Here is a 72,089-nt window from a genome sequence, read left to right as displayed (position 1 = left end):
AGCCTTGGTACACCAAAAGACTTACACAACTCCTTTGGTACGGAATCCAAATTTAAAATAAATTAATGTAGCTTACTTAAAAAAACTGGATATGTTATTAAATTGTAAATGTCTTTGATAATTTACAGACATCATAAACTTAGGAGTCAAAGGAAAAATGTTAAGACATGATTCCTTGAGATATCAAATTTATCCTCTGTGTCCTATTTAAATCAAACTTATAGTAAATTCTGAGACTTTTCAAATAAGTGATTATGTCGCCTCCATTGCTATAAGGATTTTTTTCACTTATAAGCTAATTATGTGCAAGGTCTTAGGCAAACATTTGCCTCATTACCTAGACCTGGTATCTACAAATATATTTTAAAGATACCAGCCATTTCTAGTAGAAAATATAGTTGGGGGCCTCACTATCCTTCCATTATACTGCATTGAATTTATAGTAAATATCCAACTCTTGATTAAAGATATTTAGCTCCAGTAAATCCTTAAAGAGCATAAAAGTAAAAGCTGAAATAAAACTTCAGAATTAAATAAAAATTATTTTGTAATCTAGATAATTTCAGAATTTATTTTTACAGATGGAAAAGCTAATTTAAGTCATTACATAATCAGATTATATATCACCGTGCTAGACACTCTAAGGGACACAAACATATAAAGTACCACCACTGAGAAAGCTGTCCTTACAGGGGTAGATAATGTAGCACATATCCCACAACAATTGTTGAATATCAGACATTATATGACTGGGATTTGATAGTATAGTGCTGTGAGATGATGTCTTAGTTTAGGTTTTGAAGCCATGCCTTCACGTCCCTGATTCAGTTATGACATCCCCCTCTCCCCTAACACACTTCCCAGAGTTCCAAAGCCTGTCCAGCATTGCTCATCTCTCCTGACGTCTCTCCTCACTTCTCTAGTGAAAATTAGCCTTCTTCATGATGCTGCTGCTTTTCCAAAGTCCCACCTCAAAGATTTTATAGCAGTACTTTGATCAAGCAGGGTGAGACTGTGACAATGCAAAACACTTCTACGCTGAGCATTAACTTCCAAAATGGAATGAGAAAAATTTTCTTCCACATTTTTGTTCTTCTTTTTTTTTTCTTTCAATTTCCTATAGCTGACAGTTGCTAGCTGGGTATTACTAAAAATTTGTATTTAGTACTCTTCTAACAATAGCTTGAATTTATTTTAAAATTTTTATTTTCTAATGAACAGCAAAAAAAAAAAGAAAAAAGAAATGAGTAAGTCCCTGTTATAGAATAGCTAATACATAATTATTTAACTTCATTCTCACACCAGATCATGTAGATGAAACTGATTCTTAAATAGGTTTGGAAATTTGACCATGGTTTTAGAGCTCAAAAATGGCAGGGCATGGATTCAAATCCAGTCTCTCAATGAAAAACCTGGAATTGTTTCTACAACTCATTGACTTGGGGTTTAGGTTTTTATCCTACTAGGTTGGGGAGTAGACTGAAAGCCAGGACCCAGGTAGTCATGGCAAAGCTGGAAGTCATAGCTTTCTTCATGGCCTTCCCTCAAGGGTTATGTGCTCACAGTCACCATGAAAAAATGACGACATAAAATATAAATATATTCAGAACAATATAGCCTAGTTGTTCTTAGGAAAGAATAAAGTCAACAACTCTGAATATGGTATGTGAGTTTATACCTAAAGAAATGACACAGAAGGCTTTAGATTTTGTTGTTAAGCTTCAGTAAAAGTAGCCAATCAATACTGAACACCTGAAAGCAATAGGAAGTGATTAGTCTCACCTGTGATTCCTCGGGCTTAAAATAACCTCACAATAAGTTTCCAATCCTAAAGAACGGGAGCAAGAAAACATGTCTGTGCCTAAGATATAAAAGGGGTCAAAATTACATAGTTGGAAGGCTAATATTTCCAAATAATGCAAATTTTATTAGAAAATAGTTATGTATTATTCATAAATTGAATATTTAGATTTTTCTTCTACATATCTAAATATTAACTAAAATTAGAAAAGTTAATACTTGATATGAGAATTTGCTGGATTTTGGTTAAAACTTCCAATATGATTTGATAGAAAAGAGTATTCTCATACAATGTATAAATTGTACTCATAGGGACATAAATGTGCATTATGAAATTATTTTCATATTTTTCCAAAAACAAAATTCCCAATGTTAATTTTAGAAAAAAATGTGTATTCGTTCAGTTTACCAATAATTATAAACATACTATAAACTATGAGGATTACTGTGTAAGTAAATTAAATTTAAATGAATTTTTTAAATGTAATTACATTTCCTGATACAAGAGCAAGAATCATCAATTTTATTTGTGAAACTCAGATGCCACCTATTGTTTAGAAAAATAAATACATCATCTTTGTTAGAATTTTATTTTTACTAACAATTTGCATGTCTGGAGAAATATGAACATTTATACATAAAACAGAGACTGGCTCTTCAACTGTATAGAATAGAGATTACCAGGACATAAAATCATTAAATGAAGCTCTCTGAAATTGATGTTAGGTGAGAAAGAGTAAACTGTCTTTAAGTATCCATACTTTCAGAGGAGTACATTTTGCCCTAATAATTGGTTTCATACGTATATAAATTTTAATTAAATTTTATATTTTTAAATTATTGTCATTTCATATGCTGTTGTAAGAAATAAGAGAAATCTTATTGACCATTTATCCTGGTTTATCCCATGCTAAGCTATACTTTAATAGCCAGAATTTGGGCATTGATAAGGTCAAAATAGAGAACATTGTCATCATCAGAAGAAGACTTGCGTGGCCTTCTTATAGCCACACCCATTTCCTTCCCACCTCCCAGCACCTCCTTAAGCCTTTGCAACCACTAATCTGTTCTTCATTTCTATAGTTTTACATTTAAAGAATATGATATAAATGGAATCATATTGTGTGTAAAGTTTGGGGACTCGCTTTTTCACTCAGCATGATTCTCTGGAAATTCACCCAGATTGTGATATGTATCAATAGTTCATTCTGTTACACTGTTGAATAGTATTCCGTGGTACGGACATAGCAGAATTTGTTTAACCATTTACCCCTTGAAAATATCTAGGCTGTATTCAGTTTGGAGCTATTATAAATAAAACTACAGTGGACATTAGTGTATAGGTTTTTGTGTGAACATATGTTTTCATTTCTCTGGGATAAATGCCCAAGTGTACAATTGCTGGTTTGTATGGTAGGTACATGTTCAATATTTAAAGAAACTGCCAAATTATTTTCCATTTTATATTCCCATGAGCAATGTACAAATGATTCAGTTTCTGTGCCTTAACCAGAATTTGACACTGACTCTGTTTTTATTTTAGCCATTCTGATAAGTATACAGTGGTATGCAGGGTCTCATCTCCCACTCCCCGCATAAGGATGCAGGATATGGTGAGGCCAAAAAGGAATACCCACGGAGCCATAGGTAGGGAAGTCATACCACTATAGTCTCGCTGGCAGCTGGGTTGGAGACACAGGAAGCAGGAGCCACACGATCCGCAACCTTCTGTCCACTTCTCTCTACCAACCAACCTCACTTGCTAGCTGCATTCCGCCGTGCTAGCTGTAATCCACTCTTGCTAGCTCAGCCACCATCTACTTGCTAGCCCCCATTTTTCTGCTAGCGTAGCCATGGCAGTTATATTAGTGGCCAATGGCTCACTGTTTATAGCTGACAGCCAACTAGCCACAGCTGATGGCTATCCAATCACAGTTGATGGCCATTTACCACCTGAGCCAGCACTTTTTCACGTGAGGCCGAGAGCCTGGAAACTGCACTCCTGGCTCTGTCCCCACACTCCACACCTACAAGGTCTCACCTCACAATGTACACAACAAGCGTCTTCCGCGAGGGGTCCTGTGCGAGAAGCCTGGAGGTGAATGCAATATCCTGGCCACAGCCAGGCTCTCTGGACACAGCCAGGGTTTCTCAGGGCACCACCAGTCCTTCTGGGCACAGCCGGACTTCCTGGGCTTCTTAGGGTACCACCAGTCTCCCCGGGCACAGCCAGGATTTCACAGGGCACCACCAGTCCTTCTGGGCACAGCCAGACTTCCTAGGCTTCTTAGGGTAGAACCAGTCTCCCAGGGCACAGCCAGGGCCTCTCAGGGCACTGCCACTCTCTCTGAGCACAGCCAGACTTCCTGAACTGAGCCAGGGTTCTCAGGGCACTGCCACTCTTTCTGGGCCTCTCAGGGTACTGTGCTGGAACAACAGCGACTCATAGTCAAGGTGCTTACATATTCTCAATGGCGGCTGGTCAAGACACAAAAGCAAACATCCGTCAGTTCCACTACATGGTGGTATGTTCCCAAACAGTCAAGCGGTCCATTAAATTAGGGATAGAAGGCAATTCCCCACAGTTCATAGTCATTCGCCAGGGCTGTCCTGGGAGTGAGGGCCTCAGCAAGCACTTCCCAGCCCAAAGGGCCGCAACGACCTTCACTTTCTCCGGCCTCGTCTGGTTGGGAATCCATCCACATCTTCCCACCCCTCCACGGGGGTCCAGCTCTCCAGCAGCTGCTCCTCCTTGTCTTCCTGAGACTGAGTGTTCACACGCACAAACTGCTCCACCGCCCTTCGGGGAGCTTTGGCCAGCACCGTACCCTGCTCGCTGTGCCATTTGTCATGCAGGGTATCATGTGGAGTCTCATCTCCCACTCCCTACATAAGGATGCAGGACATGGTGAGGCCAAAAAGGAATACCCACGGAGCCATAGATAGGGGAGTCATACCACTATAGTCTCGCTGGCGGCTAGGTTGGAGACACAGGAAGTAGGAGCGACACGATCCACAACCTTCTGTCCACTTCTCTCTACCAACCAACCTCACTTGCTAATTGCAATCCACTCTTGCTAGCTCAGCCACCATCTGCTTGCTAGCCCCCATTTTTCTGCTAGCGTAGCCACGGCAGTTATATTAGTGGCCTATGGCTCACTGGTTACAGCTGACGGCCAACTAGCCTTTGCTGATGGCTATCCAATCACAGTTGATGGCCATTTACCACCTGAGCCAGCACTTTTTCACGTGAGGCCGAGAGCCTGGAAACTGCACTCCTGGCTCTGTCCCCACAAGCAGTATCTCATTGTAGTTTTAATTTGCATTTTCCTAATGATGTTGAAACTATTTTCACGTGCTTATTTTCCATCTGTTTACCTTCTTTGGTGAAACATCTTTTCATGTGTTTTGTCCTTTTTCTAACTGGATTAATTATTTTCTTTTTTTTATTTTTTACGGTTGAGTTTTGAGAGTCCTGTATACAAGAGTCCTCATATATTCTAGATACTACGAGTGTTTTGTCAGATGTGTAATTTGCAAATAGTTACTTCCAGATTGTAGCTTGTATTTTTATCCTTTTACAGAGAATAAATTTTCACAGAGCAAAAGTTTTAAATTTTTATGAGGTCCAATTTATCAATTTTTTCCTTTGGTAGCCCATGCTTTTGGAATCAGGTCTAAAAACTCTGCCTAGTTCTAGTACCCAAAGATTTTTCTCCTGGTTTTTTTTTTTAATCTAAAAGTTGTGTAGTTTTATATCTTATATTAAGTAATGATCCACTTTCAGTTCATTTTCATATAAAGTGTGAAACTTAGGTCAAAGTTCTTTGTTTGTTGGTTGGTTTTTGCCTGTGGATGTACAATTGCTCCAGAAACATTTTCTGAATAGCTTACCTTTCTTCCATTGAATTGCTTTTACACCTTTGTCAAAATCAGGCATATTTGTGTGGGTCTATTTCTGCATTATTTTGTCTAATCCACTGATCTACATATCTATCTGATCTATATATCTATCCCTCCACCAATATCACAACGTCTATATTACTATACTTAATAATTAGTCTTTAAATCATGTAGAATTATTCCTCCCACTTTATTCTTTTTCAAAATTGTTTTAGCAATTCTCGTTCCTTTGCCTTTCCATATAAATTTAAGAATCTTGCCTATGTCTATAACAAATCTTGCTGGGATATTGATAAGGTTGCATTAAATCTACATTGCTTCAAGAGAACTGTCATCATTACTATGTTGAGTCTTCTAATCTGCAAACATGTCTCTCCATTTTTTGAGATTTTCTTTGATTTCTCCACTGAGGATTTTGTAGTTTTCAGTATATAAATTCTGTGCATGTTTTGTTAAGTATTTCATTTATGAAATTGTATTTTTAATTTTGATGTCACATGTTCATTGCTAATATGTAGAAATACTATTGATTTTTGTATATTTATCTTGTTTCTTGAAACCTTGACAAACTCACTTATTTAGTTTTAGTATTTTTGTAGACTTCAGATTTTATATTTATACAATCATGCTGCCTGCAAATAGGTACATTTTTTTTCATTTCTAATCTTTGTGCCTTTTTTGTTTTCCTTGACTTTATTGCACTGTCTAGAACTGCTAGCACTATGTTGAATAAGTAAAGCCATCTGAATCTAGAGTTTTCTCTGTGGAAAGGCATTTATTTAGCTATATATCTTTAATAGATGGCTATTTATGTTATGTATTTCTTCTTGAATGGCTTTTAATAGTTTACACATTTTAAGGTATTTGTAAATTTTATCTATGCAATCATATTTATTGGAATAAAGTTATTGATATTATTCCATATAATCCATTTAACGTCTGTATAATCTGTAATGATCACTCCTTATTCATTTCTGATATTTGTATTTTCTTGATCATTCTGGCTATAAGTTTAATATTTTTAGTTTTACAGATTTTTGTTGCTATTTATGATTTCCATTCTTTATTTTTTTCTTTATGTTTTGTGTACTCTCCCCTCCCCCCCAAGTTTGTTAAGGCAGAATCTTAAATTATTCATTTGAGAAAATTATTATTTTAATATAAACGTTGAAAGCGTGACTTTCCCTCTAAGCACTGTTATAGCTGTCTTGCTAAAGCTACTTTAGAAGCATCCCACAAATTTTGGTAAGTTTTCATTTCATTTTTTTAAATTCAATATATTTTCTAATTGTCCTGTGATTTCTTTAGTATATGGTCAATTAAAAATATGTTGTTTAGTTTCCATATATTGCGGGATATTCAGATATATTTTTATTGATTTTAGGTTTCATTGTCATTTAATCATTGTAAATCTGTTGAGATTTGCATTATGGTCCAGGATATAGTTTATTTGTGTGAATGTTCTGTGTGCACTTGGAGGGGGGAAAGTGTATTCTACTGCAGGTGGAGTGTTCCATAAATTTAAATTATGTCCAATTGGGTGATGGTGTTTCTAAATCCTTGCTGATGTTTTCATCTACTTGTTCTACAAATTACCAAAAGAAAAATGTTGAAGTTTGAAACTATAATTGTAGATTTGTCTCTCTCTCTGTCCTTTTGGTTGTATCAGTTTTACTTAATGTATTTGAAGCTCTGTTACTATATATATACATTTTAAGGGTTGGATGTCCTCTTAATTAATGAATCCTATGTCATTATACAATGTCCTTCTTTATCTTTATAGACAGTATAGAAGGGGATCTTGCTGTTTTATCTGATGCTGACATTCTCTGCCTTTTAATTGGGGTGTTTAGATCATTTACATTAATGAATTATTGATACGTTTGAATTTAAATCTGCCATGTTATTTTTTTTCCTGTTTATCCCCACTTTTTTGGTGTTTCCTTTCTTTCCTATCGTTTTTTGGAATAAATGCATATATTTTTAATGGTTCCATTTCCTCTCTACTATTGACTTATGATTGTATCTCTTTTATATTTAATTGTGTGGTTGCTCTTGGATTTAATACACACCACACACACACACACACACATACACATACACACACACACACAACCCTTATCACAGCCTATCTTCCAATAATATTATAGCACTTCACATGTAGCATCAGAACCTCATAATTGTACACTTCTATAACCTCTCCACTCTGGTCTCAAATTAAGATATCTACAAGCTGCTCATCTGGTCCTCAGGGGTCTCTTACAAGCTCATATAGGTGCTGGAAGAATTCAGTGGTTTGTATCTGCAAGACTCTGGCCTCCTTTTTCTTACTGGCTCTTGGTGAAGGGATGCCTTCAGCTCCTAGAGGTCATTCTCATGTCCTTTCCACCTGGTCCCTTTCATCTTCAAAGCCAGCAGGAGAATTTCCTTCTCTTCACATCTCTCTCATACTTACATCTCTAACTTCTTATCGGACTTCTAGATCTAGATTTAAATGTCTTATGTGATCAGAAAGGCCCAAACAAGATCATCTCCCTTTTCTCATTTAAGATAACATAATCACAGGAATGATATCTCATCATATTCATAGGTTCCATCCACACTCAAAGTAAGGGTCTCTGGGGGTCATTTTATACTTCTGCCTATCACACAAGGCATGGACACTCATATAAGCTAAAACATAATTTGTGAAATAAGAAGGGTAAGAGATTTTCAATCTGCAACCTCTCCAATATTTAAAATAGATTTCATGTACCCTTCCTCCTTTGATTCTATGTATAAAATAAGCTGCAAAACGTCCATTTTGAGGAGCATTTTCTCAATCCTTTGAGATTTTGCTTCCCCTCAATTGTCATCAGTTTGGCTCAAATAAACGCTTATAAGCTTTCTCTTAAGCTGGATGTTTTTCATTGACAAAGGGATACAAGAAATAATCCACTGGGTGAGGAAAGAAAGTATCAGAACTTCTTTGCACCTATTATTATATCTTCCTTTTAAAATGATTGTATATGTCTGTAGGTTCTGTAATAGACATGATATATTAGAATACTGCCACATGCACACATATATTTAGTATGTCAACAAAACACACACAGAGGCATTTCATTTTATTTTGTTTTGTCAATCCCTTCTACTTAATTTAGAGAATACTGCCCTAGTGCATGTCTAAAAGCTTGAGTCCAGGCCCAAGAGGCCATTGAATGCCTGTACCTCTTAATAAAGACCTGCAACTCAGTCCTTCATTTCCTATTTCAAGATGTATCTTTCATTTGGATGACTGACAAAGGAAATATCCCCTCTACCTAACGGAACAAGCCATCACAACACAGCAGTCCTACGTCCATATGAGGGATATAAAGACATGTGAAAGGGTTATTTTCTCATGAGCTCCCTCCTATGTATTCTATTTGGAACCTGTGTCTCATCTTTCTACTACCTTAATTCAGTCTATTTATCTATTTATCTCTAGATTACTACTATGGCCTTTGAAATACTCTCTGTGCTTTCGCTTAAAACACCATCCAAACAGTGGTGGGCTGGAGTTCACTCATATCATAACCTAGAGACTAAATATTCTGGAATATTTGGAGGCTTGAAATCAGAAATAGGAGTATTTACATGATGAAAATTGACAAGAACTACAAATCAAGTCTTTTACAATACTCTGTAATAGTCCTATTCTCAGAAATAAAGAAAATAAAAATTTAGAAAGAATAGTCACTACTATCAACTCTTAGATTATCCAAGCAAGATTTATGAAGGGGAAAAACTAGCTAAATGAATATGACAGGGAAGTCTCTATGTTTAAATTTATAATGGTTATTTTTCACATTTATTTTTGGTTAATATTTTCCTTTCCTCTTTCCTCATCAGTTTTCGCATTTCTACAATTAACATTAATTTTTTTTGCAAAACTTTCATAAAAGTTTAGTGTAAGGAAACTGTCCTGGGACGTGCAGGAATAGAAATCTCACAAACCAAAGATCATCTCTCTCTTGTTAAAATAGTTTCTTTGAATTAATTGAAAGTTGATCATTCCTTTTCTAAATTAAGGAATATATTTGTACTATGTCCTATCCATTTTACAAAGACTAGAATTAGGTCCTAATTGTGAACACTGAAAATTAATAATAGCAAAATTACAAGATGACATTCCCAAATCAAAATTACCACTTTTCTTATGTTTCCTTTTAAAATAGGGAGTTCTCCAAGTGCATTTATCTATTAATTCTTTCATTCATCCATCCATCAAAAGTGAATAGAGCTCTACTGAGCTCTACTGGGACATCTCTCAGGACTCATCTAGCTACAGACAATTCCTGGCTACATCTGGTCTGTGTCGACTGAGAAAACTAAAACGAAAGCATCGTACTAAGTGCCAATTGAAGGTTTCCCTCTTTCTCTTTAACGTAAAGCATTTCTGAATAATGGTAATTATGCTAGATGATCTCTCAAAGTTTCATTTACAATATTATTAAATGTTAGTTTAGTCATTGGAAATGCCTGCTGTACATACCATGTTTCCCCGAAAATAAGATCTAGCCAGACAATCAGCTCTAATGCGTCTTTTGGAGCAAAAATTAATAGAAGACCTGGTCTTATTTTACTATAATGTAAGACTGGGTCTTTATAATATAATAAATGTAATATAATATAATATAATATAATATAATATAATATAATATAATATAATATAGTAAATATAATACCAAGTTTTCTATTAATTTTTGCTCCAAAAGACACATTAGAGCTGATTGTCTGGCTAGGTCTTATTTTCGGGGAAACAGTGTATTTCACAAAAAATTTCATCTAGTGAGTTTAATGATACTTGGTGTGTAATGGATAGTTCATTGCTCTATTTACACAACCACGCTGGTGTTCCTCCCTGTCTTTTCATGGCTCGATAGTGGATTTCTTTTGAGTGTACCATAGTTTATTCACTGAAGGACATCTTGGTTGCTTCCAAATTTAAGCAATTATGAATAAAGCTGCTATAAACATCCAGGTGCAGGTTTTTTGTGGACATGTTTTCACCTCCTTTGGGTAAATACCTAGGAGTGTGATTCCTGGATTGTATGATAAGAGTATGTTTATCATACTCTTACAAGAGTTTTGTAAGAAATCTTACAAGAGTTTTGTAAGAAATCTTCAAACTGTCTTCCAAAGTGGCTGCACCGTTTTGCATTCCCACCAACAATGAATGCGGGTTCCCATTGCTTCACGTCCTCACCAGCACTGGTGTTATCAGTGTTCTGGATTTGGGCCATTCTAATAGGTGTGCAGATCTCGTTGTCTTAATCAACACACTTTAGATGGTAGATAGATAGATAGATGCTATACTAGGGAATCTTAGAAAAACCTTTGGAATGGAGAAGTGCTCCATGTTCTTGAACAAGGAGACTCATTTATCTAAAATATGTGACCTTTCCCTTATTATGCTAATAATTTCCTATAAACCAAGTCAAAATAATCAAGATTTCAAAAATTAGAATTATTTATGAGGTCATTCTGTTATGAGGTATACTGTTATGATGATGTTAAGAAAAGTTTTAGAAAAAGGTAGAGATTTATGAATTTCCACTAATTAAATATTGTTTTACTGACAGAATAGACAAATGAATGAAATAGAAAGCCTAGAAACATATCCAAATATAGAGGAGAATTAGTACTTGATCACTGGGACCATTCAAATTAGTAGGGAAAGGCTAACTTACTCGTAAGTGCTGGCCCAGCTCTTTCGTCATGGACCACACGTGGACTCCAGCTCTTTTAGTTCACACTGGAGTGCTCACCTTTGTTTCCAGAGCATTCTTCCAATTCAGCCAGAACTTTGTGTGGAGCCCAAATCATCACCCAGACCTTCACACTAGAGTCCCAATGAGAACTCTGTTGTTCTTGCCCACAAAGTAGGGCTGGGACTAGGGTGAGGCAGTGGAACACTTAGGGTAGAAATCTAAGAACTGCTTATGGGAACCAGCTGAAGCCATAGGATTCAAATAGTGTTGCAAGAAGAAAATCATCTCCTTTTTCTGCTGTCAGATGGTCCCTGAGAGCTATGTCCTCTGGAGTTACCCGTGTCCAGCTATGAAAGTTCTATGTCATCTTTCCCCAGAGCAATGGAGGACTGTTTTCCTTAGAGTCCCACAACTAAGGTTGGCCACTCAGGTCATGAATTAGACATAATAACGAAAATCTCCAATGTGACTTGTGTCTCCACCTCAATTTTAGCAAAGGCATACTTTTCAAGGTTCAACAGGGTTCCTGAATCTAAAGGACATAAGTCTTTCAGGTAGGGTTCATTCAAATCCATCTAAGTATCAGTGTCCAAGTATAAAAGTTAGTTTCCATTTCCTAAGACAATTAGGGATCAACATGGCAACTAAGCATTACTCTCGTAAAGATCATCTTGTTTGGAATGTATGTAGAGAAGGAATAATTTTCACATCAGACTTGACTTCTGTTAGCTCTCTCCTATTAGTATGATTGGCCACAATTCATAGAGACCCTAAAGTTTTTATATGTAATCACAAATATGTTACCTAGTGACTAATAATATACATATACAACTTTAGTTACAAATGAGGTAGTAGCTGAGCAAATCATGAAATGATAAGCCACAAACAATAAACCACCCAATAATCAATATTAGGATTTAAAACATTTTGTGTAGACACAGACAATAGTTTAGTGGTTACCAGAGGGTAAGGGTGGGGGGAAGGTGGTAGAAGAAGGTAAACAGGGTCAAATATACCACGACAAAAGGAGAACTGACTCTGGGTGGTGAACACACAATGTGATATATAGATGATGTATTACAGAATTGTACACTTGAAACCCATGTAATTTTACTAACCATTGTCACCCCAATAAATTTCAATAAAAAAAATACATTCTGTGAAAACTGCAGAATTTTGAAACCTTAGAAACTATGTAAAAACAAGTCAGCTTGAGAGATCTAAACACTTTTAAAATTTTTTAATTTTAAAGATAAATAAAATTAATTTTTTAAAAATGTAGCTATCATTAATGACCTCTTTCAGATCATTTATTTTAAAATATTACATAAGCCATATTGCAGCACTCTGGCAACTTATATGCTTATGAGTGTTCCTCTTCGTAAAGAGCAATTTATTATAATCTATGGCTTTCCATGATGAGGTAAATTAGATGAAACATTAGCTATTTTGTGCATATTTTCAGACATCAAACAGAAACGCTTTATTTGCCTGTCTGCCCCCCACCTACTCTCTCTCTCTCTCTCTCTCTCTCTCTCTCTCTCGTTTTTTATACATGACATAATGCATCGTATCCCCCAGAGATCCCTCCCAACACCCACTCCTGTATAATTTTCCTCTTAATGTATTTCAAGTGTAATAACAATTTGGTACCACTTCCATTATATGGTGTTTGTAAAGCCAATATATGGGGAAAATAAAACTTAAAAAACATTTACAGTATAATTGAAAATTACCCTAATGAGAATAGAGAAGAAGCCATATTATATAGTTAGAAGAACACTGGAGTAGAAATATTAGGATGGGATTTTGGTCCTAGTTTTAGCATTATTTGACCTGAGCCACTTCTGGCAAGCAATACAGCTATAAACTAAAAGGATGTTTAAAAAAGAAATATGTACAAACAAGATGGAAGTAAAAGGGTATTAAAAAAATCAATATAAAAATTGAATGTTTTAAAAAAATTTTAATGCTAACCCCAAGAAAAGATGTCTTGGAGAAGAGTTCTCAACTCCTCCACTCACCCAGTGATGACGTAGGCACAGATGGCATACTGTTAGCTGATGAGAGAGAGAGCTGCTGGAGAAGTCCTATTTTGCCTTTATCCTTTGTGTTATGCAACCTACACAGACTCTGCAATCTTAACAGAAAAAAGGCTGGGAAAATTCAATCCAAAGTATACCCACTTAAAAAGACACTTTTTAGTCGCTTTAAATCAACCCAAGCCCTGTAAATTACATACAAGAGTACTGAAAGAATTTGACAAGACAACTCATTACCTTGGACAGTAAATCTTTGAGTCAAGTTGATTTGGTTGAGGTACTATAGGTAGATACAAGTTTCGCAAGGACGAGAAGCTTGTTAATATTGTTCCCTGATATATCCACTCCTTTGAGCACAGTCCCTACCATGCATTAATGGCTTGACAAATGTCCCTGACAGAATTCCAAAATCTATTCTTTTTCAAGTTTGTGGACACACAGAAAAGGAAGCTGTGCTCACAAGGAGGCAGCATCAATTCAGGAAGACCAACGAAGCCCAGGTCACACAGCTTCCCCCCTATAGAGAAGAGGGAGACCACATCAGAGCACTGGACTAAATTTCACAGGAGCAATCCCAGGAAACCAGATGCAGAAGAACTAAATAGCTTGCAATTAAATGAATTTGTAGCTCGTTGAATGAGAACACTAGGCTGTTTAATGGCTCACTATCAACCTGGATGGAGATAGCTCTCTCTGCCTTGTCAACATTTTTTTTTCACTCTTGCATGTAAACAGAAAGTAACTTTTATCAAATTTGCCCACAACTCAAAAACTGAGACTACAGCCCAAGATTTTTTTAGAGCCCCAAATTAGTAAAATAAAATTTTAAATTAGTAAAAGTAAATTAATAAAATGAGGTATATATAACTATGCAAATTCCAGTTTCAATGCAAAAGACTTCTGAGTTTTCATTTTCCAACTCCATGAGTCAAGAGCACATGATAGCCATAAAACAAATTTAATCTTGCTGTATATTTGTTAAAATTGCCAACTTGTTGTGCATACCTTCCATTTACCTTGAAATCCTCATAAATTATGTACTCCAGTCTCTTGTAGATATGACAGCCAGTGGGACTCTGAAAAACTAAGGTGACAAGACCCACGTTTATAAAATTTTCACACTGGCTTTTGAATACCTAGAATAATAGCTGTTTACTATTATGTCCCCCAAATCAAATCATACCAAATTTAAAATACAGTCTAGGGGCCATCCCGGTGGCTCAGGTGGTTAGAGCTCCATGCTCCTAACTCCGGTTCGATTCCCACATGGGCCAGTGGGCTCTCAACCACGAGGTTGCCAGTTCAATTTCTCGAGTCCCTCAAGGGATGGTGGACAGTGCCCCCTGCAACTAAGATTGAACACAGCACCTTGAGCTGAGCTGCCGCTGAGCTCCCAGATGGCTCAGTTGGTTGGAGCGCGTCTTCTCAACCACAAGGTTGCTGGTTCGACTCCCAGAAGGGATGGTGGGCTGTGCCCCCTACAATTAGCAACGGCAACTGGACCTGGAGCTGAGCTGCGCCCTCCACAACTAAGATTGAAAGGACAACAACTTGACTTGGAAAAAACAGTCCTAGAAGTACACACTGTTCCCCAGTAAAGTCCTGTTCCCCTTCCCCAATAAAATCTTTAAAAAAAAAAAAAAAAAAGAAGTTAAAATACCGTCTAATTCATTTGTCACAACCCATAGGATAGATATTATTATCCCTGTCTTAAAGGGACTCATCCAGGCAGATAACAAATGATACCTTTTAGTAATTCCACACTTTTCTTACTTAGCTATTTATTGAGTATTCCTTTCTGCCCCATTCCAGAACTACTGAACCAATAAAGACAGTGGGACCCAAGGATATTTATAGCATCTCAGGTAATTATAATAAAAATGGTGCACAATGAAGCTTTGGGAACTACTTTAGATCACCTAAAGATTTCTTTCAGTCAGACTTTTGATAGTTACTTGAGAGCAGATTTTGAGGCTGTACTTTCTGCTGATAGGCAGAATTATATAAGCAGTAGAAAGCTCTGGTTGAATTAGAGCGCTTACTCCCAAGTGTGACCTCTTGTAAGGCCCCTAACCCTGTTAAGCCTCAATTTTCCCAAACCTAAGTGGTCACTGTTGTCAACTCTTAGCATCACGCTGGGCACGTGATACGCACTCAATAAACATTAACTACTAATTTTGAAGGTGAAGCCCGAGAATACACTATATCGTCATAATATACTACGTTAAATATAAAAGTTTTTATCATACTTATATCTCACACGAGGTTAAAATTTCAAATTTTAGAAAGGTGTTAAACAGGATGTTTAAGTAATTAACAAAAGTTTATCTCTAATATCTCTGATTCTTCTGGCAGCAAGATTTGTAATATTTAAGCCAAAACTGTCAACATATAAGGCCAAGTAGTAGTGGAAAACGTTGCTTTTAGGTTAAATAAAAGCAATGTTTTCAACTATTACTTTAGTGTCTTTTCAGTTAAAAAGAAACAAATTAAGTCCTTTTTGCAGTGAATTACCCTATATGTAAAATTCTATGAAAAATATCTTGACAAGAAAATTTCTTTGACTCATTATTAAGCTGGACTTAGATAAATACCCGAGTCACAAAGCACAGCAGTAATTAGATTAAAACTGATTTGAGCCTCTTTATAAATAATAAACAGATTCCAGAATAAAAGCCTCATTAAAGAATTTAAAAAACTTGAGACTACATATTAATCATGTTACCACTTATACTTGTGGTTCCCTTACAGTGCTCTTGCAAAAAGAAATCCAACTGGGTTACGAGCATAAAAACATACCGTGCACACCCAGGGATAAAGAACCACATATACCATTTGGTATATTTTCATTCATTTCTCTGACCATTAATAAAGACAACCAATTATATTGGGAATGATTTTTCTGACATCAATCAGGAAAATACATCTTTATAAGGCGTTTTAAAGTTCAAAAGGACACATGGAATAAGAAAGGCGTTCCTGTGAGGGAGGGGGACTGCTTTGTTTACTGGTTTATATGTAATTTGTGTTGATACGTCGAGTATATTGGGAGAACATCTGGCTCTGGACTTCATTTGTACTGTTAGAATACATTTCACTTAGGAATTCGGTGGTCTTTATTCATTATTTGATTTTTGGAATTAGTTTACCAATTTAAAATACCATTTCTTATTAAAATAATAGTCCCTAATTAAACTTGCCTGTTTGCTTTACCTACTTTGCATTTTCATTTTATTACTAAACTGATTACAAAATTTTATACTACAAAAGCCAAATGTTTATGAAGAGCCAATACTAGCTAAACTTCCGCCAACACTCCCAGGGATAGCCCTGAACATCAGAACGTCGACCAAATTATTCTGGGTGATCGTGCTACATGACCTTTGAAGAAAGCTATCTCAACAGTTCTCTCCTGAACAATTCTTGTTTCTGTGAGTGAATTTTCTTCCGGAAAATGTTTTATTTGTGAACCAAAATCTACCATGTCTAATTATTTTAAAAATTAAAAAATACAAATGAAATCGACCTCTAAGTTCTGAAAGAATCCATTCTGGATTAGCCATCGTCTATTCTTGAGCATGTATTAAGCCAAGGGTCAGCAAGCTATGGCCTGCAGGCCAAGTCCAGCCTGCCACCTGTTATTGTAAATGTTTCATTGGAACACTGCCATGACCATTCATTTATGTATAATCTATGGCTGTTTTCATGCTATAAGAGTTGAGTAGCTGTGGCAGAAACCACATGGTCCTTAGAGCTTAAAATATATAGTAGCTGCATCTATATCAAAAAAGCTTGCCAACACCTAAACGCTTATTAAAAAGAAAGAAAAAACTATTTAACTTTTGTTTTAATTACAAGTCTGTAAATATTTTTTTTCCATTTTCTTCTCATCACAAAGGTACACACTTTGGCCTACACGAGTTGATGAGATTTTTTGTGGACTAGCCTGGGTATCTACACATTACATATATTGTTTGTATGGATTCTTTAATAAAATGTGTCACCAACCAATGGTACAAAGGAGTTTTAGAAAACTGCCTATTTGTAAATGAGGGACCTTATCTACTTAATTGATTCACCCAGCTAATCAACCGAATAGGCCTGAAATGCTCTGAGAAACCATGTTTACTTCTTTTGAAATTAGCCGTATGTAATCAGTGTCATATAGAAAGTTGCTGAAAATAGCAAGCACTACCTCAATACAAACTTAAGGTTTACTCAGATTTATAAACAACAAAAATCTTTAATGCTAGGAATTCCACAATTCTTAAAATTGAGAGCTAAGATGGCTTTTAAGATTATATGCAATCGATTTTTTTCAAATAATATTTAACTTTGTTAGTATTTTTCCTTTTCTCAACCAACCGCATTTTTACCCACACTTGTAAGGTCTAGGGAGCAACCCCCAGGGCAGTGTGGGAAACAGGCATGGCTCAAAGAACTGTAGAAGACAAGACTTACCTTCCTGTGACGCTCTTAAAACCAGGGAAAAAACACATGGATCCTGCATTATGGATGGTATTTGTATGCTTGATTTATATAGCACACAAATTTCTTTTTGAGTAGCTTTCCATAAATATTCCAAAAATATAAGAAATTGTTTTCTAAAACTTCTCAAAATAATTAGATTTTTACACTATTTAATAGAAATAAAACAAAGGTACCAAACCTAGTTAGGCAAAAAAATGTTTATTCAAGAAAATGTAAAAATGTTTTAATTTACATATTACAATGAATCAATAGAGTCAAAATTGCACAATTACACATTCATAAAAATTCCACAAAATCATCCTCAGAATAATCAGTTTCTGTACAAAGATTTACAGGTGTTCAATGTATGTAATTCTTCCTCAGTGTGCTACTGAGTTTAGAGGTTCTGCTCGAATGTTCCCCAAATCAAGTGCAGAATCTGTTTCTTCATCAATTTCTCCAATGACTGCACTGCAATTATTAGGGAAAAGAAAAAAACATGAGTTAAAACAATCTAATTTCTGACAAAACTGAAGAGAAAGTCAACAGAACTACTTAAGGTGAAAACAAACTCTTCAGGAAGTACTGAACTGCACATTTAAGTCACAAAACTGAAGACGAAATAATTTGAAGGAAACATTATTACAAGAACCAATGTTAAAGGACAGATTTCAGGGGTGGCCGGTTAGCGCAGTTGGTTAGAGTGCGGTGCTCTTAACAACAAGGTTGTTGGTTCAATCCCTACATGGGCCACTGTAAGCTGTGCCTTCCACAACTAGGTTGAAACAGCTACTTGACTTGGAGCTGATGGGTCCTGGAAAAATACACTTAAATAAATAAAAGTTTAAAAAAAAAAAAAGGCAGATTTCATATAGTGTGATTGGATCATGGGTCTGTGAAGGAAAAAGACACAAATGGGATAGATACGGAACAAAAGCCCCAAAACTTCCAACCCTATGATTTCAACTCCAGGGACTGAATTAGGGAAATTGTGAGAGACTGGAGGGAAATCACAAAATCACTACTAAATAAGCAAATAAGAATGTGTTTTATTTAAGTAACTTTAATGAACTAAATCCATCAATGACATGTAATTTCTATTTCCTTTTCATGATTTCTCAAGTTTACTCAATTAAATTCAAGACCAAATGTAATGTAGTTTTTTATATACAAAGATAATAACAGCAATTGGTACTGAAATATCTAACAAATGATTTTTCATGCGACTGGCTAGAGTTAAAGCCAGTTAATTTTTCCTTGATTTAAAACAAACCTAACACTAATTTCATTAAACCATGCTAAGTGACCAAGGCCATGTCTCTCTAGCTAAATCATTGTTACATTCAGACCACGGGACCTGAAACATTGTTCCACAAAAAACTGATTGTATAAATTTGTCTTTAACGACAGTAAATTCTATACATGAATAGTTTTAATACCAAATTTGCCAAATTTTGCTTTAAACTATATAAAGACGACAGATCTCTATAGAAAGTACCAAACTCTGGGAGAACATAATAAATTTTCTCAATATAAAACAAACTGAAGATCTTAAGGCACCCTTAAAATTTAGTATCATTTGAAATCCTTAGGGAAGATAGTGAAGTGCTGGTAAATGGTTTGTTTTGTTTTGTTTTTTTAAAAGCTTATAAGAGTTTATTTGAGCCAAACGGACGACAATTGCTGGGAAGCAAAATCTCAACGGATGGAGAAAATGCTCCGGTAAATGTTTAAAAATAAGCTCTCCAAAGAAAAATGGGGAGCCTGGTTTGCAGTGTTTACTGACATCCACAGTGCAAATTCTCCCACTATGGCTGATTTCAAGCTACCAACAAGATTTTGCCATCAACCAGCTTGCAAAATTCCTGAATATATAACAATCTGTTTTCGTAAGCTGGCTTCAGCAAACTACCGGGTCTATAGCAAAGTTTTAAATTTTTAAAAATTGAAGTTAAAAAATATGTTTTGTTTTTTTGTTTGCTTGTTTAAATTAAAGTAGGAGAAATCTTCTTAACATCAGTTATTATGCAGAGCCCCAATATAAACAATCAGTGTTGCTTTGGTCAGGGGACCTGGGCCCTACCTGCTCTGCCTCCCTCTGGTTCTTTACAGCTCACTTTATAACTTCACACCTAAAAGTCATCTCTAGAGAATATTTTATAAACCACTCATTTTGATTAAAGATGAAATAATTTATCCATCTAAAGATGATTTCTTAAGATAAACAATTCAAATGAATAGTATTCTTATAGATATCTTCTATATCCTATCTGTGCCCCAAAATATGAGATGTTCATGTGTCTTGCTGCCTTCCAGCCATGTTTTAATTCTATACAGTACTCACTAGAAAATTGATTCAATAATTTTCTAGTTACTTTAACTGCACTCTTGAATACAGTAGCTACTAGCCACATGTGACTATTAAAATTAGTTACGATTAATAAAATTTAAAATTCAGTTCTTCAGTCACACTAGCCACTTTCCAAGTACTCAGTGGCAGTACACGGCCCGTACCTACCAGAGCTGATAATGCAGATATAGCGTGTTTCCACCACCCCAAAAAGCTCTATTAAAAAGCTTCGCTCTACACTGTTGTAGACATTTCTTAAATTATTACCACTAAAATATATATTTCTCAAATTACCGTATCAGTGTGCCACAATTAACTGAGGCCACAGCATAAACATGGGATATGTTAAGTGTGCCAATTATACTAAAAAATTGAAAGAAGAAATAAGTAATGGATAAGTATTTGTGTATAAATTCAGCTATATTATGGAGCATGAATCATTTAAAATTGTTTATACAAGAGATTTCAAAGAAATTTTCAAACCCCCGAGTATATTTACAGTCCTCTGAAATTGGGGGTATTTTGGAAGAACATTCTAAAAAGCTTCTCTAATGAAGTATTTGGCATAAGGCAGGGCCCTTTCTGGACCCTACCCAGGCCACTTCACTATTAGAAATACGGGCAAATCTCAGTAGATGGAAACCTCTTCTCCATATAGCAAGACAGTACACCTACAGCACTTAAAAAAGACGTATTTTACTTACACATTGTCACCTCTTACGATGTATAACCCTAGTACCACTTGTTCTACTCCCTGTGAAGAGCTGAACACGCGTTCATGGCTTTCATCCAAAATCAAATTAATGGTCTGGTCAAAACCTTTCAGTGTTCCCTGTGGGGGGAAAAAAAATTCAAGAGAAAAGACAAGTATTCGGGTTTACCTGAATGTATAAATGCAACCACACAATTTTAGTTGCTGGGTACGCCAACAGAAGTACCTATTTTAAATATAAGTCCACTGTAAAACAGAATACCTCTTTAGAACCAACAGTATTCATGGGCACAAAACACATCTGACTAGTGCAGAGTTGCTGAGAGTTACAAAGGACACCTACATACCAGTGTATTTTCAAAAAAGTAGCATAAAAGCCCATATAGTCCAGTCCAAGAGCTAACATTCTAAAGACACAAACTAAAACAAGGGAATTTAAGGAGAAACTACACACACACACACACACACATACACACACGGAACCTACATACCAGCTACAGCAATGACAGTGTCACTTCGTATTACATAGTAGGACTTGGCCCTGTGCTAAACACACCATATGCATTATCTCAACTAACCTCTACCCTTTGAGGTAGATGTAATCGTTCCCACTTCAGAGAAGAAAAATTGAGGCATAGAGAGGTTAAGTCATCTCTTAAGGTTTCCTAGGTAGAAAGTAGCAGAGCTAGGGTCTGACCTACGAAGGACATGTTCAAAGCCAGACCATTCAACTGCTATAATATACTAACTTCTATGAACAAGCAAATATAGTTACCATTTTTCAGAGATTCAAATCAGTCCCATAAATACCAAGGGTGCCAAAAAAATGTAACACATGACTTGTATTCATCTTTTCTTATCTGTATATATTGAGCATTACAATTTTAATACAGTTTTTTTCCTTCCTTAAAATGTGTATACATTTTTTTGGCACCCTCTGTACATACAAACTTCAACTGGTAGTAACAGCTAACACTTAAGGAGTACTTTCTGTTTGCCAGAAAGTGTTCCATGGGCCTCACATGTATTTACTTATTTAATCCACCCAATAATGCAATAAGGTAGATACAAACATGACTAATAATTAGAACCAGAACTTGAAGTAAAAATTTAGATAAAGTTTGATGGAAGAATCCCGATTTTGAATAAAGGAAGACATAGGCTTAGCACAACACAGTAACTCAAATGCTATTCAAGTTTCTGAAGAAACATCAACTTATATTGGTTTTGGTTGGTTAAATCCCTCAAGCTCACTATTAAACTGCTTCATGTTTTGAAAATCCAGATATATAAAATCAGAATGAAATAAAGAGAAAATGATAACCTAGAATTTGGAAGAGAAACAAAATATGGAATATTTACTACACTAAACTAGTTAGCAAACAGTTATCACACCCATACATAGGCTCTTGGCTTCATTTTACAAATAATTATTCTATCAAGTGAACCACGTATCAAAGCAATACAGAACTACTGACTCAAAATGCTTTTAAAATAGCTTTCCTTCTGTAACATCAAAATAATTTCCAATTTATTATCAATCCTGCTAACAAAAATAGAAAACTTAAACGTGAGGTTTTCACACAAAATCAACTATTTGCAAATATTTGTTAATAGCAATAGTCTTTCTCAAGGTGTTAAAATAAGATTAATATATTTCAAACTGTCATTATTGCACAAAATATAATGTGAGATGCTTAAAAGAAAACATGATTTTTCTCTTAAAAAGGAAGCAAGGCTTTAGCTTTGGAGTCAAATTCAATTTAAGTCCCAGTTTGGTTCTGCCACATGGGACTTCGGGAAACCCATTCACTTTTCCTGAGCTTGATTCCTAACCTAGAACACGGGTAAAATCTTCCTCAGAGTTGTATGGAAGATTAAGTGTCATGCCTGGTACATAATATAACTTGATCAATGGCAAAGTCTAACACTTTGGTAATTAGTCACTTAATGACCCCTGAGAAAGATCACAAGGATTAAACAGAAAACAAACAAAAACAGAAGTGAAGAATGGGAAAATGAAAGATTAAATTACATGAATTCGATACAGTTAGAAAATAGAGAAAGCTTAGCAACCTTAAGATTTTTTTGAAAGCAAATAGCCATATGAATTATGAATGAAGACATAATTAAGCAGCCAAAAGTCATGGGATGAATTCCTCAGATCAAGGAACAGACAAGAAGAGAATCCAAGATTTTTCTGGAATTAACGGGGATACTGTGATGAAAGAACAAATGAGATAAAATAAATTTAGGGTCAATCAACATAATTTGTCCTACAAAAGACAGAGGGCATACAACCTAAGAATAGTCAAAGAATATTCATACCATACAAGCCTTAATTGTTCATTATTCTATATATGTAGTATCTAAACCACCAAAAAAGTTTCTAAGAGGCATATACAAAATTTCAAAAGAATTATGATTCATGTAGTGAATATCACAGCACTAAATGGGGAAGGAAATTAAAAAATGGAAGAGGAAGATAAATATAAAAATACAGGCAGGTTTCTGCAGACTAGACTAGCCACTCTCTGAAGGCAGCGTCTATTACTCTTACTCATCCCAGCTCCTAGAAGCCTTGTATGCAACTTTCACTCAACATTTAATAATAAAGAAAATAGGGATCCGCAGCTACTTATCAAAGAGATAAAGAGTCGAATCCGAAAACTGCAATGCAGGTACACTGTGGTGCCTAGGCATCAGAGATTAGAGGTTTTGCATAAAAATTTGCAACCAATAAGCCTCCCAGAAAGCAGAGAATGAATATGCCAAATACTTACCACAATCATTCTCCCGTCAGAAGTAATAACAGCAACAGTTCCTGACAACTGATTCAAGGAAAGCATTTCTCAAGGAATGCAAACTGAAAACTTAGCACCTGGTGAGGAAGTGGTTTGAATTACTAGGGAAAAGGTGACAGAATGAAGAAACAACAATTCAACACAGCCAGTACATTCACAATATAAAAACTTAGTTTCTAACTTCTTCAATTCCTTGTGATAATTACACAAAAAAATAAAAAAACAGAAAAGGAAAATTCTTTTCTGTATGTGATCAATGCAGCCTGTCTCGAAACGGCTGGGATATCTGGTACTTTTTTACTGGGGAATATTGCAGCTCTAACTTTGAGTAAGACATTCCCCACTTTCTTAGACCTGTTTCTTTATCTCTAACACGAAAACGGATTAGTGCTGAATTAATGTAGAATGATTTCAAGGGTGTTAAGACACTGTCTTCCAGGACTTGATGTCTGGAATTCAAAAGAAAGAAGCTATAACCAGTGTCGTCAGGTAGCACTACACTTTGCATCATTAAAAGTCTTAGTGTTTCACTTTTGTCCCAAATTTGCATGTGAGCACAATGCAGTGTTTCTGTCCCGAGACTTTAAAATGTAACACATGAGAGAGGACTTTTACGACTTCACAGAGTCTTTTTATTTATTAGCCCCTTGTGACGATCCATTGCAACAGCAAGCATTATTTTTCATTCTATCAACAAAGAAGTTAAAACTAAAATGGTAAAGGGACAGAATTTCAACCTGACCATCCTTACTTTTTGCTATCCTCGAACAACGAGCAAAGCCTAAGAATAAAACACGTACATAGATTTACAAGACCATCGTCGCCGCTAGGACGACTGTTCATTTTATTCCCAAGCTTGACCGCACAGGCCCTAGGGAAGTAGTAATGACGAATCAATAGCGGGTTTCTACAGAAACGGGGGAAAGTTCAGAATAATCACATTTTTTGAAGGTTAAAATGAAAAGGCGCCTCGGGCCCGTAGGAGCCGCGGCGGGTTCCAGCCCCGGGCGCGGGACCACTCGGTCCGGATCCTTAACCCCCGCACCAGGGCCAGGCAGTGGCCGCGAGTCCCAACCGCCCGCCGATCCCGACCCGGGCCTCGGGAGCGCCGGCCTCGCCAGTGCGGACGTGGGCCAGCAGCGGCCACCAAAGGATACGGTTGATGTAATTCTCCAGAGCCGACGTCATGGCGCGAGGACGGCCACTGCGGGCAACGCTGCAGGTTAGCCGACCAGCGGAGATAAAGCCCACAGCGGCTCGGGCCGCCCGGCTGCAGCAAGTATCGCGAGATTTACGGCACCCCAGCCTCCGCGAGTCCTACCGAAAGTAACCAACTGACCGACGGGACCCGTGAGACCAAGCGGGGAGGAGTTTAGTGCGCGTGCGCAGTGCGTTTCCGCTGGTTTCCGGCCGGTGGTCTCGGAAGCCGAGAGAGGCGAAGGCGAGCGGGAGGCAGAAGAAAGCAAGCACCTTCCTGAAGGTGGGGCGGGAGGGAGAAAATGGGAGAGTGAGTTTCCTAGCGGAGTGAAAGGCGCTGGGGAGAAGTTACTAAGGGAAAATGTTGAGACGCAGGGAACGCGGAATAAGGGGCCTGCATCACGTGAAGTAGATGAGTGCTGTTCCCGTGGGAAATGTAGGTGCGGGGAAGTGGGATCCCCAGTCTTGGAGCCGAAATTAATCTTTTAGAAGCTGAATGGCCTAGGACGAAGTTGCGCACATTGTGACCATATGGTATACATCTCTGGAGAACACACCAGTAAAAAGCACGTTAGCATATTCTGCATTTGCCTCCAAAAATGCGCCAACGTGGAGGCGTTGTTTTCACTTATTTAAAAAACTGAATCCAAGCAGGAAGAGGTGTGCGAGCCTCCCTGAGAAAATAGCTTTCCTTTCGTCAGGCCACTAGGTGTTCCTGCCCTCAGGGTTCAATTAGTAAATCAAAGGTCTGCTGCACAGCCCTGGAAAGGGTTGATGAAGGAAGAGTCTTCTAGATAAGCACCAGGCGGGGTTCTAGTCCTGGCTCAGCTTAGGAATCGGGTGGGTGTCCTTGCACAGGTAACGTCAACTCATCTGGGCCTGTTTCCTTAGGTGCTTAGATGCTGCGTTAGCTACCATTTTGGGTATTTACAAGTGTTACTAGAAAACGTAACTCATATTTTACAGTGGTACCCTAACTTCAAAAGTTAAAAAAGGATCTATATACAAAATACCAGCGGGAGCTATTTCCTTTTTCACAAAAATCTCTGATTTCAGTTAGGCTTGTGATTTCTTAACTGACGAATTTGTGGGTTTGAAATAACTCTTGCAATGTCAGCAGTTTTCTTCTGAAAAGTGAAGCTGTTTTCATTACAGCATTCCCACAACATACAGATCACCCCTAAATGGTTAATATTTTACATACTGAAACTTACTCTGACCTGTTTGAAACCACACGTAATCAGGACTAAACCAGTATTTTCTGGGGGAAAAGTGGAAGTATCTTCCATAAATGAAAATAATGAAGATATTGTGATTTCCAAATGTTAGACATTGAACTGAAAAGAAAGCCGAAATATTAGTGATAAATGAGGTATCATTAGTAAGGAGTTTAAAAAAAACTGCCACATTTTAAAAATATGTGTAATTTTTCATCTCGCAAAGTGTGCTTATGTTTGAAAATGTTTATTAGCATATAGTAGCTTATGGAGTAATTTCATAATAAATACATTACGTTATAAGTTTATGACCTTGTGTAGTTTCCATTAAATTAATATGCCAGATAAATAACAGACAGACAACGTTTAGAAGTTTGGTCCTTAAAAGTGGAAGAGGGAGGCAGGAGAGTGATTCTGAGAGATGTATATGAGTGGTTTTGCTGTTGATGGCTTTGAAGTTGATGAAAGGGGATGTCGTGCAGGGGATCCTGCCGACTTCGCCAAGTGTCATGCGGGGCGGCCTGCGGGGTCTGTGAGGTCTCTGCTCCCGCTCCCCACACAAGAACGCAGGATATGGCTAGGCCAAAAAGGAACACCCACGGAGCCATAGGTAGGGGAGTCACACCACTATACTCTCACTGGCGGCTGGGTTGGAGAAACAGGAACCAGGAGCAACACAATTCTCAACCCTCACGGTGCCGCTTGCAGACTGAGCCACCATCTTCTTGCTAGCTCCCCCGTTTTTCCTGCTAGCCTAGCCACGGCAGTTATATTCATGGCCAATGGCTCACTGGTTACAGCTGACGGCCAACTAGCCACAGCTGCTGGCCATTTGATCACAGTCGATGGCCATTTACTACCTGAGCCAGCACCTTTCTATGTGAGGCTGAGAGCCTGGAAACTGATTTTGGGGCTCTGTCCCCACACTCCACCCCTACAGGCTCTCGCCTCACAATCTACGCGACAAGCGTCTTCCGCGAGGGGCCCTGTGCGAGGAGCCTGGAGGTGAATGCTATTTCCTGGACACAGCCAAGCTCTCTGGTCACAGCCAGGGTTTCTCAGGGCACCACCAGTACTTCTGGGCGCAGCCAGACTTCCTGGACTTCTTAGGGTACCACTAGTCTACCCGGGCACACGGGGGCCTCTCAGGGCACTGCCACTCTCTCTGGACACAGCCAGACCTCCTGGACTCAGCCAGGGCTCTCAGGGCACTGCCACTCTCTCTGGACACAGCCAGACTTCCTGGACACAGCCAGGGCTCTCAGGGCACTGCCACTCTCTCTGGACACAGCCAGACTTCCTGGACTCAGTCAGGGCTCTCAGGGCACTGCCACTCTCTCTGGGCCTCTCAGGGTACTGTGCTGGAACAACAGCGAGTCACAGTCAAGGTGCTTACATATTCTCGATGGTGGCCGGTCAAGACACAAAAGCAAACATCCACCAGTTCCACTACATGGTGGTATGTTCCCAAATAGTCAAGTGGTCCATTAAATTAGGGATAGAAGGCAATTCCCCACAGTCCATAGTCATTCGCCAGGGCTGTCCTGAGGGTGAGGGATGACCTTGACCTCACCCTCAGCTCCCACGGAGGACTCAGCAAGTGTTTCCTCCTGGGACTACAAGTCCTGCATCCGGGCTGCCTCAGCAAGCACTTCCCAGCCCATAGGGCCCAACGACCTTCGCTTTCTCCGGCCTCTGCTGGTTGGGGAACCGACCACGTCTTCCCACCCCTCCACGCGGGTCCAGCTCTCAGGCAGCTGCTCCTCCTGGTCTTCCTGCAACTGAGTGTTCATACGCACAAACTGTTCCACCGTCCTTCGGAGAGCTTTGGCCGGCACCGTACCCTGCTCGCTGCGCCATGTGTCATGCGGGGTGTCGTGCGGGGCGGCCTGCGGGTTGTCAGGCGGGGTATCCTGCCGACTACGCCAAGTGTCACACGGGGTGTCCGGCGGGGTCTCTGGTCCCGCTCCCCACACAAGAACGCAGGACATGGCTAGGACAAAAAGGAACACCCATGGAGCCATAGGTAGGGGAGTCATACCACTATGGTCTCACTGGGTTTACACGACGTGCGACCTGCTGTCCGCTTTGCTGCCAACCGACCGACTCTCCTCCACTCTCCTCCACTCTCCTCCCTCCTCCTCCCTCCTCCTCCCTCCTCCTCCCTCCTCCTCTCTCCTCCTCTCTCCTCCTCTCTCCTCAACTTCCCTCCATAGCCGCAGCAGTTATATTAGTGGCCAATGGCTCAATGGCTACAGCTGACGGCCAACCAGCCACAGCTGATGGCCATTTACTACCTGAGCCAGCACCTTTCCACATGAGGCCGAGAGTCTGGAAACTGCTTTCCGGGGATTGGACAGAGGTTGTAGAGCAAGCCTTCGTTGCCACAAAACGGGCAGTGCAGCAGGCACAGGCTCTGCAAGTAGTGGACCCCGGCCGCCCATTTGAACTTGATGTTCACGTAACCCAAGAGGGGTACGGATGGGGCCTCTGGCAACGGCAGGAGCGTCTCTGGTTGCCAGTGGGATTTTGGTCCCAATTATGGAAAGGAGCAGAGGTCCGCTACTCACTAATAGAGAAACAGCTGGCTGCTGTGTACGCAGCCCTAGTGGCCACAGAAGCCATCACAGGAACGGCACGGGTGTTGGTTCGAACAACCTATCCTGTCCAGGGGTGGGTCCGTACGTGGACCCAGGGACCCAAAACGGGTGGCACAGACCACCACCCTCGCCAAGTGGGGTGCCTACTTGGAGCAACGTAGCACCCTTAGTTCAAGCCCTTTGAGGACAGAGCTACAACAGGTCCTGGGGCCTGTGGAGCTTGTAGCCCAGGCTGAGCCAAGCGCTCTGCCTAGAGGGGAGGACTTGGAGCCCTCGCCCTATAAAGAAGGACAGTCCCCAGTACCTGAGGATGCCTGGTTTACTGATGGTTCTAGCCGAGGGGCTGCAGCTGTTTGGACGGCTATTGGTGTGCAGCCCAAAACAGACACCATTTGGTTTGATACTGGGGTGGGCCAGAGTAGCCAGTGGGCTGAGCTACGGGCTGTGTGGATGGTAATCAGCCACGAGCCCGGGCCCCTAGTTATTTGTACTGACAGCTGGGCGGTGTTCCGGGGCCTAACGCTGTGGCTCCCTACGTGGAAACACCAAAACTGGTTGGTAGGACACCGTCCACTGTGGGGTCAAGCCATGTGGCAGGACCTTTGGGACCTAGGGCAGAGAAAAGAGGTGACCCTAACGCATGTCACAGGTCACTCCCCCTTAGTGTCCCCAGGTAATGATGAAGCAGATGCCCTAGCACGGGTCCGATGGTTAGAACGGGCTCCTGCCACTGATGTAGCCCATTGGCTGCATAGGAAATTGCAGCACGCCGGAAGCCGAACCATGTGGCAGGTGAGCAGACGCTGGGGTCTGCCTTTGAAATGGCAGGAGATAGCAGATGCCTGTTATGACTGTGCCGTCTGTGCCCATGACAACCCCCAAAGGTGGAGGCTCCCCTGGGAGACACAGCAGATTACGCGAGGGAGGGTGCCCCTCACTCGCTGGCAAGTGGATTACATTGGACCCCTGCCTAAGGCCCGCAATGCGATATACGCATTTACAGCAGTGGACACTGCTACAGGATTGATGTTTGCTTGGCCATGTCCAGCTGCGGATCGGCGGCATACAGTGGTCGCTCTTACACGGCTGTGCGCCCTCTATGGGGGCCCCCAAGTCATTGAAAGTGACAGGGGTACCCATTTTACGGGGCAAGAAGTGCAGCGCTGGGCTGCCAGGATGGATGTGCAATGGTTGTTTCATGCTCCGTATAACCCACAAGCAGCTGGCATGATTGAACGCTATAACGGCCTTTTGAAGCAAGGTCTCCGGGTGTCAAAACACCCTCCCACAATGCGTGACTGGGCCTCGCGTTTATGGGATGTCCTGAGAGTCCTGAATGAGAGACCACGCAAGGGAGGGCCCGCACCAGTGGAAGCTCTGCTACATCGAACGGCCGCTCCCATTCAATTACAAATTACCACCAGTAACACTGTTAAAGCCAGGCTACGGCAGGAATGGAAACATTTTGCTGCCAGCACCCACATGCTTGAAAGCAGGGGAACAGCAGCAATGGACTTGGCCCTGGCAGGTCAAAAGCCCCCACTGTCGATGGTTGGGCCTGATAGCCCCATGGGGGGCCGGTTTGACTCATGATTTGCAAGTGACGCCAGGGGTGGTGGCTGAGTGGCCACCACAAGTGACTGTAGTATACGAAGGTCCCGATACTGGGATGATTTTGCGGGGAGACTATGTGCTCTCACTATGGCCTATTATGGGGTCCCCTGTTCTGTTACATGTTGAAACTATGCAAGGGACCCCAAGCACTGCCATAAAGGTTTGGTACCACAAACCGGGAAAGGTGCCAGTGGCAGCAACCCTCCTTTCCCAGGACAAAAAGCTGGCGTGTATCCTCCCAGATGGAAGGGATTTGCCACTGTTGGTTACTAAGACTACCGTTTCTTTTCGTCCGTAGGTGTCAATAGGCTAATATGGCACAGGGACCCTAGCGGAAGACTCTTGTCGCGTAGATTATGAGGCGAGAACCTGTAGGGGTGGAGTGTGGGGACAGAGCCCCAGAAAGCAGTTTCCAGGCTCTCGGCCTCATGTGGAAAGGTGCTGGCTCAGGTAGTAAATGGCCATCAGCTGTGGCTGGTTGGCCGTCAGCTGTAGCCATTGAGCCATTGGCCACTAATATAACTGCTGCGGCTATGGAGGGAAGTTGAGGAGAGAGGAGGAGAGAGGAGGAGAGAGGAGGAGACTGAAGGAGAGTGGAGGAGAGTGGAGGAGAGTCGGTCTGTTGGCAGCAAAGCGGACAGCAGGTCGCACGTCGTGTAAACCCAGTGAGACCATAGTGGTATGACTCCCCTACCTATGGCTCCGTGGGTGTTCCTTTTTGGCCTAGCCATGTCCTGCGTTCTTGTGTGGGGAGCGGGACCAGAGACCCCGCCGGACACCCCGTGTGACAGGGGACCATGAGCCAAAGAATAGTTGTCTTTAGCTGGCAACAGCCTTTAGTTAACAGCCAGCAAGAAAACAGGAACCTTGGTCCCACAAAGGCAAGGAACTGAATGCTGTTAATAAGCCAAGTGAGCAGGAAGTGGGTTCTCCCTTAGAGCCCCCAGAAAGGAACATATTCTACCAGCACCTTGATTTTAGCCTAGGGGCAGACCCCTGTCAGACTTCTGACCCATAGAACTGTAAGATAATAAAGTTTTCGTTGTTAAGCCACTAAGTTTGTTACGATGGTAATACAAACTTAGTAGCTTAACAACGAAAACTAGTAGAGATATACAATCTCTTAATTTATTAGTTTCCTGGATTTTGACCAAAGCAAGTCTTTGGGGAAAACAATGGTGCTGTATTTAGATTTGTAACCTATTTGACAACAGACAACTTAAGTACTATGGATCGTGACATCTTTCTCTGTGGCACAAAGTCCTATATTCTGAACTTGTCTCTAGAATTCCGTTCACTGTGGAATTGAGGAAAACGTGGGTTTCTTCAACCCAAGTTACTGTTTACTTCATGCGTGTTTCTTATTCATTATACTGTACTTATAAGGTGAAGGCCCCACTGTCAGAGCGAGGAGTGGTGCGTGTTTAACCTTTACTGAAACCCTAAGTCTTCTTGATCAAGAGTCTCCACTGTATGCTAAGCCCCCATCCCTCCTGTGAACATGTTCCATGGTTCTCCTGAGGTCTTCTCTGGGTTTTGTCTTGCCCAAAGTCATTTGTTAGTCAGTGACAGAGCCAGTCTGAACTTAAGACAGTCAAGCTCCACTCATTACACTGCGATTTTAACATTGTTGTCCAAGGGAAATGTACAATAGAGTGAAGAAATCAAGACCGTGATGTAAACATTTAAGGTTATTCAGATGTGGGTATTTAGGAGTCTTCCTTCAGATTCCTGCTTTGGCAGTTTCAAAAATTCAACATTTATCTACCCTGGTGCATTTATTCCCCTTTTCTTCAATATTAGGCATCTGTGTTATTAATATTAAACTTCTTCTGTAGCAGGGGTTGGCAAACTGTAGCCCTCAGTCCAACTTTTTTTGTAAATAAGTTTTATTGGAACACAGCCACACCTATTAATTTGTGTGTCATTTATGGCTGCTATTGGGTGACAATGACAGAGGTGAGTAGTGGTGTCAGATCATATGGCCCACAAAGCCCTTAAATAGTTACTGTCTGGTTCTTTACAGAAAGTCTGCAGACATCTGTTCTCTAATGTCAACAAATGAGATTTCTAAAGCTTTTATATTCGTATTACCAAATTGTCCTCTACAAAGTTTGTACAACTCACTTTCCCACCCAGAAAGTGAGATAATTCATCATCTCAGCCTCAGGTATTACTATAGTGCCCATTTTGACTGGCTTTGAGATAGAATTCAGTTCCATTTTTCTGAACTTAACAGTTCGCACCGTGGATAACAACAACACAAAACAACTACGATTAGACTGAAGAAGAATGTCTTGTTTCCTCCCTCTCTCCTTTCCTATTGAAATTTCAGCCTAGAACTACAGGAAGGTTTTCCAAGTCATTATTCCATGAGATAGTAACTCATGCAGTGGGATTTTTCATGCATAAAAATAACGATGATATAAAATAGTGATCTGCATTTTAACATGCAACAGAAAGTGAATTGAAAACCACAAACGTGTCATAATAATGCAGTGGATTAAAAGTAATTCTTAGAGTTTTTTGGAAACAAAAAGCTGTAATTAAAGACAACTGTTCATCAAGGATGTTAGTCATCGTTTTCAACTGTTCAGCATCAGAACTCTCTTTTTATTTCTTGAGAAGTGCCTACTTTATGAGTTTTGGTGGGAGGTAGAGGTCAGTATATCAGGTACTCTTTTTTCCTGGTCTTTCTTGCAGCTAGAGAGGCCTAAGCTCTGCTTATGACTACCCCAAACTGAATTGGGTCCTACGGACAACACACTCTGTTGGTCAGAACAGTGGCAGCAAGAGCAAGTCCATAAAGGAGCCACATCTTTGATGCTGCTGGTGACACCCAGGGCATGTGGGCTTGCCAGCAGTATTGGCACCTGCAAGCTTCAGTCTGTATTGTTTGGCAGTTGTGTCCTCAGGGACTCAGCTTTGCTGTGTGTCTGGGACACGCTACATGGCCGTGGAACTTCTGAATCTTGTTCTCCAGCCTAGCTCCAATTATGGGAGCTGTTCAGTGTCCTTTTATAAATTCCTTTTCTGCTTCAATCAGCTCAAGTTGGCTTCTGATTTCAAGCTGGCAACTAAGAATTTTGACTTAGAAATGTTCTGGAAGTGGAGTGTTAGCAGTGAGCTACAGGGATCTTAAAACACTTTTTTGCTCATTTAGCTTCTACATTTTTTAAAACAAAAAAATATTTTTTTAACTAAAACCTCTTTAAACAAGCATACTTTAAAATTTACATTTTTATATCATACGTTTATTAATGATAACAAATGTGTGATTTCTGTCAGGTAGCATTTTTTTGTGTGCCTTAAATATATTTTCATTACAACCCTGGTGCTGCAAATTTAACATGTTTATAGCAAAACCCATCCCCATTAGCAAACTCATCAGCTGACTTTATTTTTCAGTGTAAGTCAGTGTATTACTCTGCATTCTGTGAGAACTGTTGGAAAGCTCATCCCCCAGGAGCCCTGAACTTCCGTGGACATCCTTTCTGGGTCTGCTTCAAATGTGAAGTCCGGTCACTCTTTACTTGGGCCAGTTGTGTGTCCCTTCTAGCTCAATTTCTAAGTAAATACATGTATAACAAACATTTCCCAGTTCTCTCAAAATGATTTCAGTGTGCTTTAGTGACTGTCAGTTGTCGATACATGCATCTCTTCTAGGGGTTTTTCTGGAACCGTGTGGCAGGCTGGAAACACTGGGGAATTAGCACCTGCAGGGAGCAGTCTGCAGTGACTGCCAAGGTGGATTTTATAGATACGTCAGCTCTTCTTCAGCCAGGCAGGATAATTCAGGTGGGATATCTCTAGTCATTCACCACAGTAGCTGATTTAACAGTGCACCTCTCATGGCGCCTTCCTTTCCTTGGAACACTTCTCCATTCCCTTACTGGTTCTCCTTAAATAAACTACTTGTACTTGAATTCTTGCCTCAGGGTCTGCCTTTGGGGGGAGACCCAAACGAAGATGGAGATCATGAATACTTCTCCCTTTCGGAGGGACCTGTGTGTTCCTTGAGTTTGAAGGTACCTGTAGCCCCTCCTTGTCATCTGACCTTTTACATGATGCAGAGGATGATAAGGGGCTCTGCCCCCTGCCACAGATCTGTGTGGGCCTCTAAACATCCCTGGGTAGGCAGTCACCGCTACCGCCAAAATTGGTTTAAAAAGGGTTGTTTACTCAAAAAATACCTGTGTAGGACAGACTGTAGCCAGGTTGCTGCACTAAAACTTCAGTTAGGCTCAATGATGTAGCAAGAAATGAAGCCACTAGTCTGTCGTAATCTCATGTATATCCTTTGCCCTGCCTGTTACTGGTTCAGAAGCAAGCCAGAGGAAAAGCACCATGAGGTGAGTCTGGGTTGCCATTCTGACCCGTCCCCAAACACTGACCAGCCTGTGGTCTGGCCATAGGGAGGTGCCACCAATAACCTATGTGTCCCCTAAGCATATTGGGCTTGTTACTGGGTTCTGGGGGACGGCTGCCTGTAGACCCAAGGCTCAGAGAATCCTTGTGAAAACAACTCTTTCTTACTTCTGTCTGTAATTCGCCGCCTGTACCCAGAGTTGAGACACAAGACCATGGAAATGGGTGAAGAAAAAGATCCTCTTCAGTCTCTTTCCACTCCATTTAAATGAATTCCTACAAATAGATGACAGTAAACGCATCATAAATTCCCAGTCTGACCTGAATTCTAGCATTTGACACAACTGTATCTTAAATTTGTCTTCCCCTGTAAACCCCTTCAAAGAAACACACACACACACACACACACACACACACACGTGCTCACACAGAAAACCTGCTCATTCTAAATTCTTTAATGAAAATATGACATGCTGAAAAAATAGTTATTTGATAGAGTATTGAATGAGTAAGACAGTTTTCTTAAGTTACCATTCTTGTGGAGAATATGTACATGCTTACATCTTCATACATAGACATCTATATAAAACCACCATAAGAAAGCAGAAAGAGAAGTATGCTGGGTGTTTGTTACCACATAGTTACTGCTGGGAACAGGATCTCTTTACAGCTAAGCATTTTTGGTCCCATTGTGGTTAGTATCCCTTGCTGCTGTAGGTTGCCAAGGTAACTGGGTATCAGGGAAAACACTACTCGATAGAGAACCTTATTATCAGTTTTACAGTGTTCGTTGGTGGAGCAGAGTGCCAGACGCCGTGATGACCATCACTTATCCAAAGCTGCTCCTGATGTGATTTATGGATGATGTGATACAGAATTGCACACCTGAAATCTATGTAATTTTACTAACAATTGTCACCCCAATAAATTAAAAAAAAATAATAAATAAAAAGAAAAAAAAAATTTCCACAAAGCTGCTCCTGAGTTTACACTGTAAAGACATCATTTCTAAAATAAGTAGAGGGAGGTGAGGTTACTCTCCCATGGGTTTGGGTTGGCAGACATAGGAATGGAGTTGTCAATTAGCTCAAGTTTTAATGGGAGCGAGGTCTTGGATGGAAACAAGGAAATTGGAAGGATCCAATTTTAGCCCTAGCTGGTTATTCCTTGTATCCAAGAGGTAGAGGGATAGGCAGACATCTGGGACTGGTTGGGAGAGACAAAATAAATCTAACTTAGAAGGCTGACCCAGCATGTCCAATTGGTTTAGTAATCGGTTACTAATTGAATGTCTCCTCTTGTCTGAGTCAGTGGGATGGGTTGCCCAACTTTGATCTAGAAAAGACTCATGATACCCCAGTCGTTTCACTGCTTAGCCTCCCCTCCCTTCTGCCACCCTCCCCTCAAGACTGTGCTGTGGCTTCTCACTTGCTGAGGGGCAGGTTCAAGCCCATCCCCAGGACTGTGCCACTTCACCGTGATTGTCCGTCAGCCTAGTCTCCCGGATTCAAAATCTCCTTTCTCTAGTTTTCAACCTACCGTGTTTCCCCGAAAATAAGACTTGGCCAGACCATCAGCTTTAATGTGTCTTTTGGAGCAAAAATTAACATAAGATCTGGTCTTATATAAGGCCCAGTATTATATATGATCTGATACTATACCCGGTCTTATATAAGACCTGGTCTTATATTAATATTTGCTCCAAAAGACACATTAGAGCTGATGGTCTCGCTACCTAGGTTTTATTTTCGGGGAAACACGGTAATTGTCACAAACTATAAAACCTGAAAGCTTTCCAACATGTTCCCTTCTTCCATTAAAAGTTATCCTGAAAAAAAAGACAAACATTAAAAGAACTATTTTTGCACTGATAAAACGGCCTAGATTCAGAATTACGTGACTGATAATTTAAACTGAAATTATACATTTTACTACCTCTATCCTAATTTATACTTAGTTTGTGAAATGAAAACAATCTTACTGTATAGCTTAAGTGCTATAAAAAAACAACTCCCAAATCTTTGTCGTTAAACAGAATTTATTTTTTATTCCCCAGAGTCTGATGTAGGTTGAGAAGCATCCCTGGGTGGCCTCCTATTAAAGACACAGGGACCTAGGACTCTGTCGTCCTTAACATTTGCCCTCATAGTCACTGCAGAAAGCAGAGAGGACTTTGGAATCTCTGAGGCATTTTAAAAAGCTACACCATGATGTTGTTTTCATCACTTTGTTCTATGTCCCACTGTCGAGAATTGAGTTACAATTCCCCAGCCAAACAGTATGGGAGACTAGTATATGTAGTCAACCTGTGTGCCTGGGAAGAGGGGTAGACCAGGTGGACAGCTAGCCTGTCTGGACTGTTTCAGAAAACCTCTGGAACTAATGCTCTCGTTTTACTCATGGATAAAATGATTGAAGGATTTGGTTAAGAACTGGCTTTAGATCACACTTACACTCAGTAGAAGAGCTAATCCAGAACCCAGGCCTCCTGAACACAATACTTTTCCGATGTCCCAGATTATCTCCCTATATTGGCTGGGAGGCTTCTGGTTGCAAATAATGGAAAACCTGAACCAAAGTGGATTAAGGAAGAAAAAAATGCGGAGTATATAACAGAGTACATAGATTCACGGAACTGAGTTGTCCACAGACTGTTCTGATTTCAGGCTGTTGGGGAGTCCTGACTCATAGATTCATGGTGACATCAGGACACCAACTCCATTTTGATTCTTGTAGCTCTGTCCTCCTCCAGGTGCTGGACTTGTTCTCGTGCTAGGTCCTCTCATGGTGCCATTAATGGACTTCACATTCCTCTCACATCGTCAGCTCAAGTCCCTAAAGCTCCCACAGAAGAAAAACGAAGCTTCATGCTTAGGAGTCCTTCGTAAATCTCTGGCATTTCATTGGTCAAACTGGGATCCATGTCCCTCCCTGAACTAATGACTGGTCAGGTGTAACAGGCTCTGCTGAACTTGACCTGGGGATGAGATCTAGCCTTTCAAACCACATGGCTGCTTTGGACTGGGGATGGTGAGGATTCCTATAGAAAATGAGGCCCTTTGGGTTGGAAAAAAGGGGAAATGGAAGCTAAGGAAGGAGACAACAAATACCCACTCTTCCCTAAGATGTATTTAAAATGAAAGCAACAAAGTTTCAATATTAAGATGCCTAAGTAGATCACAGATGCAGTTATAGTTCATGAACTGAATGCATAGGAAGCTGTAGTAGGAAAGATTTTTCTATTTGAAATTTTTGAAAAGGTTTATATGTTTTAAGAGACGTAAAGGTCCAGGGTGTGACCATAAAATGGGTGACGGAAGTGGAAAAAGGAAAATATCAATGGAGTGTGGAAATCAAGAAACTGAGAGTTGGGGCTTTTCGATGGCTCACCACTTAGGTACTGAAATCACTAAGGATGAAGGAAACTGGGTGAAACGGAAGCCTCCTTGCCAGGAACAGAGCTAGTGAGTGAAGAGATGTGACTAGGAGGTTGGCAGAGGGGTGTGAGAAGGTGTAGGAAATGGTGGTCTATCCAGATGACATCAGCATTAAAAGGACAGTGGTTTTGCAGGAGGGAAGGGTTGAGATCATTTGGAAGTAACCAAATGGGGAGTAAGGAAGCCCCTGCTCAACTCCTGACGCTGACATTCGATGTTTGCTTAGGGCCCAGGTCGGTTTCCTCAGGGCAAGACAGTGAGGGGAATGTTTGGAGAGAGGGGGACGGCTGGTCACAGATTGGGGGCACAAGGGACACTGGGTTTGTTTCTGAAGGGGAGGAAGTAGCATAAACGGAGCTTGTGGGTTAGGAGTTTGTGAGAAAAGAATGACTTAGGCTGGGATTGCAGATGAGTGAGGTACGTAGGGCTGTGAGGTGTGGTGGGATTGGGCCTGAGAGGCTCACCTTGTAATACTGTTGGTGGTGTGTTAGTCCCAGGCATCGGCCTACGGTGTGGCCTCAGGACTAACAGTTATTTTCTCAGCAGCTGAGAGTTCTAGAATTATCTCCCACAATAAGGTATCTCCCATTACCTTAGACAAGGTGCTAAACAGCAAAACCTCAAGTTCTCCGTTTATGCCGTGCCGAATTGTTCTATGATCAATCATCTCTTGAATTTCTTCAGACATTTTAAGTATCTGGAGTACAGAAATGGGGTCATGCCACGGGTAAGTTTTCTGTATTAGAAATAAATATTCATCTTGCAAATCAGTGATGTGTCAGGAGCTTGTATTAGGAAGAATGTATTAGGAAGAATGAGAAGTATCTGTGAGTTTATACATCTGCTGCATTTGGCTTCAAAGCATGTTAATGATCTTAACAAAACAGATAAGTGACAGAACAATTCAGCATATTTTAGAGACATTTGGTTATGCCTTCCTGCTAAAGCAAATACTTTATAATTCATAAATATGAATTGGTAATAGATTTATGATATGTCAAATGTTAATTAGTAATTAAAGTTGAATTGCCAACTTTTATCTCTCACTCTCCTTCCCCACCCAATCTGTATTATTAGTTAACCGTATTATTGTTATTATTGTAACAATAATGTATGAACGAGACACTTGAAAGCATACAGTCATAATTGGTGAAGGCAATGAGTTAGTGAGGAGGTTCATTCAACCAGTAATGAAAATGCTTTTACACAATTTTTTAAATAGTCTAATTTCCTATGGGGGGGTTAGGAGCAAGTGTCCCCAGAATGTGCCACCCTGGCATGCAGATTATTTTGAACTGAAATCAGTTAAAGCCCCAAAACAAGAAGAATTTTGTACTTCCCCTTTTCTCAAAGAGATTCAGATAGAAAAAGACCTTCAGGAAGGGAAGCTTGGCATGAGTCAGGAAGGCTCCAAGCGCCTTTACTAGATCACCTCGTGTCCCACTGTTTACAAGTTGCCCTGTAAGAATTTTCCTGCCATGTGTGTTCACTCTTCCTCAGCTGCCTGTCAATCGCCCATTCTCACTTCTGAAATCTAACAACCCTACTCCCCGGTTTTCTCCTTTGTCCAAAATGTCATATATATATATATATATCCAATTTACCTCACTGTCTTTGGAATTTTCATGCTTATGTGAGTTCTCTGCATATGTATAAAACACTTGATTTTTTATACTGTTAATCTGTGGTACGCTATTTGAATTATCTGGCCAACCAGAAGAACTTAGACGGGTGAGGAGAACGTTTCTCCAGCCCCAACACCTATTAACCTATTTGGTTGAATTCATGGGTCAATTCAGTCAATCTTGTAACCGTACTAATAACCTACTGTTTAAAAACTGCTTATTTCGATCCAAATTGTGGAACAACTTGGGGTCCAATCAGAAGAGGAATCCTGCCAGCTGAGGAGCTTGTCCTGAAGTCTTCTATTCAGCTGGTTAGGCATCCTCATAGGTGTTTTGTTGAGGGGCTTACACTCTTCAAAGAGAGGTGTCTAAGGGAAAACGCAACAAAGCTTGAAGTTAGTTAGGAAAGGACATTGCCTAAAATTAAAGGGGGTTAATGTGGACATTATATATTCATTGCATAATCCTTATTTGCAAATACAAATGCTATATATTAGAACTAAAAACCTTATACCTGTGAATTAATTTCACTCAATTAGGCAAAATTGTTAAAAATTCTACAACAAAAAGATAACTTGAATTGTTACAAAATGGCAGTATGAAATTTAGACTAAAATTGAATCCTTACATCTAATGGTGGTTTCCACCAGGGACAATTTTGCCTTCCACAGCACATGTGGCAATGTCTGCAGACATTTTTGGTTGTGACATTTGGGGAGGTGCTACTGGCATCTAGTGGCTGGAGGTCAGGGATGCTGCCAAGCAGCCTAGTAGTCACAGGACAGACCTCCACAAGATAAAAATCACCTGGCCCCAAATGTCAGCAGTACCACAGTATTGTGAATAGAGACACATGTATCTAGAGGTTTCAAAACGGGCAGGAGAGCACCATTAAAAGAGAGCACCATTAAAAGTTGTGCATTGAGGAAGATGGTCCTGGGAAGCTGTGTGCTGCTCAGCACATTCCAGGGACTTGAGCTGCTTTGGCCACAGTGAGAACTTGGGCCATGAATGAGCCTGACGTTGGCTTTTTCCACTTTCTCAACTCACTTTCCCTTGTCCATCATTTCTGTGTTTTAGGATCATCACTCACATAAACCAGCTTGACCCAGGATCTTCTGACTCTTCTCTTGTGTGGGAACAAAGAGGTATTTTATTTGATAATGAGAAAAATCCTTTCATGTCTCAATTAAAGAACATAGTCCAAAGTTTTGATTTGTGGAAATGATTGAACTTGTGACTGTAAGTTCTATTCTTTCTATTTCAGGAAAGTGGCTGATGTGCTTCAGGGTATGAAAGAGCGGGGAGGTTTAGTTGTTTGTCAGTTGGGAGACCACCTAGAAAGGATTCCTCATTCTGTCTTGGCCGTTCCTGCAAAGAAGTTGGATGTCTTCAGATTTAGGAACAGTGCATTTAAACGTGCATGCAACTTTCCTTTTTCAAGATAGATTAAGCCATATTGGAAAGACAGTGCTGTCCCCTTTGGAAAGGTGATCGTTACAGATGAGTGGACATAGTCCTGTAAGGACAGAAAGATGAACATTGTTTTATGAACTAATGATGTGCTTATATTATTGTCTGAAATTGTGATTGGGTTGGAGGGGGACTATAAATTACCTAACTAGCTGATCAGGCAATTCCTGACTGACTGGTTTAGGATTCCATTTCTGGGAGAGCTGAAATTATAAGTTAAGTCTCAGTTTGTTTTGGGGGCTTAACATAAATGACTCTATTTTGGGCCTGTTGTCTTTTTTTAACAGTATGTGTGTACATTTACAGTAATAGTTGAATTTATATTTGAAGAAATACAAATGTATTTGAAGTAATGTATTTAAAATATCTTTCATTTCTTTCACAATTTATATCTTACCTTATTCAAAATTGATTTATAGCTACTTACAATGAATGATACATAATGTGTGACCAGGTAGGATATATTACAACTGAAATAAAAGAAGAAAGAGTAACAAGAGTGGGGCCAAAAGTAGACATGTATCCAAATATGATATGTGCCTATATGTTGGCTTTCGTCTATGAATTAGAAAAATACTTGCAGAGGGCTAAAGTTTTCCCCAAAATATAATTTTGGATCTCTTTTAGCACACAGGTGAACATAAAATGGAATCCAAAAGTTCTCCTCTGTGTAGCGTCGCAACAATTGGTTTAACTTGAAAACAATTTAAAGCAGGTATAACGATGCTTGCTTCAGATAAACCACCACAAAACAAAACTTTAAAAACCCTCCTTTTTGCACCCATAGAACCTGCCTGCGGAGAGCTGCTTCGGCACACATCCTCTCAGAGGCTACCTTTGTTCAGGGTGCACCAAGGCAACTGACAACTGACCCAGACAACTTACTGGATTGGCTTGTTGGTTATAAACTAGTTCAAAGTTCTGGGACATCCTCCGGAAGTAACTGTTTTCACATTTAACAAGTTGGCCTTGTAACTCTCTTAGGGCAATAATGAGCTTACAGAGCCTGCTTTGTGTTCAGGCCACTCCCAGTTTGAGATAATAAAGCATACCTTTAGTCTACACATAAAACAGTGTTCATCCCCAGTGGCATCTGATTGTTAAGAATCAAGTTACAATCATCCAACAGTGTGGTTATACTGAAAGTTTCTAGAAAAACAAGAGAAAAGGTTAGGTTTGGAGGTCCCCCACGCAGCGTTTTTAGAATTATTCACCTACCTAACTCGGGGGAGGGGAGAGAGGGGGAAGAAGGGTTGACCTCTGAAAGCCAGTACATCTTATTTTACTGACGTATCCAGTGCGTATGCATGCACAAAGGCTAAAAACCAAAACAAAACACAACCTTAACTGAGGCTGCCTAGGAGTAGAGACTGGAAGGTAGAAGGGATGTTTTAAACGGTGCGGGACAAAGGTTAACAAATGATTAGGCTCTCGTCCTAATTTTGGGGGTATTTCTGTGTTTATAAAGAACAACTAAGATTCTTACACGAAGAAGGCATTTTAACTTTTAAATCAACCCATCAGTCAGTAGCTAGCCGGTCTGCAGGGACCGCACAGATCGAGCAGCGCAGGAGGCAATCAGGGAGCTCCAGCAAGCCGACCTCCGACCCGCAGTTTCACGGTCGGGCGGAGAAGGGTAGGGGTGTCGGAAGCGAACCCAGCGAAGAATTTCCGCGCCCCGCCCGGCCGCGCGGCCTCCCTCCCCACAACACCCGGCCCGTGGGGACCGCCCGGGGAAGCGATGGCGCCGCCCAATTTCGGGGACGGGGATCACACTCACTCTCAGCTCCCGCTGCCGCTCCCTCTGCCTGCGCCCGCATCGCCCTGGAACCTGCCTCCCTTCCTGGCTCCTTCCGCCCCAAACACCGGCGCCGGCGCTAGGGCAGTTTGAAAATGGCGCGGAGAAACGATCCCAGCCGGCGCGAAGGAAGCGCCAGGGGTTGCCCAGGTGAAGGGAGCCGCGACTGATTCGCGGCGCGCGCCGGGGGCGCGCCGGGCAGCTACACGTCCCGCGGCGATGGTGGCGCGGGACTCCAGTGCCCGGAAACGGAAGGGCCCTGGAGGCGCGAGGCTACGGCGCCCCCACGTGGCAGCAAACCCAACCTTCAGCGGGTGTCGGAGATGGAGTCCTCCGGTTGGCTGGGTGCGTTGACTTCTGGGTGCGGGGTTACAAGGATGCCCCAGCCCGGTTCATGCAGCGGATTAGGTTTCCCCGGAGAGGTGGAGGGCTACTCACCAGGTAAACTGCAGCTTAAATATTATATTGTCTTTGCAACTTTCCCTCACAGCCACCGACTACAATTATTGCTCCTTCACCCATGTCCTGATAAGGCTCTGTGTAGGTCCTTAGACAGTAAATCTTCACTTAACATTATGTCTTGAAGCAAAAGGACATATAATGAAACCAAGTTTACTATAGGCTAATTGACAAAAATAAGAGTTAAGTTCCTACTGTATATTTCTGGTCACAAAAACATCACCAAACTTCTAAATAAAGACACCCCCCCCCAAAAAAAAAAAGAATGAGTTACAAAGAATGCTGGGAGTGACCATTGCGCTTTATGCTTTGGAAAAGTTTAGCTCTTCTGTCAGAAATCCATTTTTTAAGTAAATTTCAGGATTGTTCTAGGCTGCTGTTCTAGTTTGAATTCATTTTGCTGTTACGATTTTTAAGAAAAAGTTAGTATGTTTAATCAGCTATCAATTATCTGGGCAGCCCCCAGATAACTTTCATAAACTTTTCAAAATTCCAGCTTATCTCGGTTGATTGATCCACAATTTCCTTATTTATTTATTTATTTATTTATTTATTTATTTATTATTTTATTTATTGCGGTGACAATTGTTAGTAAAATTACATAGATCTCAGGTGTACAATTCTGTATTACATCATCTATAAATCCCATTGTGTGTTCACCACCCAGAGTCAGTTCTCCTTCCATCACCATATATTTGATCCCCCTTACCCTCATCTCCCACCCCCCACCCCCCTTACCCTCTGGTAACCACTAAACTATTGTCTGTGTCTATGAGTTCTTGTTTCTCATTTGTTTGTCTAGTTTTTTTGTTGTTTTTGGTTTATATACCACATATCAGTGAAATCATATGGTTCTCTGCTTTTTCTGTCTGACTTATTTTGCTTAGCATCATACTCTCAAGATCCATCCATGTTGTCACAAATGTTCCTATATCATCTTTTTTTACCGCCGAATAATATTCCATTGTGTATATATACCACAACTTCTTTATCCATTCATCTATCGAAGGACATTTTGGTTGTTTCCATGTCTTGGCCACAATTTCCTTTTGACACCAACTCAAGAAGCTTGGTATTTGCTCTTTTTTCCCCCCTTTTATTCATTCACCCTGCCCCCATCCCCACAACTGTCATTCCGACTCTAGAACTTGACTATTTTCTCCAGGCTGTGCCATCATAATACTGGCTGTAGCTAAATAACATTTTGTCTCAGATTTCTCAGCTGAAAGAAACTGCCTCATAAGGTTGTGGTAATTAAATAAGTTAACTTCACAAACACATACTGTAGAGGAGGAAAATTCTATCTGCTACTTTCCTAGGGTCTGTGGCCCTGTAAATTGGACAGACAAAAGACAGAGTAGAGAAAAACAGAAGTGTATCAGCATGTGCATGGCACATAACGTGGAAGCACTGGGAAATGAGTAACTCAAGGGGGTGGAGAGAATTTGGGGGTCTATACAACTAACTTAGTAAGGGAAAAGGAGGGCACTTATGAAAAAGCAAACGACTTTGGAAAGATAAGTGGATCCATGGGTGATACAATAGCTTGTGACAGTGTGTGTCTGGGTGTGGTGCCAACTCCTTATCTCCTTGATCCTAGGAGGGAATGACAATTGAATTCTTTTGGGAGGCACTACTTTTATTTTATTTTATTATTATTATTATTATTTTTAAATATTTTATTGGGGAAGGGGAACAGGACTTTGTTGGGGAACAATGTGTACTTCTGGGACTTTTCCAAGTCAAGTTGTCCTTTCAATCTTAGTTGTGGAGGGTGTATGTGGGGACAGAGCCCCAGAGAGCAGTTTCCAGGCTCTCTGCCTCGCTGGGGTGTGGGGGGGAAGGGGGTTGCTGGCTCGGGTGATGGTTGGCCATTGGCTGCAGCCATTTGGCCAGTTGGCTGCTGATGTACCTCCTGTGACTACGTTGGTTGATTGGTTGGTTGGCAGGCAGAAAAAGCGGACAGCAGATTGCGGATCATGTGGATCCTACTTCGTGTGTCTCACCCAGGTGCCAGCGAGAATATAGTGGTATGACTCCCCTGTCTGTGGCTCCATGGGTGTTCCTTTTTGGCCTCACCATATCCTGTGTTCTTATGTGGGGAGCAGGAGCTGAGACCCCATGTGACACCCTGCATGACACATGGTGCAATGAGCAGGGTTTGGTGTTGGCCGAAACTCTCTGTAAGGTAATGGAGCAGTTTCTACATATGAAAGCTCAGTTTCAGAAGGCCCACGAGGAGCTGCGCTGGGAACGAAGGTGCGGTCTGCCTGGGAGACTTGAGCCTCCAGATGGCACACCACCCTCTTGGCCATAGAAGGCATCGCCTTCGTTTTGGTAATCTGCTGCTGCTGTAGACTCCGAGGATTGAGGACATCTTGCACTGAGGCATCCACCCAATCCTGCTGGCATGGCGAGCAGGATTCCGGCCAGGTAGAAATGGTGTCTGACTCTGGGCAGGAGGACATGTGGCCCCCACACAGTGTGTGGGACCCGGTAGCCACTGTTCTCAGAAGTTGGACCCCCGAGAGGGGTGGGAGGACAGGGATGGCTCTCCAGCCAGCGTGGAGAGGGCCCTGCAGGTTCTAGCTGAGTGGTTGCCAGAGGAGGCGAAGGATACAGCTGGCTGCGTGGGCTGGATGTTCCTCACCACATTGCATCATAACGTGGAGGACGCACTTAATGAAATAGCTCAGGTGCAGGACCAGCAGCCCCAGGGGGAGGCGCTGGAAGCTCGGGACCGTTGGTTGGAGGAGGTTCTCACTACGGTGCATCATAACTCGGAGGAAGCGCTTGCTGGAATAGCCCAGGTGCTGGACCAGGTGTACCGGTGGGAGGCGTTGGAAGCTCGGGTCCGCCTGTTAGAGGAGGAGCTGCACAGTGGAGACGCTGAGGCAGAGGCGGACAATGCAAGTGGAGACAGTGTAGCTCCAAACCCCCACGCCTGGCCCATTATAAAGCAAAAGGTAAAACGTTTGGGCTCCAGGATCATTGCTGCCGGTAACCCAGCTGAGACTGAGTTTACAACTTATACCCCTTACACTCCCACTGAGTTGCAGGAGCTGGGGAGGCGGTGCCGACAGCACTCTGGAGAGCCAGTCTCGGCTTGGCTACTACGTTTATGGGATGAGGGAGCAGACAACATTCTCTGCTCCCCAGGCGAAATGGAAAAGCTAGCCTCCGTGAAGGTGCATCCGTCCTTGCGATAAAGGTTACAGAATTGCCATAGGTTGGCCCAAGACCAGGGCAACCACACTCTAATGGAGTGGCTCACTGCTGCGGTGCGCACAGTATGGAGAGAGGCTGGCGAGCTGCCAGACACTGTGAGTCAATGGCAGTCGTATACTGAACTTACTCAAATCATCCGTGAAATGGGTATGAGACATGCTATGTTCAACCCTAATATGCGGAGGCCAGATGACGAACGTTTTACAACCAGCATGAGAGATCTGGTTTTGGATACTGCCCCTGCAAGTGCTTTTGGATCCTTGGTTGTCATTCTTATGCCCTATGTGGGGTGGCGGATCCATGAAGTTACCATTGCCATGGCCACCCTAGGGGATGTTGACAGCCGGCGGCAAAGGAAGTTAAGACAGGAGGTCTGAGAAGTTAAAGCCTGGAAGCCCAAGTCAAAAGTAAGGGGGCAAGATTGCAGGCCTCAGAGTAACACGCACACAGATGTGGCGTGATCTCATGGCAGCAGGGGTCAATCGGAAGAAAATAGACCAACAACCCAATGCACTCTTATTGGAACTTTGGAAACAGTTGCATTTGTAACAGCAATTCCGGCGAAGCCTAAAGGAAAAGTCCAGGAAAGCGTGATCTGTGGACTTCATGCGGCCGCTTGAGGCCGACTCCTTCAAGCTTGATTAGGGTTCGGGCCAAGTTACCCGATCAGAGGGGACAAGCAGGGACCGGAGGCCTCACGTGGAACTGTCCATACATTGGTCACCCTCTAATGTGGAGAGGGTTTGGGCCTAGTTGACACCGGCACAGACTGCAGTCTTGTTTATGAGAAACCCTGGCTATGCCCAGGAAGTCTGGCTGTGCCCAGAAGGACTGGCGGTGCCCTGGGAGCTCTGGCTGTGCCCAAAAAGTAGGTGGACATCGAGGGACACCCCCTGGGACATTACTTGAACTGGACTGGGACCTTTTTTTTCGTGAGCTGAGTTCCTGACACAGGGCCCCTTGCGGAAGATGCTTGTCGCGTAGATTATGAGGCGAGACCCTGGAGGTGTGGAGTGTGGGGACAGTGTCCCAGAGAGCAGTTTCCAGGCTCTCGGCCTCATGTGGGGTGGGGGGAGGATGCTGGCTCCGGTGGTGGTTAGCAGTTGGCTGTAGCTGGTTAGCCAATTGGCTGCTGATATAGCTGCCGTGGCTGCGTTGGTAGGTTGGCTGGTTGGCAGGCAGAAAAAGCAGACGGCGGATTACAGATCGTGTGGATCCTACTTTGTGTGTCTCACCCGGTTGCCAGAGAGCATATAGTGGTATGACTCCCGTATCTGTGGCTCCATGGGTGTTCCTTTTTGGCCTCACCATATCCTGCGTTCTTATGTGGGGAGCGGGACCAGAGACTCGGCGTGACACCCTGCATGACAGCGCAGCTCAGCTCCAGGTCCAGTTGCTGTTATTAGTTGCCGTTATTAGTTGCAGTGGGCGCAGCCCACCATCCGTTGGGGGAGTTGAGGAGTCAAACTAGCAACCTTGTGGTTGAGAGCCTGCGCTCCAACCAATTGAGCCGTCTGGCCACCCGGGAGCTGAGTGGCAGCTCATTGACTTTATACTCTAGTTGCGGAGGGCGCAGCTTGCTGGCCCATGTGGGAATCAAACCAGCAGCCCCGATGCCCATAGCTCGTGCTCTAAACGACAGAGCCACCCATCCGCCCTGGGAGGCACTGCTTTTAGAGGGATAATACATTTCAGTTACTCAAATGTCTTCTGTTCAAAATAATCCTATGTCAAAGTGGCATATTTTTGGATGACATATCCTGTTCCTCTTTAATATGTAAGACCATGTAACATTCTTAGAACATTCCTGACTAATAGCTAGCAATCTCTGAGTGCTTGTTGCTGTTATCGCAATGATTGTGTTGACGTAAGAAACATCCAAACCTGTCGAGAATTTTTATGAGTTTAGTTAAGAAACATCCAAACCTGTAGAGAATTTTTATGAGTTTAGTTGAGCAAAACTGACAACAAATGCTAGAAAGCAAAATCTCAATGGACTGAGGAAATGCTTCAGAAAATGATGGGTTTGCAACTTATTTTATGCATTGGAATCAAAGGAGGAGACATGAGGGTTACATGAAGTCCACTGGTGGTAGATTAAGGGGGTGGGAGAAAGCAAAGTGGGGAAATCTCTGGGATTGGATAAAAAGTAAAACGGAGAGACCATACTTCTTTTACATTGGTGGGTACAGGCTAGTGAATAATGAACATTTACAGCACGTAGAGATGGTATTCGGCAACAGAATAACAGTGAAGTGCTCTGTGGTCTTGTGCTGTGGTGCGGTGGGTTGTGCCCAGAGAGATCCAGAGAGAACTGATTACTTTGACATTCTGAGGGTATGTTATCTTAGATGCAAAAACACACTACATAGGCTCACTTAAAAGATTGACCTTTGTTAAGGAAGCTACAAGCCAAGGATGTGACTACCAGCCATGACCTGCTTTTAGGAATTTTTATGTTCAGACCATCCCATGTGGTTAATTTTGGTGTCTGAATTTGTAGGGCCCACCATGCAGGCCTCCCCTGAGCTTGTCAGGTTTAGTGTGTGGCCCCTTTTTTGCCCTCAGTTGCAGTGGTGGGATTCTGTATCAGCATCCCAAATGGAGGCCTGGGTTGAGATTTACTTGTGCCAGAGCCTGTGTGTGTCCACAGAGTTAAAGGGCAGGGAAACTCTAACCCCTCTACTGTCCTTCCTACAAGATTAGGAAGCAATCGAGAACAAATATAAGAAGGCAGGAGTACTGGACGATGCAGAGACAATGTGGTTAGAAACGGACCTCTGAGCCCCGGGGCCACCTGTAAGGCAGGCAATTGAGGCACCATTGCTGCCTGAGCCAAGACTCATGCAAGGTCCAGGCCCCTCTCTGAGGGGCAGGTGTTTGCTTCACATTGTAAAACGTAAAGCCAAAGTATTCCTGCCGCCACTGGAGAAGCTGGCTTTTTCTTTGCTACAGAAGCTTATAATTTTCCGGTTCTTTTGCTAAGGAAATGTGGAATATGAACCAATTTGACTTCTGTGTTACCTGATATCACTCCCCTACCTACTAACTGTATGAGCTAAATCACATTACAGTGATAGATGTGGCAGAACTGTCCTATGAGGGTATGACTCATGTTTCCTCTTTTATTTTAAGATTAAATCTGAATGCCAGCTGTTTATTCTTGCGGGTACAAGGCGAGAAGAAGCAGGACCCAGCAACTCAGGGATTGTGCAGGCCTAACAACAGAAGGTGTGGGCACACATGATCAGCTCCCCCAAGGGCTCATGGAATGCGTTACACACACACATGCACGCACGCACGCACGCACACACACACAAACACACAAGTTACCCCGTGTCCAGAATTTTCACTCTGCTGGCGTTTTTCTGTCATTGTTCATGCATTTTAAATGCCCTCTGGCATCCTCTAGTCATGAAACGCTGCTTGCCTGGATAGCCCAAGTTTTCTCTGAGATACTAATTATTGTTTTATTTGTGTTTGTTTTTTCGTGCTCTTGTCCATCAAGTCATATTGATGTTGACTGGTCTGCCCACACCCTACTTTCACCATGAGCTCAGATAACTTGACTGAACAACTTTGTTTGAGCAACACATGTATTTTATTGTATATCTCACACTTGTGTGACACAATTGTAGCATCCCAAGGGAATGTGGAGAATGTAGCTGCCCTGCTTGTTCTGACCTGTTCGGTCTATAGATAAGTTGGGCCTACTTGGTTAGCTATTTATCATATGGGCGCCAGAAGTAACAAAGAACTCGGACCCTTTTTTAATTTCTGAGGGAATAAGTAGAAGGGAAAGTGAGTGATCTAAAAGAAAGGCCGTGCCTGAACTCTGATCTGTGACTTGGTTAGAAACGTGGAGTCTATAGTCCAGTTCTCTGTGTTAAAATCCTGGCTCTCCTGTTGACTAGCTCTGTGACTCAGGAAAGTAAGTTCCATTTCCCCACCAGAAAGAGAGAAATGGTATTACTGGTACTCATCTTCTAGACTGGTGTGGTGATACTTTGGAGAGATAGTCCATATGTAGTAGGTTGAAGTATAGGTCCCCAAAAGACACGTCCATGTTCTAATCCCCAGAATGTAGGAATGTGGCTTCATTTGGAAAAAACAAAATGTCTTTGTAGATAGAATGAAGTTAAAGACCTTGAGATAGGAGGTCCTCTTGGATTATCTGGGGGGCCCTAAACCTGCGGCCTGTGGCCTGCCAGGCTGCCACTTCCCATGGCGCCATGCACTCCACACCCAGCCAGCTGAGCCCATCTGGGCCAGGGAGGTAGGCGAGTCTGCAGGGTAGAAACTGGACTGCAGCTCACTGGTGAAGTGGCTGGAGTCAGGCAGTGGGCAGCTCCCTCCATCTGGAGAGAGCTAAGTGACCTCCACCTTCGGAAATTTGTGGTGCGTTTGAGATGGCAGGGTGGAGAGGTAGGAAGAGGGCAGAAAGATTATTTAATGTTGGGCAAGAATCCTTTCAACAGGAAAATCTTTCTCTCACGTGGAGGACACAAAGACAACTGGAGATTTAGGGCCAAGAGGGAACCATTATCAGGATTATCAGCGTGGCTTCGATCCAAGTTTGATAAAGCTCCCTTTGAAGAATGCATAGCATCCTGTACTGCTGAGGGACAAAGGACAAAGACTGGAAAAGCCCAGCTCAGCCTTATCCCTGTACTTTCAGAATTTGAGGGAGTGGAGGGACTTGGGGATAGGGTAATGGAGATAAGGTGAGACATAGATTATGATCAGAAAGGGGGGACAGATGCAGACTATGTAAATATCACAATGTGTAATAATGTGTACTGTATATTGTTGGTAGATGTGGGAGGCCGATTGCAGGGAAGCTTGCAAGCATATCATGCTCCCTCTCTGGAGGAACAATGGGTCAAGGACAGGGGAGTTCAAGATGTTCTTATGTGTGTCAGCAGAACAGGATGTGCTGATAGGTATGTCTAATTTGTTGCAAAAAGTGATTTTCATGGAACTTGCTTTGCAACCTTGAGATTACCGGTATATAAGGCATGAGCACAATAAACTCGGGGCTGGTGACGCTTTGGAGCACCAGTCCTCCCGCACACATTTGTGTTTCTCATTCATCCTCACCCCCCGTTCAGGGACCGCGTTCGATTCTGTGACGGCTGGCCCGTCATAGGTAGATACACAGGTAATACAAATATACAAACATGATAGGAAGAGTCCACATCCACTACAGGGAAGCCGTTATCCCTGGGGAGAAAAGGAGGGGGCAGAGATGGGCCCTCGGGGAGGTTTCAGTTGACTCTGTTATCATTTTCCCAAACTTCTATTGGAAGTCATTACTGTGAAAGTAACAAAGCAGTGACAGGAACCTGACTTCCAGGTTCCTGTACTCCTGTGAGGCCCGCCGAGAGCCCAAGGGTCACGCCAGAGCTGTATATTCTCGGGTTAGAGGTTCTCCTGGCTCTTCGCTCCCAGCATGCAATTGCCACCGTTTGCGTAAAACCCTATCGCCATATGTTTGCGATACAGTGGATTCAAATTCATGTATTTTCTCTTAAGGAGAGGGTGTGAGGCTTTAATAAGTAACCTTTCCGGCCAGTCAATGACCCATATACAGAGAGGGTGTTAACGACCTTGGGAGAAGTTCCGAGTGAGCAGGGAGTGCAATGTGTTGGGGAGAATTCAGTGAAGCATGTGAGTGTGTGGTAAGAAGCGTGTGAAGGGGCCTGGAAAGCGTTTCCCTAGTTTACGGTGAGGATGCTGTCCCCTACTCAGACTCATCCAGACCAGTGCATCTCCAAATGTGGTCCCCAACCAACAGCAGCAGCATCAGCTGGGAACTTGTGAGACATGCAGATACTGGGGGCCCCGACCTAGACCCACTGAATCACTCAGGCACTCAGGGCAGTGCCATTCGTCTGTGTCGTAACAAGCCCTCCGGGTGTCGCTGAGGGACACTGAAGCTTGGTAATTGTTTCTCTAGACTCACTTCTGTTGCCCATAATGAAGACAAGTCATTAAAAATGACCACTGGCATTGCCACCCTCATCCAATCCAACCAAAAAGAAACAATGGGACAACAAAGAGGGTCAATAAAACCCAAGTGAAGGACAGGCTTAAACGAGTCATTGAAGTAAATTATTAGAAAATGGTAACAGTAGAGCAAATTAAACATGATTTAAAATGATAGAGAAACCTGAAAAACAACTAAGATAATGCTAAAATTAAAATTCAATAAAATAATCTAAAAGTTAAAAATAGAATAAGGGGGAAAGAAGTAAAATTGTCCTTAAAAATAGTAACATCTGCCCCATTTGGTGCTTTCTTCAAACCAGACTCTGTTCTAAGAAAGGTGCCTCTTCTAACTCATTTAATTCTCCCAATGATGCCGTGAGGCAGGACCATTACCATCTCCGTTTTTACAGCAAGGAAGGAAGGCACAGAAAGAATGGGTACTTTGTTCCACAGCTTGGTTGGTAAGGTGAAGAGCAACACTCCAGCTAGGAAAGCAATGAAAAACATACCTATTAAGAGAGGTCATGTTCAAAATAAAAATAAAGCCCCTGAGGTTAATTAGTTTAAAATGGTAGGTCACGAATTAAGAGAGGAAAAATACATGAGTCGGAAGCAGAGAAGAAACAAAAAGAACAAGGTCCCTAATGGCATCTGGAGGTGGGTTTGCCTTCCCAGCGCTGAGGCAGACACCCTACTGTTCTTGGAGAAGAAGCGAGGGGGAGAGCCTGGCATCACCTCGTGGCTTGCCTTCCACTTAGCCCTCTCAGGACCTCTCAACTCCACACAAGTCAGAAGCAGATCCTCTTACACCAGTACATATCCCTACAGCACAAATACCATGCCTGTTACAGTGACAGGTCTTCATTTGGTTGTTTTCTACAAAAGGTAGAAAACTTTTGGTTTTTCTCTATTAATTAGGAGTTAATTGTTTTGAATAAATTCAAAGTTTTTTGTGTTTTTTTTTTCTGTATCTAGGACATGATGGCTTCCAATTTTGGGAGACATAAATTTTCCACTAGATGGTTAGTGGAAATGACTAATACCATTGAAGTGACTAATACTATTAATTGGATTTAAGGACAATTAAAAGGGCTTTCCTAATGTAAGTTTTAAAGTGTTTTTTTCTCCTCCTTATTGAAGAGTCTTATTCTGACTCTTCAGAATAAAGGCACTATTCTGATGCTCTAAGAACAGGGACAGAATCCCAGAGCAGCTCACGCCCCAGCAGTCCAGCAGTCTCAGAAGTGAAGGGAGAACAGGGCTGTAGCTGATGTATCCACATGTGTCCTGTGCGCAGACCAAGGCTGAACTGCCTAAAGCTGTGACTAATAAATAACTGGCTTGAAAGCTGGTGGGAAGTTTCATTGTTTTCTTTCCTCCAGGAGAAGCCCAGAGAGAGGGGAATTCCTGACGAACCACAGATGATCAAAGCTGGATGAAATGCTCAATCAAATTGGAGGTAAGACTGCAATTGGGAGTGGCTATCTCTATGGATTAAGAAACTGATACTTGTACTACTTTTGAAAGAAAATGTTTAGAATTAGTGTTCTGTTCTACTAAAAGAGAAACAAAAAGAAATATTGGGACTAATACAACTAAAAGGGAAATATTAATTGTGCAATATTAATATGATTCAGAGTGGATATATTTTAATTAACACAACATTTTGATTAGGTCATGTCTAATATAGTACAAAAATTTTAATCTACCAACAATACCGTTAAGATGAATTCTCCCTCTCACTCGTTTCCCGTTCTCTAGGTTTTCCCACTCAGGAAGCAACCAAATACATGTTGTTTAGTTCAAAGAGTCTGAAATGTTGTAAGTTGCCGATCAGTTATTTTACATTTCATTTTCTTTTCTGAGTGGAGAGCATTGTGGACAGCCTTGAGAGAACCACTGTGTATCTAGCCTACACACTACTTGGCAAATGCCAGCAAACAACTTTCCTCCTACATTCGCTAAGTGCTGAAAACCTGTATTTCCATGTTGTACCTCTCCTCTGAAATAGGATTTTCTGAATCTTGGGATAAGCACGTGGGTAGCATCCAGAATGTGTTTCCCTGTTAAATACAGTTTGACAAAGTGACTTTTTTTTTTTTAATTTTATTGGGGAAGGGGAACAGGACTTTATTGGGGAACAGTGTGTACTTCCAGAACTTTTTTCCAAGTCAAGTTGTTGTCCTTTCAATCTTAGTTGTGGAGGGTGCCATTCAGCTTCAAGTTGTTGTCCTTTCAGTCTTAGTTGTGGGGGACGCAGCTCAGCTCCAGGTCCAGTTGCTGTTGCTAGTTGCAGGGGGTGCAGCCCACCATCCCTTGCGAGAATTGAACCAGCAACCTTGTGGTTGAGAGGATACGCTCCAACCAACTAAGCCATCTGGGAGCTCGGTGGCAGCTCAGCTCAAGGTACCGTGTTCAATCTTAGTTGCGGGGGGTGCTGTCCACCATCCCTTGCAGGATTCGAGGAGTTGAACTGGCAATCTTGTGGTTGAGAGCCCACTGGCCCATGTGGGAATCGAAACCGGCAGCCTTCAGAGTTAGGAGCATGGAGCTCCAACCACCTTAGCCACCGGTCCGGCCCCCTGACAAAGTGACTTTTAATAAAATGTGTTGGGAGATGCCGTAAGACCAGCCTTAAGGGAAGAAGCAAACATGAGAGAAGGAATACTAACAATGTTGACTAGTATTTACCTAGCACCTATGGTGTGCTGAGTCCTTCAATGCATTACTTCAAATTTTGAAGCTTAAATATTCACAACAACTCTGAAAGGTAAGCATTAGCATGCCTGTTTAAAGATTCCAGTGACTCACCCAAAGCTCTGAATTAGTGACAGCCAGAATGTAAACCCAGGCATTCCCAGTTCCACAATCTTCCTCTTTTACAGTTTTGTTTCTCACACTGGTCCACACTAACTTTTAAAAGGGGGTGGCAGCAGCTATGTATAGAGCCAGTTGGGTACTAGATTTATCAGGGGATCACTGCGTAAGTTATATAAATGTCTATCCACTATGCTGCTTACACTTGAAACTAATAATATAAAGTAATATTGAATGTCAACTGTAACAAAAAAAAATTTTTAAGGGGAACCATTGTCACCCCAATAAATTTTAATTTAAAAAAAGCGGGGAGTGGGGATACAGAATTCCTGAGATCAAAAGAAAGACAAAAAAGGACCTGTGTTGGAAAGCATGTGAGAAGAAACCATGGGGTTCAAACAGAGGTTGGGTTATTCAAAAAGTCTTAGGCTATGTTAAAAGGAGCTATTCCATGATTTATATAGCATTAAAAACTGATATTTCCCTTTTGATATTGTCATTTTCTGTGGTCACACGAGATCTCTCTGGGAGAAGGATCGTTTTTCTTTCTTTCTGGATGTTTCCCTTGTTGTGTCTGCAGTTTTCAGTGTGGTCCACCTAGAGCCAGATCCTCTGAAACAGATTCCTGAACAATTAGGCTGAAAGTAACAATATTAGATGCAAGAGCCCCCACTGACCCTAAGCTTGTGGTTACTTATGGGGTACCTATTGTAGACTATTTTAACAGTTTTCCAAGAAAAAAAAACAGACTATAGTAGTTAGCTATTGTTGCATAGTTACTTACCCAGAAAGCAATGGCTTAAAACAACTACATTAATTATCTTACAGTTATGGTGGGTAAAGAATCTAGTTGCCTCTCTGGTTCAGGGGATCTTACCAGCTTGTGGTTAAGGGGTTGTCTGGGGCTGCAGTCATTTCAAGACTTGACTGAGGGGAGATCTCCATCCAAACTCATGTGTGTGACTGGAGACATCAGTTCTCAGCCACACGAGGCTCTCCATAGGGCAGCTCACGTGGCAGCTGGCTTCCTCAGAGCCAGCAAGTAAGAGAACACGAAGAGGTGCTCAATCTAGGATTTATAATTTTTTATAACCCATACTTGGAAATTGTTGTGTTCTCTAGCTCGCAGGTGGTAAAAGTATTCATAAGGCACAAAGGAGCAGAGGTTAGAAAATTTATTTGAGGAGAGAAGCACCAGCAGAGGAGTTGCCGGGGTCAGAATCTAGAGTAGACAGCTCCCCCCGATGAGAAGGTGTGTAGGGGGTTTATATTTTTCTATGCAGGATGCTTCTCAGCTTGCAGGGAGTTTGCTGTTACAATTGGCTTCTTCTGGGAACCATTCTTTTCCCATCTATCATGGAGGTAAGGTGCCTGTTAGCTTTCAAGGGGGTTGCTACAGTCAGCTTCTTCTGGGAAACTGTCTGTTCCCACAGCTAGCCGAGGGATTCAGAGCCAAATGGCTAATTTTTAAGCTCGTTCCTCTTAGCTCACAAACTCGTTCCTCTTAAATTTTTACCTGTCTCATCATACAGTATTGATAATTTTGAACTAAAATGTTATTTATAAATACATAAGAAAAGCAAAATATATTATCTATGTATTGCTATTATCCAATAATAAATTTTTTTAGAGATGGGTGGAAGGTCATGCGACATGGTGACCTGCTAACTACACTAACAGATTATACTATCAATGCTAACTATGCTAGCAAACACTACTAACTATGCTAAGTACGTTAACTAGTAGTAACACTGCTAACTATGCTTATGAACGATGCTAACAATTTTAATATGCTGATACCAATACTAACAATGCAAGCTATGCTCACTAACGATACTAATAAGTAATAGTAAGCCATGCTAATTGTACTAACAATGCTAAATATACTAACTAAAAACTTTAAAGAAAAAAATGAGAAAAAAAACAAGAAAAATAAAAAATAAAGAAAAATGAGAAAAGAACAAAGGAAAAAAATGAGAAAAAGAAAAGGAAAAACGAAAACTGAGAAAGAGAACAAACTAAAATAAGAAAATGTAAACTTATAAGGAAAAAAGAAAATGAGAAAAACTGTAAAGACAAAAGAAAAAATAAACTAAACAGGACCAAAAAAAAAGGAGAAAACAAGCTCACTGGTCCAAGTCAGACAGGTCACCACACATCAGCTTCCTTGGCTATAAGGACAAAAACCTCAGCCCAGCCAGGACCTTATACAGGATTTTTTGTAATTCCATCACAGTGGTGCCTTATGAGGCTGGAGCATAATCACGAAAAATCATGACTGGGCATAACATACAGTGGTTTTCTCACTTACTAGTTTCAAGACCCCTTTACTTTGGGGGAAAAAAAGAGGGGGGACCCCAAAGAACTTTTTGTTTTTGTGGAATATTAAAGGCTGATGTTGACTTTAATAGAAATTAAAATTTGTAGGATGCTTCAGGGAACTTTTCATTTACAATTTGAAAATCTGTCATAAATTTTGTCTTTTAAAGACCTTATAGTGCCTACAGTTAAAATATTCAATTCCTTTTTCTGAAACTCTGATTGATCTCAAAATGATGCAGCCCACCATCCCTTGCTGGAGTCCAACCGGCAACCTTATGGTTGAGAGCCCGTGCTTCAACCAACTGAGCCATCCAGGAGCTCAGTGACAACTCAGCTGAAGGTGCCATGTTCAGTCTTAGTTGCAGGGGGTGGAGCCCACCACCCCTCGCGGGAGTCGAGGAATAGAACCAGCAACCTTGTGGTTGAGAGCCCACTGGCCCTTGTGGGAATCGAACCAGCAGCCTTCAGCATTAGGAGCACAGAGCTCCAACCGCCTGAGCCACCAGGCAGGCCCCATCATTGCTTTCTACATTAGGAGACTAATGTACTTGTTTAAAAAAAACAAGCAAACAAACAAAAAAACTTTAGGGCAGGCCCGGTGGCTCAGGCAGTTGGAACTCCGTGCTCCAGACTCCTAAGGCTGCCGGTTCGATTCCCACATGGGCCATTGGGCTCTCAAACACAAGGTTGCCGGTCAACTCCTCGAGTCCCACAAGGGATGGTGAGCTTCATTCACCCCCTACAACTAGCAACAGCATCTGGACCTGGAGCTGAGCTGTGCCCTTCACAACTAAGACTGAAATGACAACAACTTGAAGCTGAACTAAGATTGAAAGGACAACAACTTGACTTGGAAAAACAAAAAATCCTGGAAGTACACACTGTTGCCCAATAAAGTCCTGTTCTCCCTTCCCCAATAAAATCTTCAAAAAAACAAAACAAAACAAAAAAACTTTGTGTTTTTGGATTTGCAATGCATAAAGATATAATTTTGTGACATCAATAACTGAAACGGCATGAGGTCAGAGTTGTGAAGGAGCAGAGTTATTTTGAAAAATATGAAATTGAACTTAAGCTTGTATGAAGTCACATAAGAGTGTTAAATGTACTCCCCATGGTAACCACAAGGAAAAGAGCTGTAGAATATACACAAAAGGAAATGAGAAAGGAATTTAAACATTTCCCTACAGAAAAGTCAACTAAACACAAAAGAAGACTGTCGTGTGAAATGAGGAACAAAAACTCATAGGCATATAGAAAGCAAACAACAGAGTGACAGAGAACTGATAAGTCTCTCCTTGTCGGTAATCACTTTCAATGTAAGTGGGTTAAATAGTCAAATTGGCAGAATGAATCAAATACATGAACCAGCTATACACTCTACCTATATTAGGGACTCACTTTAGATCCAAAGACACAAAAAGGTTGAACTTGAAAGGATGGAAAAGGGTAGTCCGTGTATATAGTAATCAAAAACGAGCAGGGCATATTCAAGGGAAAAAAATAACTGTGGATTAAGAGACATAGATTGGTAGAATGGATTAAAAAACACAATGTAAGTATTTGCAGTCTACAAGAGATTCACTTTAGATCAGAAGACATAATTAGATTGAAAGTTAAAGTATGGAAAAGATATTCTGTACAAATAGCATCCCAAAGAGGGCAGGGATGGCTATACTAACATCAGACAAAATCGGCTTTAGATCAAATATACCCATGTTCGTGGCCAACTTAGTCACAGTAGCTAAACTGTGGAAGCAACCCGTGGCCATCAATGGATAAGCACCGTGTGGTCTATACATACAAGGGAGTATTTTTGAAATTTGAGAAAGGAGGACATTCTGGTACAACATGCATGAAACTTGAGGGCATTGTGGTAAGTGAAATAAGCCAGTCACAAAGGAGCAAATGCTGTATGACTCCTCTTCTATGAGTAGAACACTTAGAATAGCGAAAATGATAGACAGGGGTTCCCAGGGGCTGGGGACTGGGAGGAAATGGTTAGTTATAGTTTCCTGGATATAGTGATTCCATTTTACAAGATGAGAAGAGTTCTGGAGATGGTGGTGGTGATGGCTGCACGACGTTATGAATGTATTTAACACCACTGCAGTGTACACTTAAAAATTGAAGGTGGCTTTCTTTTTTTGTAATGTCTTTGTCTGATTTGGGGATCAGGGTGATAGTGGCTTGTAAAAAGTGTTTGGGAGCCTTTCCTCCTTCTGGATTTTTTGGAATAGCTTGAGGAGAATAGGTGATAATTATTTTTTGAATGTTTTGTAAAATTCTCCTGTAAAGCCATCTAGTCCAGGGCTTTTGTTTGTTGGGAGCTTGTTGATTGCTGATTCAATTTCCCTGGTGCTAATCAGTCTATTCAGGTTTTCCGTTTCTTCTTGAGTTAGCCTTGGAAAGTTGTATGCTTCTAGAAAATTGTCCATTTCTTCCAGATTGTCTAATTTGTTGGCATATAGTTGCTCATAGTAATTTCTTAAAATCTTTTGTATTTCTGTGGTGTCTGTTGTCACTTCTCCTCTTTCATTTCTGATTTTATTAATTTGGGTCCTCTCTGTCTTTGTTTTGATGAGTCTGACTAATGGTTTGTCGATTTTGTTTATCTTCTTGAAAAACCAGCTCTTGGATTCATTGATCTTTTGTATTGTTTTTTTGGTCTCTATTTCATTTATTTCCACTCTGATCTTTATTATCTCCTTCTTTCTACTCCCTTTGGGCTTATTTTGCTGTTCTTTTTCCAGATCCCTTAAGTGTAAGGATAAACTCTTGATTTGTGATTTTTCTTGTTTCTTTAGGTAGGCTTGCATTGCTATGAATTTCCCTCTTAGGACTGCTTTTGTTGCATCCCATAGATTTTGGGTCGTTGTGTTTTCATTTTTGTTTTGTCTCGAGATATCTTTTGATTTCTTCCTTGATCTCATTGTTGACCCATTCATTATCCAGTAACATATTATTCAGCCTCCATGTATTTGTGTGTCTTCCAGTCTTTTTCTTGTAATTGATTTCTAATTTCATAGCTTTGTGGTCAGAGAAGACACTTGATATGATTTCAGTTTTCTTAAATTTATTGAGACTTGTTTTGTGGCCTAACATGTGGTCTGTCTTGGAAAATGTTCCATGTGTGCTTGAGAAGAATGTGTATTCTGCACCTTTGGGGTGAAATGCTCTAAAAATACCAATTAAATCCAATGCTCAACCTCACTAATCATTGGAGAAATGCAAATAAAAACCACAATGAGATACTACCTCACCCCAGTCAAAATGGCTATCATCAATAAATCAACAAAAAACAAGTGCTGGCGAGGATATGGAGAAAAGGGGTCCCTCGTGCACTGCTGGTGGGATTGCAGATTGGTGCCGTCACAGTGGAAATCAGTATGGAAGTATCTCAAAAAACTGGAAATGGAATTACCTTATGACCCAGCAATTCCACTCCTACGTACCTATCCAGAGAAATCCAAAACAATAATTTGAAAAAATTTATGCACTCCAATGTTTATTGCAGCACTATTCTCAGTAGCCAAGACATGGAAACAACCAAATGTCCATCGGTAGATGACTGGATCAAGAAACTGTGGAACATTTATACAATGGAGAATTACTCGGCCAAGAAGAAGAATGAAATCTTATCAATTGGAACGATGTGGATGGAGCTAGAGGACATTACGCTAAGTGAAATAAGTCAGACGGAGAAAGATAAATACCATATGATCTCATTTATATGCTGAATCTAAAGACTAGAATAAATGAACAAACTAATCAGAAACAGTCTCAGAGATATAGGGAAAAAACTCAGGGTTGCTAGATTGGAGAGGGGGTGGAGATGAGGGAGAAGGTGAGGGGATTAGAAAGCACAATGGGTAACCACAAGATTGCCATGGGGATATGAAAGACAGTTTGGGGGATATAATCAATAATGTAAAGATTTTGTAGGGTATCTGATGGACATTTGTATTCCATCAGGGACAGTGTAGATTCCTGATCACTGTGCTGTACACCTGAAGCTGAAGCTGAATAATAAAGAATGTCAACTATAATTTAATATATATATATATACATATACATATATACGTATATATATATATATATATATATATATATATATATATATATAGTCACAGAAGTGGAGTATAGCATAAGGAATAGAAACAGTGGAAATGTAATAGCTATATGCGATATCAGAGGGGTAGTAGATTAGGGGAGGGTGTTTATCATTTTGTGAGGGGTATAAATGTCTAACTATTATATTTTTTTGTACACCTGAAACTAATAAGAAAAAAAAGAAGAAGAAAAAATGGTGAAGGTGGGAAATTTTGTAATGTGTATGCTACTATAGTAAGAAAAACTGGGGTGGAAAGTTTTGTCTCACCCCTCCCTATCCAGCTGTCTTCTGACTGTGTGTTGTATCCGGACAGGCGAGGAAGTGAGTAGGAGAGGCCAGCAGAAAAATTCCTGGCTGAAGATTCCTGACCTTACTGCATCCTCCTGAGCCAGAGAGCCTTCTCTGTCCTGGTTTACAATCACATTGATCTCCATCATTTCATTCCTCTTTTCCAGAAAATCACATTAGACTATGAAAACTATGAAATTGAGAAGACCTAATTATTGTCACTGGGAAATATGAAAGTGGATTAGCTATGGAAAAAACTGAGCAATTCATTCACCACAAACAGAGATGATCTGCATGGATTAGTTTCATGTCAATTCAGCCCATCCTTCAACATCTGCAGAGAAAGGACAAAGGGAATTTGGAGAAAATGCAACTAAACTGAATCCTGGTGCATAGCAATCATGAGGCAATGAGTGAGTGCTGGTTTGTTCGTTTTTTTTAAATATTTTTTTAATTAGGGAATATTAAGGAACAGTGTGTTTCTCCAGGGCCCATCAGCTCCAAGTTGTTGTCCTTCAATCTAGTTGTGGAGGACATAGCTCAGCTCCAAGTCTGGTCACTGTTTTCAATCTTAGTTGCAGGGGGCACAATTCCATGCTGGAATTGAACTGGCAACCCTGTTGTTGAGAGCTCACGCTCCAACCACTGAGCCATCCAGCCACCCCTCCAGAAGCTCAGCGGCAGCTCGTTGTCTTCAATCTAGTTGTGGAGGGCACAGCTCACCAGCCCGTGTAGGAATCGAACTGGCAACCCTGTTGTTCAGAGCTCGCGCTCTAACCAACTGAGCCATCTGGCCGCCCCAGAGTGAGTGCTGTTTTAAGGGCACGGATGGACTTCCCATATAGAGGACTCACAGCCAAATGGGGGTCCTCTGGACCCCTCCTGGGCATGGCACTAGTGGGTTAGCAAACAGCCAAAAGTCCCCTTCACCAAGGCGGACAGACCCTCACTATCCCGGGCAAGTGAGCTGGGAGCAAAGGGCCTGGCCATGGTTTTGTGGGGCTGGTCATTGTAGGCGCTCATGGAAAAGCTTTTCAGGAAAGAGGACCAGCATGGGCCATCCTATGAGGGACGCTGAGGAGACCTCGAACCTGGCCGTGGCCCTGTGTGGGTTCTGGTAGTGGGAAGCTCCTCCAGGAAAGTTTGAGATGTGTCTCTCTCTCAGGAGACAGGGATCAGCTTCTGCATGTACAAGTGTGCTGGGAGGACGCCTGAGGCTGAGAAACATGACCAGCGGTGGACCAGAGAGGGCCGTGCAGCCGGCGGGAGTGACTTTGCCTGCCTATCCCATCCTTCTCCTTGACTTTCTTGGAGCAGTTGTCAGGTCTCACCTGGCCTGGAGGCTCTTAGGTCAATCCAGGAAGACAGATGAGATGGCCAGACATCGCTGGGGGTGATAAAAGAATGAAATGAATTAGTTGAGAGTGTTAGGATTCATTCATTGCAGTATGAAAGTTACTGAGGAAAAATCTGTGGCAGTTTATAGCAATGATGAAAATTACCACCATTACACTTTATTGCAATTATTGCCATTGTTTTCACTTAATTGTTTTTACAAAATAATTGAATGAAGTTTATCCACAAAAAAGTCTCTGACCTATGGAAGGTGACAAAGGAAGTATGTCATTGGATACCCCTAGTCATTTTCAGAAAGTGAAAGAATTTGCATGACTCAGAAAAGTAGGAGAGCAAGGAAAGTTTTATTCAAGAAGAAAGATGCCAACATAGAGGTTGCTGGGGCAGACGACTGCACCTAACTTTAGGTTAGCTTTTTCTTATATAGGACAGCGTAGGAAAATTTCCCACAGGAGATGTGACGTATAGACTGAGGTTATTTGATTGACATATGGTGGTTATATAACTAGTTTCTTTCTGTGCATGCTCTTACTCAGAAGGCATACAGAAAAACCCATGGGCAGAGGGGAGGGCAAGGCTCAATGTTCATTTTGTTTTAATTGTATTATAATGAGGCTAGAGGTCAGATAGCAGGCGGGCTCCAGTAGTTTGCTCATATTTAGGAACCAGCTAAATCCAGTTGGGGTTTTATCTCCCCTTTTTAGGGGTGTTTGGACAGCTTAATTGACCTGTAGGGGATGAGCCTGGATGGTTCCTGGGAAGGGAATGCATGCCTGGGCAGTCCCCCTTTGGGCTCACTTTTATGAACTCTTTTTTTTTTTTTTTTTTTTGCCTCATCAGGAAGGGTTTCAGTCCATGGAACGTTCTAAATCTGCCTGTGAGCCGGGGAACCGCTCACTCCAGCAGGTGAGCACCTGCACCACAGCCTGCATGCCGCAGTGAGCCCAGAAGGCCAGATCACTGTCTCCACAGTATTCAGCCCAGTGCTCAGGACTTGGTCAGTGACTGACCGATTCCTCATTTTGAATCCCGCTTCCTACTGAGAAGGCAAATATATTCATGATGTTCTTCACTTATTTCCACAATGGCTGTAATGTTGGCTATAAATATGAAACTTTCTTCCACACACTAATATTTTCAAGAATGGCATATTCTCGTACAGCATGTACATACAATAAGGTACATCATTTCTTTCTGAATTGGGCTGATGTTAATTTTTAAGCTAACAAAACTGTTTCCTCTATGAAATTAAGTTTCCACTAGAGAGCTTATTCTCACTGCACATAAGCAGTAGTTAACAAAGAGCCAGTATTTTGAAATAATTAAGTGCGTCCTATACTAAGATGTTTTTTATACATTCATAACACGAAAGCAATTGGCTTGATTAAAGCACTGGGATCTTAAAAATGCATTGGGACAGTGTCTTCATATGCCCAGGAGGCATTAAACCCAGAAGTTCAAAGACAGAGGTATTCTTTATGAGGAAGGTCATGGATTTTTTTTTTTTTTCCCCACTTAGGAAAAAACATGCTATGTGTGCCAGGAGAGATGTACTTAGACCCAAGACTTTCATCTCTTGGAAGATGAATGAAAATGACTTTGTTTCTATCCTTCACCTCCTAGCTTGGAAGGAAATCCACTTCTGTGGGTTAAGTAGAGAATGGTGCAAACAGCTCAACTGCAGATATTAATGTTATATCCAATCTCTTACAAGATTCCATATTCCTGAACCTTTCTCCTCAAGTCTGCATCTATTCTGCTGTTACTCATCTTGATTCATGGTTCCACCTTTCAGGAATTTACCTAGGAGAAAAACCTCAGAGGTATTCCATACTCTCCTTCCCTTCATCCAGAGACTGTCAAATTCTGTCAACTAAACCTCTACAGTGTTTCTTGAGTTGATTCCTTTTTTATTTCTCTCCCTGACCTGTTGTAATAGCTTTTTTTTTTTTCTTTAAGATTTTATTGGGGAAGGGGAACAGGACTTTATTGGTGAACAGTGGGTACTTCCAGGACTTTTTTCCAAGTTAAGTTGTTGTCCTTTCAACCTTAGTTGTGGAGGGTGCCGTTCAGCTTCAAATTGTTGTCCTTTCAGTCTTAGTTGTGGAGGGCGCAACTCAGCTACAGGTCTAGTTGCCGTTGCTAGTTGCAGAGGGCGCAGCCCACCATCCCTTGCGGGAGTCAAACCGGCAACCTTGTGGTTGAGAGGACGCACTCCAACCAACTGAGCTGTCCAGGAACTCAGAGGCAGCTCTGCTCAAGGTGCTGTGTTCAATCTTAGTGGCAGGGGGCACTGCCCATCATCCCTGTGGGACTTGAGGAATCGGACTGGCAACCTTGTGGTTGAGAGCCCACTGGCCCATGTGGGAATTGAACCGGCAGTCTTCGGAGTTAGGAGCATGGAGCTCCAACCGCCTGAGCCACCTGGCCGGCCCTGTAATAGCTTTTTGATAGGCTTGTACCAAAGTTACCTTCCTCAAATGATATTTTAAAAACTTTTACATTCATATTTAAAAATCTTTGGTGACTCTTCATTGCCTGCAAGAGAAGGTCAAGATTTTAATTTGAAAATTAAAAGCTGATAACTAGTCAGCCACCTTTAACTCTTCTAGCTCTATTTTTTCTAACTCTCCATTATGTACTTCATATCTGATTCAGACATAGTAAATTGTTTTCATTTCTTTTATCCTGAAGGCCTCTGCATGATTGCATGCCTTTACTTGAATATCTTTTCTATAGCACATTACAAACACATGGCCATTATCTGCTTACATCTGTCTCCTTCAACAGATTGTCAGTCAGGACAGACACTGTCTTGTACATCACTGTATAGCAAGCAGCTAAAAGAGGGTAAGGATTCAGGATACATTAGTTGAGTAAATGTATAATTTAATGAAACATATAGTGTTAGAGTGCAGATAAAGTTAACATGGTGCTCCCAAAAGATGCCTCTTTGGTTTTCAGAGGTGAAAAACTTTGGGAGGGGTGAAGCTAGGAGTATCCCCAAACCTGGCCCAGACTTGAGCGAGAAGCAGAGTTCTAACAAGTATTCTAAAGCTAAGGAGGAGGGAGCCAAACTGGAAATGTGGTGAGGGCTGCATTTTGTCAGGAACTAGGAACCAAAGATATGGATTGAATCAAGAATAAAATCAAATATAATTAGAGGATATAGATTCTGTATTATCTTTCCTACAATCTCCAATAGATAACTTTCTTGTAGCAGATTGGATAAAGTTAGGTTTTCTGCTAAGAACTTGAGATGGAGAGAATCTGTGTATGTAGAGTAGAACCCAATATTTTGAAAGGCAACGCATTGAGAGCAGAGCTGACTTCCACTCCTGAATATTAAATAACTTAACCAACACATGCATGCACTGAAGTGGATCAAAGACATTCCAATTAAAATAAACAGAATGTACAAAGGTTCAGAGAAGTGAAAGTGTGTCTAATATTTGAGGAATTTCTAATACTCTCATTTGGTGGGAAAATAGGATGTGAGGGAGCAGTAGAGGAGAAGAGGATTAGTGACTTTTGAAAAAGAATCAAAGATCTAAGATGGCCCTTCTGATCCATGCTTCCTGATGTTCACATGTCATTCGCGCCCCATAAAGGTAGGCAGAACCTGTGATTGATTCTAACCAATAGAATATGGCACCGGTGATGAGATTTCAGTCAGAATGATTACAACACATTCTATAATACTCTATCTTGCTAGCAGACTTGCTACCTCTCTTACATTGGTGGTTTTGAAGGAATAAGTGCCATGAATTCTATAGCTACAAAGAATTGAATGCTGCAAACAACCACATGAGCAGGGAAGTTGAGCCTCCAGCTAAGAATGTAGCCCTGGACACCTTGACAACAGCCTTGTGAGATTCTAAACAGAAGACCCAACCAAGTGATGTCCACACTACTGGCCCACAGAAATTGTAAGTTAATAAATTTGTGTTGTTTTATGCCTCTAAGTTTGTGGTGCTTTGGCATGCAGTAATGGCAAATAAATACAGATTTTAGTATCTGTAAGTGGCATCGTGCTGTAACAAATACCCAAAAATATAGGAGTGGCTTTGAAAATAGGCAGTGGGTGGAATCTACAGAATTTTAAATATCATGATATTCTCTATCATGATAAATTAGTTCAAATATGCTATAGAAATCTGAACTTTAAGGATTCAAAAGGAAGTGAGGAACATGTTGGAAAAATCACAGAAGTTAGTAAAATTGTTTCTGGCAGTTATGTGGAAGGCAGAACTATAGCTAAAGATATCTCCAAGCAAAGTGTTGAAGATATTTATAGAAAAAATATGGGAGGAGAGATACTGCGGAAAGGAAATAGAAATAACTATTAAACAAAAAGGAACAAGGACTTAATGATTTTGAAAATTCTCTGCCTCTTCAGGTGACCAAAGATGCTAAAATTAAGACAATGCTATCTAGAGGAAAAAAGCTGAGAATGTGACTGTACAATCTTTTCATAAGACTTGAGAAAGATTAAAAGGACAGAGTAATACAAAAGGTCTTTTCAAGAGATTAAGGTTTTCCCCCCACAGATTCTCTCAATTAAACCATCGAGACTCTATAAAGCTTAAGTTTGTTTTTCTTCAACCATCATTAGGAGCCAAAGACAGAAAAAAAAATATCTTGAAAAGATCTATGGGTATGTTTTTTGTCTAATGAGATGAACTCCACTGAAATTCTTAGGAAACCCACAAATTTTTTGAGAAAATTATTTCAGCAGAAACACTTCCAGCTTGGGAGGAAAGGGTCAGAGTACAAAATGAATGGAGGCTGTTGGACTCCCAACATTATGCTCTCCGGAAGTAGTCTGATAAAACATATGCTACCATTTATGAAAAATGAAAGATAATTCAAGGGGAAGAACCAAGACCTCAGATGACTGGGCTAAGAGCCATGGAAAATTATTTGCAGCCTTTGAAACTCAAAGGAATTGCCAACTTCTGTCTCACTGTATTGATTTCTGTACTACTATGGACCGATAACTTTTTTTACCTTCCATTTCCCCCCTTTGTGAACTAGGATGTCTATAGCTGTTTTCTTATACCTATTCCACAATTGTCTGTTGGATATGTTGGGACAGATAATTTTAGTTTCACAGGTCTACATATGGAGAGAAATTGTTTCTCAGGAGCAGTACTTAGATTATACCCAGAAGCCTAATCTTCACCTGGACCTGATTTATATGATAAGAGATTGGAATTTGAGCTGATACTATAATTCAATGAGATGCCTGGGAACCTTAGGAAGAGGAAAATGTATTTTGCATGTGGATTATTGATGGCCAGTGGATGGCCTGTGGAAAACAGACTCTAAAGTGGTCCCCATGATCTCCATTTCCTGGTGTAGTTACCTCCTCTTGCAGGACCTGTGGCTTGACTATAGCCAATAGAATATAGTGAAGAAAATGGGATGTCACTCTAATGATTACATCATATTACACTAGATTCTGTCTTGCTAGCAGACTTTCTCTCTTTCTCTACTTGCTGTTTTATAAACAAGTAAGCCTCCACAAATCTTATAGCCTCAACGAAGTAAATGTGTCCAACAACCACATGAGTAAGGAAATTGAGCTTTCCTTAGTTGAACCTCCAGATGAGGACTAAGCCCTGGCCAAGGCCTTGATAGTGTAGTAATCTGTTACTCAGCAATAGAAAACTAATAAGTTAACACATGACACAAAAACCCCTGATAAACTCCACTTTCATCTCCAGTCTTTACAAAGAGTTAAAATATTAATTTTCAAAAAGAAACAGTTATATTTTATCTTTTAAAGCTTTGTCAAAGCCTTCTCAGGTATTTTATTAATTTTCTGTTCAAAGAAGTAAAAAATTATTAAAGCCAGTTTTCCACTCAGATTACTATCTACTTTCTTCTCTAGCCCTTTTATATCTGATGACATTTGCCTCCAATACAAACAATGTCCAAAGCCAACTCTCCTGGTCTGGCTTGAGGTGGTAGACTCTTTACTACCATCAACTGCTTTTTTCTTAATTTTTATTAAATTTATTGGGGTGACATTGGTTAGTAAAATTAGATAGGTTATAAGGGTACATTTCTATAATACATCATCTATATATTGCATTGTGTACTCACCACCCAGAGTCAGTTCTCTTTCCATCACCATATATTGGACCCCCTTTACCCTCTTCTATCATCCCCCCTTTCCTCTGGTAACCACTAAACTGTTGTCTGTATTTATGATTTTTTATTTCTTTGTTTATTGTCTTGTTCATGTATTGGTTTGTTTTATATGCCACATATGAGTGATTTAATATAGTTCTTGACTTTTTCTGTCTCACTTCGCTTAGTATGATCATCTCAGGATCCATTCACATTGTCAAAAGGGGAGTATTTCATCTTTTCTTATGGCAGAGTAATATTCCATTGTATATATGTACCACACCTTCTTTATCCAGTCATCTATTGAGGGACATTTCTGTTGTTTCCATGTGTTAGCCACCATGAATAATGCTGCAATGAATATCAGACTACATATATCTTTACAGATAAATGTTTTCACATTTCTTGAGTAGATAACCCAGAAGAGGGATTGCTGGATCATATGGTGATTCTATTCTTAATTTTTTGAGGAACCTCCATACTGTTTTCTATAGTGGTTGCACCAATCTGCATTCCCACCAACAGTGTATGAGGGTTCCTTTTTTCTCCACAAGCTCTTCAACACTTGTTATTACTTCTCTTGTTGATAATAGCTATTCTAACAGGTGTGATGTGGTATCTCATTGTGGTTTTGATTTGCATTTCCCTAATAGCTAGTGAAGTTGAGCATCTTTTCATATATCTGTTGGCGGTTTGTATGTCTTCTTGGGAGAAGTTTCTCTTCATGTCCTCTGCCCATTTTTTTAATTGGATTGTTTTGTTGTTGTTGTTTTTCAGTTGTACCAGTTCTTTATATATTTTGGATATTAGCCCATTATTGGAAGCGTTGTTTGCAAATATCTTCTCCCATTTGGTTGGTTGTCTCTTTGTTTTGTTGATGGTTTCTTTTGCTGTGCAGCAGATTTTTGTTTGATATAGTCCCATTCATTTATTTTAGCTTTTACTTCCCTTGCCTTTGAAGTCAAATTCATAAAATCCTCCTTGAACCCAAGGTCCATAAGTTTAGTACCTATGCCTTCTTCTGTGTCGTTTATTGTTTTAGGTCTTACATTTAGGTCTTTGATCCATGAGTTAATTTTGGTGTATGGTGACAGATAGCAGTCTAGTCTCATTCTTTTGCATGTGACTTTCCAACTTTCCCAGCACCATTTATTGAAGAGGCTTTCTTTTCTCCATTGTATGTTTTTGGCTCCTTTGCTGAAAATTATTGGCCCATATATATTTCTGGGTTGTCAGTTTTATTCCATTGGTCTGTATGTCTGTTTTTCTGCCAATACTATACTGTTTTGATTATTGTTGCCCTGTAGTATAAGCTGATCAGGGAATGTGATACCTCCAGCCTTAATTTTTTTTTCTTAGGAGTGCTTTGCTATTTGGAGTCTTTTGTGGTTCCACATAAATCTGATGATTTTTTGTTCTATTTCTTAAAAAAACATCATTTGGATTTTGATAGGGATTGCATTAAATCTGTATATTGCTTTGGGTAATATGGCCATTTTAACTATCTTGATTCTTCCAATCCATGAACATGGACTGTCTTTCCATTTCTTTGTGTTTTCTTCAATTTCCCTTAAAAAAGTCTTACAGTTTTCAGTGGATAGGTCCTTCACATCCTTTGTTTATTCCTAGATACTTTATTCTTTTTGTTGCAATTGTAAAAGGAATTGTGTTTTTTATTTCTTTTTCTGAGATTTCATTGTTAGTATACAAGAATGCAATGGATTTTTGTACATTGATTTTGTAGCCAGCAATTTTACTGTATTCGTTTATTGTTTCTAATAGCCGTTTGGTGGAGTCTTTTTGTTTTTTTTATATGAGTCACTTTGTTTTTATTTTATTAAATGTGAACCAAAGTGTTCTGGCTATAGAAAGATAGGTTAAAGGTATAACAAAGTTACATAATAAAATTTGACAGTAAAATTACAAATTAAATAAACATTATTTATCTAATATTATATATTAAATACCAGTATCTTCAAACATATTACTTCTATAAAAAGAGTACATAAATATTTCACTTTTTATACACATAAGCACTCAAAAATAGATGAAATATTTAAATGTAAGCATGTAAACTTATAAAAATCTAAAAGAAAAATGGGAATTTTTGTTTTTTAATAACACAAACATGAGGAAGGCTTTCTAAGGAACAACGTCTAGAAGCCATGAAGAAGAAAAAAATCCTGAAAATGACTACTTTAAGGTTAACCATAAAAAATAAAAAATAAAGG

At 40.9% G+C, this 72,089-nt stretch overlaps 1 protein-coding gene and 2 long non-coding RNA genes across 3 annotated transcripts; 1 reads left to right on the top strand and 2 right to left on the bottom strand.

Annotated features, from left to right (window-relative positions):
* Positions 1-18,172: 18,172 nt before the first annotated feature.
* LOC117018144 (U6 snRNA-associated Sm-like protein LSm8) lies at positions 18,173-25,167 on the bottom strand. The gene is made up of 4 exons (XM_033098963.1): positions 24,974-25,167; positions 23,796-23,836; positions 21,005-21,132; positions 18,173-18,421 (listed from the first exon to the last, which is right to left on the bottom strand). The coding sequence occupies exons 1-4, from the start codon at positions 25,002-25,004 to the stop codon at positions 18,331-18,333; spliced, it is 291 nt and encodes a 96-aa protein (XP_032954854.1). The 5' UTR covers positions 25,005-25,167; the 3' UTR covers positions 18,173-18,330.
* A 12,272-nt stretch (positions 25,168-37,439) lies between these two features.
* LOC117018145 (uncharacterized) lies at positions 37,440-43,394 on the bottom strand. The gene is made up of 4 exons (XR_004422181.1): positions 43,128-43,394; positions 42,400-42,496; positions 40,078-40,242; positions 37,440-38,946 (listed from the first exon to the last, which is right to left on the bottom strand). It is a non-coding gene; the product is annotated as an uncharacterized LOC117018145 (long non-coding RNA).
* An 84-nt stretch (positions 43,395-43,478) lies between these two features.
* Positions 43,479-64,833, top strand: LOC117018146 (uncharacterized). Its single transcript, XR_004422182.1, has 4 exons — positions 43,479-43,586; positions 54,206-54,282; positions 62,532-62,777; positions 64,561-64,833. It is a non-coding gene; the product is annotated as an uncharacterized LOC117018146 (long non-coding RNA).
* Positions 64,834-72,089: the final 7,256 nt, after the last annotated feature.

This window comes from Rhinolophus ferrumequinum, chromosome 26, assembly GCF_004115265.2.
Source record: "Rhinolophus ferrumequinum isolate MPI-CBG mRhiFer1 chromosome 26, mRhiFer1_v1.p, whole genome shotgun sequence".
Lineage (NCBI taxonomy): Eukaryota > Metazoa > Chordata > Mammalia > Chiroptera > Rhinolophidae > Rhinolophus > Rhinolophus ferrumequinum.
Note: the sequence above shows the minus strand (reverse complement) of the source record. Positions and strands in the feature narration are given on the sequence as shown.

What these genes read in the sequence shown, in the direction of transcription:
- LOC117018144 (XM_033098963.1), bottom strand. Translation starts at nt 25,004, where the DNA reads ATGACGTCGGCTCTGGAGAATTACATCAACC. An exon ending in TCTGGAGAATTACATCAACC is followed by an intron (nt 23,837 to 24,973) that starts GTATCCTTTGGT and finishes ATCAGTTGTCAG; the next exon opens with GAACTGTTGCTGTTATTACT. An exon ending in ATCGTAAGAGGTGACAATGT is followed by an intron (nt 18,422 to 21,004) that starts GTAAGTAAAATA and finishes TAATAATTGCAG; the next exon opens with TGCAGTCATTGGAGAAATTG.